Source organism: Myxocyprinus asiaticus, chromosome 7, assembly GCF_019703515.2.
Source record: "Myxocyprinus asiaticus isolate MX2 ecotype Aquarium Trade chromosome 7, UBuf_Myxa_2, whole genome shotgun sequence".
In the NCBI taxonomy this organism is placed as follows: Eukaryota; Metazoa; Chordata; class Actinopteri; order Cypriniformes; family Catostomidae; genus Myxocyprinus; species Myxocyprinus asiaticus.
In genome coordinates, this window is record NC_059350.1 from 11,168,037 (window position 1) to 11,240,125 (window position 72,089).

Below are 72,089 nucleotides of genomic sequence, written 5' to 3' on the forward strand. Positions count from 1 at the left end.
TCCAACTACAACAACTGTTTCTCCTACAAGCACAACTGTGGCTTCTACAACAACACCTTCAATAACAGCTCCAACAACCACGACTGAGGCAACCACAACAAATGCTCCAACTACAACACCACTTCCAACAACAACAACAACTAATGCTCCTACAAGCACAACTGTGGTTTCCACAACAACACCCCTGACAACTACAACAATTCAAACAACCATGTCCACAGCTCCAACAAGCACGACTGAGATGTTGACAACCACACAACAAATTCCTGCTACAACAACTGTTTCTCCTACAAGCACAACATTGTCTTCCACAACAACATCTTCAACCACAGCTCCACCAACCACAACTGCGGCTCCCACAACCACAACAAATTCTCCAACTACAACACCTATTCAAACAACAACAACAACTAATGTTCCAACAACAACAGCTTTGCTTTCCACAACAACACTCCCAACAACTACAGCACTTCCAATAACAACAACCACTGCTCCAACAAGCACAACTGAGAGGTCGACAACCACACTGCAAATTCCAACTACAACAACTGTTTCTCCTACAAGCACAAATTTGGCTTCTACAACAACACCTCCAACAACCACGACTGAGGCAACCACAACACCACTTCCAACAATGACAACAACTAATGCTCCTACAAGCACAACTGTGGTTTCCACAACAACACCCCTGACAACTACAACAATTGAAACATCCATGACCACAGCCCCAACAAGCACGACTGAGACGTTGACAACCACTACGCAAATTCCAACTACAACAACTGTTTCTCCTACAAGCACAACTGTGGCTTCTACAACAACACCTTCAATAACAGCTCCAACAACCACGACTGAGGCAACCACAACAAATGCTCCAACTACAACACCACTTCCAACAACAACAACAACTAATGCTCCTACAAGCACAACTGTGGTTTCCACAACAACACCCCTGACAACTACAACAATTCAAACAACCATGTCCACAGCTCCAACAAGCACGACTGAGATGTTGACAACCACACAACAAATTCCTGCTACAACAACTGTTTCTCCTACAAGCACAACATTGTCTTCCACAACAACATCTTCAACCACAGCTCCACCAACCACAACTGCGGCTCCCACAACCACAACAAATTCTCCAACTACAACACCTATTCAAACAACAACAAGAACTAATGTTCCAACAACAACAGCTTTGCTTTCCACAACAACACTCCCAACAACTACAGCACTTCCAATAACAACAACCACTGCTCCAACAAGCACAACTGAGAGGTCGACAACCACACTGCAAATTCCAACTACAACAACTGTTTCTCCTACAAGCACAAATTTGGCTTCTACAACAACACCTCCAACAACCACGACTGAGGCAACCACAACACCACTTCCAACAATGACAACAACTAATGCTCCTACAAGCACAACTGTGGTTTCCACAACAACACCCCTGACAACTACAACAATTGAAACATCCATGACCACAGCCCCAACAAGCACGACTGAGACGTTGACAACCACTACGCAAATTCCAACTACAACAACTGTTTCTCCTACAAGCACAACTGTGGCTTCTACAACAACACCTTCAATAACAGCTCCAACAACCACGACTGAGGCAACCACAACAAATGCTCCAACTACAACACCACTTCCAACAACAACAACAACTAATGCCCCTACAAGCACAACTGTTGTTTCCACAACAACACCCCTGACAACTACAACAATTCAAACAACCATGTCCACAGCTCCAACAAGCACGACTGAGATGTTGACAACCACACAACAAATTCCTGCTACAACAACTGTTTCTCCTACAAGCACAACATTGTCTTCCACAACAACATCTTCAACCACAGCTCCACCAACCACAACTGCGGCTCCCACAACCACAACAAATTCTCCAACTACAACACCTATTCAAACAACAACAACAACTAATGTTCCAACAACAACAGCTTTGCTTTCCACAACAACACTCCCAACAACTACAGCACTTCCAATAACAACAACCACTGCTCCAACAAGCACAACTGAGAGGTCGACAACCACACTGCAAATTCCAACTACAACAACTGTTTCTCCTACAAGCACAAATTTGGCTTCTACAACAACACCTCCAACAACCACGACTGAGGCAACCACAACAAATGCTCCAACAACAACACCACTTCCAACAACAACAACAACTAATGCTCCTACAAGCACAACTGTGGTTTCCACAACAACACCCCTGACAACTACAACAATTCAAACAACCATGTCCACAGCTCCAACAAGCACGACTGAGACGTTGACAACCACACAACAAATTCCAGCTACAACAACTGTTTCTCCTACAAGCACAACTTTGTCTTCCACAACAACATCTTCAACCACAGCTCCAACAACCACAACTGCGGCTCCCACAACCACAACAAATTCTCCAACTACAACACCTATTCAAACAACAACAACAACTAATGTTCCATCAACCACAACTTTGCTTTCCACAACAACACTCCCAACAACTACAGCACTTCCAACAACAACAACCACTGCTCCAACAAGCACAACGGAGACATCGACAACCACAATGCAAATTCCAACTACAACAACAACTGTTTCTCCTACAAGCACAACTGTGGCTTCCACAACATTACCTTCAACAACATCTCCAATAACCACGACTGAGGCAACCACAACAAATGCTCCAACCACAACACCACTTCCAACAATGACAACAACTAGTGTTCCTACAAGCACAACTGTGGTTTCCACAACAACACCCCTGACAACTACAACAATTAAAACATCCATGACCACAGCCCCAACAAGCACGACTGAGACGTTGACAACCACTACGCAAATTCCAACTACAACAACTGTTTCTCCTACAAGCACAACTGTGGCTTCTACAACAACACCTTCAATAACAGCTCCAACAACCACGACTGAGGCAACCACAACAAATGCTCCAACTACAACACCACTTCCAACAACAACAACAACTAATGCTCCTACAAGCACAACTGTGGTTTCCACAACAACACCCCTGACAACTACAACAATTCAAACAACCATGTCCACAGCTCCAACAAGCACGACTGAGATGTTGACAACCACACAACAAATTCCTGCTACAACAACTGTTTCTCCTACAAGCACAACATTGTCTTCCACAACAACATCTTCAACCACAGCTCCACCAACCACAACTGCGGCTCCCACAACCACAACAAATTCTCCAACTACAACACCTATTCAAACAACAACAACAACTAATGTTCCAACAACAACAACTTTGCTTTCCACAACAACACTCCCAACAACTACAGCACTTCCAATAACAACAACCACTGCTCCAACAAGCACAACTGAGAGGTCGACAACCACACTGCAAATTCCAACTACAACAACTGTTTCTCCTACAAGCACAAATTTGGCTTCATACATTACCTTCAACAACATCTCCAACAACCACGACTGAGGCAACCACAACACCACTTCCAACAATGACAACAACTAATGCTCCTACAAGCACAACTGTGGTTTCCACAACAACACCCCTGACAACTACAACAATTGAAACATCCATGACCACAGCCCCAACAAGCACGACTGAGACGTTGACAACCACTACGCAAATTCCAACTACAACAACTGTTTCTCCTACAAGCACAACTGTGGCTTCTACAACAACACCTTCAATAACAGCTCCAACAACCACGACTGAGGCAACCACAACAAATGCTCCAACTACAACACCACTTCCAACAACAACAACAACTAATGCTCCTACAAGCACAACTGTGGTTTCCACAACAACACCCCTGACAACTACAACAATTCAAACAACCATGTCCACAGCTCCAACAAGCACGACTGAGATGTTGACAACCACACAACAAATTCCTGCTACAACAACTGTTTCTCCTACAAGCACAACATTGTCTTCCACAACAACATCTTCAACCACAGCTCCACCAACCACAACTGCGGCTCCCACAACCACAACAAATTCTCCAACTACAACACCTATTCAAACAACAACAACAACTAATGTTCCAACAACAACAGCTTTGCTTTCCACAACAACACTCCCAACAACTACAGCACTTCCAATAACAACAACCACTGCTCCAACAAGCACAACTGAGAGGTCGACAACCACACTGCAAATTCCAACTACAACAACTGTTTCTCCTACAAGCACAAATTTGGCTTCTACAACAACACCTCCAACAACCACGACTGAGGCAACCACAACACCACTTCCAACAATGACAACAACTAATGCTCCTACAAGCACAACTGTGGTTTCCACAACAACACCCCTGACAACTACAACAATTGAAACATCCATGACCACAGCCCCAACAAGCACGACTGAGACGTTGACAACCACTACGCAAATTCCAACTACAACAACTGTTTCTCCTACAAGCACAACTGTGGCTTCTACAACAACACCTTCAATAACAGCTCCAACAACCACGACTGAGGCAACCACAACAAATGCTCCAACTACAACACCACTTCCAACAACAACAACAACTAATGCCCCTACAAGCACAACTGTTGTTTCCACAACAACACCCCTGACAACTACAACAATTCAAACAACCATGTCCACAGCTCCAACAAGCACGACTGAGATGTTGACAACCACACAACAAATTCCTGCTACAACAACTGTTTCTCCTACAAGCACAACATTGTCTTCCACAACAACATCTTCAACCACAGCTCCACCAACCACAACTGCGGCTCCCACAACCACAACAAATTCTCCAACTACAACACCTATTCAAACAACAACAACAACTAATGTTCCAACAACAACAGCTTTGCTTTCCACAACAACACTCCCAACAACTACAGCACTTCCAATAACAACAACCACTGCTCCAACAAGCACAACTGAGAGGTCGACAACCACACTGCAAATTCCAACTACAACAACTGTTTCTCCTACAAGCACAAATTTGGCTTCTACAACAACACCTCCAACAACCACGACTGAGGCAACCACAACAAATGCTCCAACAACAACACCACTTCCAACAACAACAACAACTAATGCTCCTACAAGCACAACTGTGGTTTCCACAACAACACCCCTGACAACTACAACAATTCAAACAACCATGTCCACAGCTCCAACAAGCACGACTGAGACGTTGACAACCACACAACAAATTCCAGCTACAACAACTGTTTCTCCTACAAGCACAACTTTGTCTTCCACAACAACATCTTCAACCACAGCTCCAACAACCACAACTGCGGCTCCCACAACCACAACAAATTCTCTAACTACAACACCTATTCAAACAACAACAACAACTAATGTTCCATCAACCACAACTTTGCTTTCCACAACAACACTCCCAACAACTACAGCACTTCCAACAACAACAACCACTGCTCCAACAAGCACAACGGAGACATCGACAACCACAATGCAAATTCCAACTACAACAACAACTGTTTCTCCTACAAGCACAACTGTGGCTTCCACAACATTACCTTCAACAACATCTCCAATAACCACGACTGAGGCAACCACAACAAATGCTCCAACCACAACACCACTTCCAACAATGACAACAACTAGTGTTCCTACAAGCACAACTGTGGTTTCCACAACAACACCCCTGACAACTACAACAATTAAAACATCCATGACCACAGCCCCAACAAGCACGACTGAGACGTTGACAACCACTACGCAAATTCCAACTACAACAACTGTTTCTCCTACAAGCACAACTGTGGCTTCTACAACAACACCTTCAATAACAGCTCCAACAACCACGACTGAGGCAACCACAACAAATGCTCCAACTACAACACCACTTCCAACAAAAACAACAACTAATGCTCCTACAAGCACAACTGTGGTTTCACCAACAACACCCCTGACAACTACAACAATTCAAACAACCATGTCCACAGCTCCAACAAGCACGACTGAGATGTTGACAACCACACAACAAATTCCTGCTACAACAACTGTTTCTCCTACAAGCACAACATTGTCTTCCACAACAACATCTTCAACCACAGCTCCACCAACCACAACTGCGGCTCCCACAACCACAACAAATTCTCCAACTACAACACCTATTCAAACAACAACAACAACTAATGTTCCAACAACAACAGCTTTGCTTTCCACAACAACACTCCCAACAACTACAGCACTTCCAATAACAACAACCACTGCTCCAACAAGCACAACTGAGAGGTCGACAACCACACTGCAAATTCCAACTACAACAACTGTTTCTCCTACAAGCACAAATTTGGCTTCTACAACAACACCTCCAACAACCACGACTGAGGCAACCACAACACCACTTCCAACAATGACAACAACTAATGCTCCTACAAGCACAACTGTGGTTTCCACAACAACACCCCTGACAACTACAACAATTGAAACATCCATGACCACAGCCCCAACAAGCACGACTGAGACGTTGACAACCACTACGCAAATTCCAACTACAACAACTGTTTCTCCTACAAGCACAACTGTGGCTTCTACAACAACACCTTCAATAACAGCTCCAACAACCACGACTGAGGCAACCACAACAAATGCTCCAACTACAACACCACTTCCAACAAAAACAACAACTAATGCTCCTACAAGCACAACTGTGGTTTCCACAACAACACCCCTGACAACTACAACAATTCAAACAACCATGTCCACAGCTCCAACAAGCACGACTGAGATGTTGACAACCACACAACAAATTCCTGCTACAACAACTGTTTCTCCTACAAGCACAACATTGTCTTCCACAACAACATCTTCAACCACAGCTCCACCAACCACAACTGCGGCTCCCACAACCACAACAAATTCTCCAACTACAACACCTATTCAAACAACAACAACAACTAATGTTCCAACAACAACAGCTTTGCTTTCCACAACAACACTCCCAACAACTACAGCACTTCCAATAAAAACAACCACTGCTCCAACAAGCACAACTGAGAGGTCGACAACCACACTGCAAATTCCAACTACAACAACTGTTTCTCCTACAAGCACAAATTTGGCTTCTACAACAACACCTCCAACAACCACGACTGAGGCAACCACAACACCACTTCCAACAATGACAACAACTAATGCTCCTACAAGCACAACTGTGGTTTCCACAACAACACCCCTGACAACTACAACAATTGAAACATCCATGACCACAGCCCCAACAAGCACGACTGAGACGTTGACAACCACTACGCAAATTCCAACTACAACAACTGTTTCTCCTACAAGCACAACTGTGGCTTCTACAACAACACCTTCAATAACAGCTCCAACAACCACGACTGAGGCAACCACAACAAATGCTCCAACTACAACACCACTTCCAACAACAACAACAACTAATGCTCCTACAAGCACAACTGTGGTTTCCACAACAACACCCCTGACAACTACAACAATTCAAACAACCATGTCCACAGCTCCAACAAGCACGACTGAGATGTTGACAACCACACAACAAATTCCTGCTACAACAACTGTTTCTCCTACAAGCACAACATTGTCTTCCACAACAACATCTTCAACCACAGCTCCACCAACCACAACTGCGGCTCCCACAACCACAACAAATTCTCCAACTACAACACCTATTCAAACAACAACAACAACTAATGTTCCAACAACAACAGCTTTGCTTTCCACAACAACACTCCCAACAACTACAGCACTTCCAATAACAACAACCACTGCTCCAACAAGCACAACTGAGAGGTCGACAACCACACTGCAAATTCCAACTACAACAACTGTTTCTCCTACAAGCACAAATTTGGCTTCTACAACAACACCTCCAACAACCACGACTGAGGCAACCACAACACCACTTCCAACAATGACAACAACTAATGCTCCTACAAGCACAACTGTGGTTTCCACAACAACACCCCTGACAACTACAACAATTGAAACATCCATGACCACAGCCCCAACAAGCACGACTGAGACGTTGACAACCACTACGCAAATTCCAACTACAACAACTGTTTCTCCTACAAGCACAACTGTGGCTTCTACAACAACACCTTCAATAACAGCTCCAACAACCACGACTGAGGCAACCACAACAAATGCTCCAACTACAACACCACTTCCAACAACAACAACAACTAATGCTCCTACAAGCACAACTGTGGTTTCCACAACAACACCCCTGACAACTACAACAATTCAAACAACCATGTCCACAGCTCCAACAAGCACGACTGAGATGTTGACAACCACACAACAAATTCCTGCTACAACAACTGTTTCTCCTACAAGCACAACATTGTCTTCCACAACAACATCTTCAACCACAGCTCCACCAACCACAACTGCGGCTCCCACAACCACAACAAATTCTCCAACTACAACACCTATTCAAACAACAACAACAACTAATGTTCCAACAACAACAGCTTTGCTTTCCACAACAACACTCCCAACAACTACAGCACTTCCAATAACAACAAACACTGCTCCAACAAGCACAACTGAGAGGTCGACAACCACACTGCAAATTCCAACTACAACAACTGTTTCTCCTACAAGCACAAATTTGGATTCTACAACAACACCTCCAACAACCACGACTGAGGCAACCACAACAAATGCTCCAACAACAACACCACTTCCAACAACAACAACAACTAATGCTCCTACAAGCACAACTGTGGTTTCCACAACAACACCCCTGACAACTACAACAATTCAAACAACCATGTCCACAGCTCCAACAAGCACGACTGAGACGTTGACAACCACACAACAAATTCCAGCTACAACAACTGTTTCTCCTACAAGCACAACTTTGTCTTCCACAACAACATCTTCAACCACAGCTCCAACAACCACAACTGCAGCACCCACAACCACAACAAATTCTCCAACTACAACACCTATTCAAACAACAACAACAACTAATGTTCCATCAACCACAACTTTGCTTTCCACAACAACACTCCCAACAACTACAGCACTTCCAACAACAACAACCACTGCTCCAACAAGCACAACGGAGACATCGACAACCACAATGCAAATTCCAACTACAACAACAACTGTTTCTCCTACAAGCACAACTGTGGCTTCCACAACATTACCTTCAACAACATCTCCAATAACCACGACTGAGGCAACCACAACAAATGCTCCAACCACAACACCACTTCCAACAATGACAACAACTAGTGTTCCTACAAGCACAACTGTGGTTTCCACAACAACACCCCTGACAACTACAACAATTAAAACATCCATGACCACAGCCCCAACAAGCACGACTGAGACGTTGACAACCACTACGCAAATTCCAACTACAACAACTGTTTCTCCTACAAGCACAACTGTGGCTTCTATAACAACACCTTCAATAACAGCTCCAACAACCACGACTGAGGCAACCACAACAAATGCTCCAACTACAACACCACTTCCAACAACAACAACAACTAATGCTCCTACAAGCACAACTGTGGTTTCCACAACAACACCCCTGACAACTACAACAATTCAAACAACCATGTCCACAGCTCCAACAAGCACGACTGAGATGTTGACAACCACACAACAAATTCCTGCTACAACAACTGTTTCTCCTACAAGCACAACATTGTCTTCCACAACAACATCTTCAACCACAGCTCCACCAACCACAACTGCGGCTCCCACAACCACAACAAATTCTCCAACTACAACACCTATTCAAACAACAACAACAACTAATGTTCCATCAACCACAACTTTGCTTTCCACAACAACACTCCCAACAACTACAGCACTTCCAACAACAACAACCACTGCTCCAACAAGCACAACGGAGACATCGACAACCACAATGCAAATTCCAACTACAACAACAACTGTTTCTCCTACAAGCACAACTGTGGCTTCCACAACATTACCTTCAACAACATCTCCAATAACCACGACTGAGGCAACCACAACAGCACTTCCAACAATGACAACAACTAATGCTCCTACAAGCACAACTGTGGTTTCCACAACAACACCCCTGACAACTACAACAATTGAAACATCCATGACCACAGCCCCAACAAGCACGACTGAGACGTCGACAACCACTACGCAAATTCCAACTACAACAACTGTTTCTCCTACAAGCACAACTGTGGCTTCTACAACAACACCTTCAACAACAGCTCCAACAACCATGACTGAGGCAACCACAACAAATGCTCCAACTACAACACCACTTCCAACAACAACAACAACTAATGCCCGTACAAGCACAACTGTGGTTTCAACAACAACACCCCTGACAACTACAACAATTCAAACAACCATGTCCACAGCTCCAACAAGCACGACTGAGACGTTGACAACCACACAACAAATTCCAGCTACAACAACTGTTTCTCCTACAAGCACAACTTTGTCTTCCACAACAACATCTTCAACCACAGCTCCAACAACCACAACTGCGGCTCCCACAACCACAACAAATTCTCCAACTACAACACCTATTCAAACAACAACAACAACTAATGTTCCATCAACCACAACTTTGCTTTCCACAACAACACTCCCAACAACTACAGCACTTCCAACAACAACAACAACCACTGCTCCAACAAGCACAACGGAGACATCGACAACCACACTGCAAATTCCAACTACAACAACAACTATTTCTCCAACAAGCACAACTGTGGCTTCCACAACATTACCTTCAACAACATCTCCAATAACCACGACTGAGGCAACCACAACAAATGCTCCAACCACAACACCACTTCCAACAATGACAACAACTAGTGCTCCTACAAGCACAACTGTGGTTTCCACAACAACACCCCTGACAACTACAACAATTAAAACATCCATGACCACAGCCCCAACAAGCACGACTGAGACGTTGACAACCACTACGCAAATTCCAACTACAACAACTGTTTCTCCTACAAGCACAACTGTGGCTTCTACAACAACACCTTCAATAACAGCTCCAACAACCACGACTGAGGCAACCACAACAAATGCTCCAACTACAACACCACTTCCAACAACAACAACAACTAATGCTCCTACAAGCACAACTGTGGTTTCCACAACAACACCCCTGACAACTACAACAATTCAAACAACCATGTCCACAGCTCCAACAAGCACGACTGAGATGTTGACAACCACACAACAAATTCCTGCTACAACAACTGTTTCTCCTACAAGCACAACATTGTCTTCCACAACAACATCTTCAACCACAGCTCCACCAACCACAACTGCGGCTCCCACAACCACAACAAATTCTCCAACTACAACACCTATTCAAACAACAACAACAACTAATGTTCCATCAACCACAACTTTGCTTTCCACAACAACACTCCCAACAACTACAGCACTTCCAACAACAACAACCACTGCTCCAACAAGCACAACGGAGACATCGACAACCACAATGCAAATTCCAACTACAACAACAACTGTTTCTCCTACAAGCACAACTGTGGCTTCCACAACATTACCTTCAACAACATCTCCAATAACCACGACTGAGGCAACCACAACACCACTTCCAACAATGACAACAACTAATGCTCCTACAAGCACAACTGTGGTTTCCACAACAACACCCCTGACAACTACAACAATTGAAACATCCATGACCACAGCCCCAACAAGCACGACTGAGACGTCGACAACCACTACGCAAATTCCAACTACAACAACTGTTTCTCCTACAAGCACAACTGTGGCTTCTACAACAACACCTTCAACAACAGCTCCAACAACCATGACTGAGGCAACCACAACAAATGCTCCAACTACAACACCACTTCCAACAACAACAACAACTAATGCCCGTACAAGCACAACTGTGGTTTCAACAACAACACCCCTGACAACTACAACAATTCAAACAACCATGTCCACAGCTCCAACAAGCACGACTGAGACGTTGACAACCACACAACAAATTCCAGCTACAACAACTGTTTCTCCTACAAGCACAACTTTGTCTTCCACAACAACATCTTCAACCACAGCTCCAACAACCACAACTGCGGCTCCCACAACCACAACAAATTCTCCAACTACAACACCTATTCAAACAACAACAACAACTAATGTTCCATCAACCACAACTTTGCTTTCCACAACAACACTCCCAACAACTACAGCACTTCCAACAACAACAACAACCACTGCTCCAACAAGCACAACGGAGACATCGACAACCACACTGCAAATTCCAACTACAACAACAACTATTTCTCCAACAAGCACAACTGTGGCTTCCACAACATTACCTTCAACAACATCTCCAATAACCACGACTGAGGCAACCACAACAAATGCTCCAACCACAACACCACTTCCAACAATGACAACAACTAGTGCTCCTACAAGCACAACTGTGGTTTCCACAACAACACCCCTGACAACTACAACAATTAAAACATCCATGACCACAGCCCCAACAAGCACGACTGAGACGTTGACAACCACTACGCAAATTCCAACTACAACAACTGTTTCTCCTACAAGCACAACTGTGGCTTCTACAACAACACCTTCAATAACAGCTCCAACAACCACGTCTGAGGCAACCACAACAAATGCTCCAACTACAACACCACTTCCAACAACAACAACAACTAATGCTCCTACAAGCACAACTGTGGTTTCCACAACAACACCCCTGACAACTACAACAATTCAAACAACCATGTCCACAGCTCCAACAAGCACGACTGAGATGTTGACAACCACACAACAAATTCCTGCTACAACAACTGTTTCTCCTACAAGCACAACATTGTCTTCCACAACAACATCTTCAACCACAGCTCCACCAACCACAACTGCGGCTCCCACAACCACAACAAATTCTCCAACTACAACACCTATTCAAACAACAACAACAACTAATGTTCCATCAACCACAACTTTGCTTTCCACAACAACACTCCCAACAACTACAGCACTTCCAACAACAACAACCACTGCTCCAACAAGCACAACGAAGACATCGACAACCACACTGCAAATTCCAACTACAACAACAACTGTTTCTCCAACAAGCACAACTGTGGCTTCCACAACATTACCTTCTACAACATCTCCAATAACCACGACTGAGGCAACCACAACACCACTTCCAACAATGACAACAACTAATGCTCCTACAAGCACAACTGTGGTTTCCACAACAACACCCCTGACAACTACAACAATTGAAACATCCATGACCACAGCCCCAACAAGCACGACTGAGACGTCGACAACCACTACGCAAATTCCAACTACAACAACTGTTTCTCCTACAAGCACAACTGTGGCTTCTACAACAACACCTTCAACAACAGCTCCAACAACCATGACTGAGGCAACCACAACAAATGCTCCAACTACAACACCACTTCCAACAACAACAACAACTAATGCCCGTACAAGCACAACTGTGGTTTCAACAACAACACCCCTGACAACTACAACAATTCAAACAACCATGTCCACAGCTCCAACAAGCACGACTGAGACGTTGACAACCACACAACAAATTCCAGCTACAACAACTGTTTCTCCTACAAGCACAACTTTGTCTTCCACAACAACATCTTCAACCACAGCTCCAACAACCACAACTGCGGCTCCCACAACCACAACAAATTCTCCAACTACAACACCTATTCAAACAACAACATCAACTAATGTTCCATCAACCACAACTTTGCTTTCCACAACAACACTCCCAACAACTACAGCACTTCCAACAACAACAACAACCACTGCTCCAACAAGCACAACGGAGACATCGACAACCACACTGCAAATTCCAACTACAACAACAACTATTTCTCCAACAAGCACAACTGTGGCTTCCACAACATTACCTTCAACAACATCTCCAATAACCACGACTGAGGCAACCACAACACCACTTCCAACAATGACAACAACTAATGCTCCTTCAAGCACAACTGTGGTTTCCACAACAACACCCCTGACAACTACAACAATTGAAACATCCATGACCACAGCCCCAACAAGCACGACTGAGACGTTGACAACCACTACGCAAATTCCAACTACAACAACTGTTTCTCCTACAAGCACAACTGTGGCTTCTACAACATTACCTTCAACAACATCTCCAATAACCACGACTGAGGCAACCACAACAAATGCTCCAACCACAACACCACTTCCAACAATGACAACAACTAGTGCTCCTACAAGCACAACTGTGGTTTCCACAACAACACCCCTGACAACTACAACAATTAAAACATCCATGACCACAACCCCAACAAGCACGACTGAGACGTTGACAACCACTACGCAAATTCCAACTACAACAACTGTTTCTCCTACAAGCACAACTGTGGCTTCTACAACAACACCTTCAATAACAGCTCCAACAACCACGACTGAGGCAACCACAACAAATGCTCCAACTACAACACCACTTCCAACAACAACAACAACTAATGCTCATACAAGCACAACTGTGGTTTCCACAACAACACCCCTGACAACTACAACAATTCAAACAACCATGTCCACAGCTCCAACAAGCACGACTGAGATGTTGACAACCACACAACAAATTCCTGCTACAACAACTGTTTCTCCTACAAGCACAACATTGTCTTCCACAACAACATCTTCAACCACAGCTCCACCAACCACAACTTTGCTTTCCACAACAACACTCCCAACAACTACAGCACTTCCAACAACAACAACCACTGCTCCAACAAGCACAACGGAGACATCGACAACCACACTGCAAATTCCAACTACAACAACAACTGTTTCTCCAACAAGCACAACTGTGGCTTCCACAACATTACCTTCAACAACATCTCCAATAACCACGACTGAGGCAACCACAACACCACTTCCAACAATGACAACAACTAATGCTCCTACAAGCACAACTGTGGTTTCCACAACAACACCCCTGACAACTACAACAATTGAAACATCCATGACCACAGCCCCAACAAGCACGACTGAGACGTCGACAACCACTACGCGAATTCCAACTACAACAACTGTTTCTCCTACAAGCACAACTGTGGCTTCTACAACAAAACCTTCAACAACAGCTCCAACAACCATGACTGAGGCAACCACAACAAATGCTCCAACTACAACACCACTTCCAACAACAACAACAACTAATGCCCCTACAAGCACAACTGTTGTTTCCACAACAACACCCCTGACAACTACAACAATTCAAACAACCATGTCCACAGCTCCAACAAGCACGACTGAGACGTTGACAACCACACAACAAATTCCAGCTACAACAACTGTTTCTCCTACAAGCACAACTTTGTCTTCCACAACAACATCTTCAACCACAGCTCCAACAACCACAACTGCGGCTCCCACAACCACAACAAATTCTCCAACTACAACACCTATTCAAACAACAACAACAACTAATGTTCCATCAACCACAACTTTGCTTTCCACAACAACATTCCCAACAACTACAGCACTTCCAACAACAACAACCACTGCTCCAACAAGCACAACGGAGACATCGACAACCACAATGCAAATTCCAACTACAACAACAACTATTTCTCCTACAAGCACAACTGTGGCTTCCACAACATTAACTTCAACAACATCTCCAATAACCACGACTGAGGCAACCACAACAAATGCTCCAACCACAACACCACTTCCAACAATGACAACAACTATTGTTCCTACAAGCACAACTGTGGTTTCCACAACAACACCCCTGACAACTACAACAATTAAAACATCCATGACCACAGCCCCAACAAGCACGACTGAGACGTTGACAACCACTACGCAAATTCCAACTACAACAACTACAACAACTGTTTCTCCTACAAGCACAACTGTGGCTTCTACAACAACACCTTCAATAACAGCTCCAACAACCACGACTGAGGCAACCACAACAAATGCTCCAACTACAACACCACTTCCAACAACAACAACAACTAATACCCGTACAAGCACAACTGTGGTTTCAACAACAACACCCCTGACAACTACAACAATTCAAACAACCATGTCCACAGCTCCAACAAGCACGACTGAGACGTTGACAACCACACAACAAATTCCAGCTACAACAACTGTTTCTCCTACAAGCACAACTTTGTCTTCCACAACAACATCTTCAACCACAGCTCCAACAACCACAACTCAGGCTCCCACAACCACAACAAATTCTCCAACTACAACACCTATTCAAACAACAACAACAACTAATGTTCCATCAACCACAACTTTGCTTTCCACAACAACACTCCCAACAACTACAGCACTTCCAACAACAACAACCACTGCTCCAACAAGCACAACGGAGACATCGACAACCACACTGCAAATTCCAACTACAACAACAACTATTTCTCCAACAAGCACAACTGTGGCTTCCACAACATTACCTTCAACAACATCTCCAATAACCACTACTGAGGCAACCAAAACACCACTTCCAACAATGACAACAACTAATGCTCCTTCAAGCACAACTGTGGTTTCCACAACAACACCCCTGACAACTACAACAATTGAAACATCCATGACCACAGCCCCAACAAGCACGACTGAGACGTTGACAACCACTACGCAAATTCCAACTACAACAACTGTTTCTCCTACAAGCACAACTGTGGCTTCTACAACAACACCTTCTACAACAGCTCCAACAACCATGACTGAGGCAACCACAACAAATGCTCCAACTACAACACCACTTCCAACAACAACAACAACTAATGCTCCTACAAGCACAACTGTGGTTTCCACAACAACACCCCTGACAACTACAACAATTCAAACAACCATGTCCACAGCTCCAACAAGCACGACTGAGATGTTGACAACCACACAACAAATTCCTGCTACAACAACTGTTTCTCCTACAAGCACAACATTGTCTTCCACAACAACATCTTCAACCACAGCTCCACCAAACACAACTGCGGCTCAAACAACCACAACAAATTCTCCAAATACAACACCTATTCAATCAACAACAACAACTAATGTTCCATCAACCACAACTTTGCTTTCCACAACAACACTCCCAACAACTACAGCACTTCCAACAACAACAACCACTGCTCCAACAAGCACAACGGAGACATCGACAACCACAATGCAAATTCCAACTACAACAACAACTGTTTCTCCTACAAGCACAACTGTGGCTTCCACAACATTACCTTCAACAACATCTCCAATAACCACGACTGAGGCAACCACAACAAATGCTCCAACCACAACACCACTTCCAACAATGACAACAACTAGTGCTCCTACAAGCACAACTGTGGTTTCCACAACAACACCCCTGACAACTACAACAATTAAAACATCCATGACCACAGCCCCAACAAGCACGACTGAGACGTTGACAACCACTACAGCAAATTCCAACTACAACAACTGTTTCTCCTACAAGCACAACTGTGGCTTCTACAACAACACCTTCAATAACAGCTCCAACAAACACGACTGAGGCAACCACAACAAATGCTCCAACTACAACACCACTTCCAACAACAACAACAACTAATGCTCCTACAAGCACAACTGTGGTTTCCACAACAACACCCCTGACAACTACAACAATTCAAACAACCATGTCCACAGCTCCAACAAGCACGACTGAGATGTTGACAACCACACAACAAATTCCTGCTACAACAACTGTTTCTCCTACAAGCACAACTTTGTCTTCCACAACAACATCTTCAACCACAGCTCCAACAACCACAACTGCGGCTCCCACAACCACAACAAATTCTCCAACTACAACACCTATTCAAACAACAACAACAACTAATGTTCCATCAACCACAACTTTGCTTTCCACAACAACACTCCCAACAACTACAGCACTTCCAACAACAACAACCACTGCTCCAACAAGCACAACGGAGACATCGACAACCACACTGCAAATTCCAACTACAACAACAACTGTTTCTCCTACAAGCACAACTGTGGCTTCCACAACATTACCTTCAACAACATCTCCAATAACCACGACTGAGGCAACCACAACACCACTTCCAACAATTACAACAACTAATGCTCCTACAAGCACAACTGTGGTTTCCACAACAACACCCCTGACAACTACAACAATTGAAACATCCATGACCACAGCCCCAACAAGCACGACTGAGACGTCGACAACCACTACGCGAATTCCAACTACAACAACTGTTTCTCCTACAAGCACAACTGTGGCTTCTACAACAACACCTTCAACAACAGCTCCAACAACCATGACTGAGGCAACCACAACAAATGCTCCAACTACAACACCACTTCCAACAACAACAACAACTAATGCCCCTACAAGCACAACTGTTGTTTCCACAACAACACCCCTGACAACTACAACAATTCAAACAACCATGTCCACAGCTCCAACAAGCACGACTGAGACGTTGACAACCACACAACAAATTCCAGCTACAACAACTGTTTCTCCTACAAGCACAACTTTGTCTTCCACAACAACATCTTCAACCACAGCTCCAACAACCACAACTGCGGCTCCCACAACCACAACAAATTCTCCAACTACAACACCTATTCAAACAACAACAACAACTAATGATCCATCAACCACAACTTTGCTTTCCACAACAACACTCCCAACAACTACAGCACTTCCAACAACAACAACCACTGCTCCAAAAAGCACAACGGAGACATCGACAACCACAATGCAAATTCCAACTACAACAACAACTGTTTCTCCTACAAGCACAACTGTGGCTTCCACAACATTACCTTCAACAACATCTCCAATAACCACGACTGAGGCAACCACAACAAATGCTCCAACCACAACACCACTTCCAACAATGACAACAACTAGTGCTCCTACAAGCACAACTGTGGTTTCCACAACAACACCCCTGACAACTACAACAATTAAAATATCCATGACCACAGCCCCAACAAGCACGACTGAGACGTTGACAACCACACAACAAATTCCAGCTACAACAACTGTTTCTCCTACAAGCACAACTGTGGCTTCTACAACAACCATGACTGAGGCAACCACAACAAATGCTCCAACTACAATACCTATTCAAACAACAGCAACAACTAATGTTCCAACAACAACAACTTTGCTTTCTACAACAACACTCCCAACAACTACAGCACTTCCAACAACAACAACCACTGCTCCAACAAGCACAACGGAGACATCGACAACCACACTGCAAATTCCAACTACAACAACAACTGTTTCTCCAACAAGCACAACTGTGGCTTCCACAACATTACCTTCAACAACATCTCCAATAACCACGACTGAGGCAACCACAACACCACTTCCAACAATGACAACAACTAATTCTCCTACAAGCACAACTGTGGTTTCCACAACAACACCCCTGACAACTACAACAATTGAAACATCCATGACCACAGCCCCAACAAGCACGACTGAGACGCGAATTCCAACTACAACAAATGTTTCTCCTACAAGCACAACTGTGGATTCTACAACAACACCTTCAACAACAGCTCCAACATCCATGACTGAGGCAACCACAACAAATGCTCCAACTACAACACCACTTCCAACAACAACAACAACTAATGCCCCTACAAGCACAACTGTGGATTCCACAACAACACCCCTGACAACTACAACAATTGAAACATCCATGACCACAGCCCCAACAAGCACGACTGAGACATTGACAACCACACAACAAATTCCAGCTACAACAACTGTTTCTCCTACAAGCACAACTGTGGCTTTTACAACAACACCTTCAACAACAGCTCCAACAACCATGACTGAGGCAACCACAACAAATGCTCCAACTACAAAACCTATTCAAACAACAACAACAACTAATGTTCCAATAACAACAGCTTTGCTTTCCACAACAACACTCCCAACAACTACAGCACTTCCAATAACAAAAACCACTGCTCCAACAAGCACAACTGAGAGGTCGACAACCACACTGCAAATTCCAACTACAACATCTGTTTCTCCTACAAGCACAAATTTGGCTTCTACAACAACACCTTCAACAACAGCTCCAACAACCATGACTGAGGCAACCACAACAAATGCTCCAACTACAACACCACTTCCAACAACGACAACAACTAATGCTCCAACAGGCACAACTGTGGTTTCCACAACAACACCCCTGACAACTACAACAATTCAAACAACCATGTCCACAGCTCCAAAAAGCACGACTGAGATGTTGACAACCACACAACAAATTCCTGCTACAACAACTGTTTCTTCTACAAGCACAACTTTGTCTTCCACAACAACATCTTCAACCACAACTCCACCAACCACAACTGCGGCTACCACAACCACAACAAATTCTCCAACTACAACACCTATTCAAACAACAACAACAACTAATGTTCCATCAACCACAACTTTGCTTTCCACAACAACACTCCCAACAACTACAGCACTTCCAACAACAACAACCACTGCTCCAACAAGCACAACGGAGACATCGACAACCACACTGCAAAGTCCAACTACAACAACAACTGTTTCACCAACAAGCACAACTGTGGCTTCCACAACATTACCTTCAACAACATCTCCAATAACCACGACTGAGGCAACCACAACAAATGCTCCAACCACAACACCACTTCCAACAATGACAACTAATGCTCCTACAAGCACAACTGTGGTTTCCACAACAACACCCCTGACAACTACAACAATTCAAACAACCATGTCCACAGCTCCAACAAGCACGACTGAGATTTTGACAACCACACAACAAATTCCAGCTACAACAACTGTTTCTCCTACAAGCACAACTGTGGCTTCTACAACAACACATTCAACAACAGCTCCAACAACCACGACTGAGGCAACCACAACAAATGCTCCAACCACAACACCACTTCCAACAATGACAACAACTAATGCTCCTACAAGCACAACTGTGGTTTCCACAACAACACCCCTGACAACTACAACAATTCAAACAACCATGTCCACAGCTCCAACAAGCACGACTGAGATTTTGACAACCACACAACAAATTCCAGCTACAACAACTGTTTCTCCTACAAGCACATCTGTGGCTTCTACAACAACACATTCAACAACAGCTCCAACAACCACGACTGAGGCCACCACAACAAATGATCCAACCACAACACTACTTCCAAAAATGACAACAACTAGTGCTCCTACAAACACAACTGTTGTTTCCACAACAACAGCCCTGACAACTACAACAATTGAAACGTCCATGACCACAGCCCCAACAAGCATGACTGAGATGTCGACAAGCACTACGCAAATTCCAACTACAACAACTGTTTCTCCTACAAGCACAACTGTGGCTTCAACAACAACACCTTCAACAACATCTCCAACAACCATGACTGAGGCAACCACAACAAATGCTCCAAATACAACACCACTTCCAACAACGACAACAACTAATGCTCCAACAGGCACAACTGTGGTTTCCACAACAACACCCCTGACAACTACAACAATTCAAACAACCATGTCCACAGCTCCAACAAGCACGACTGAGGTTTTGACAACCACACAACAAATTCCAGCTACAACAACTGTTTCTCCTACAAGCACAACTGTGGCTTCTACAACAACACCTTCAACAACAGCTCCAACAACCATGACTGAGGCAACCACAACAAATGCTCCAACTACAAAACCTATTCAAACAACGACAACAACTAATGTTCCATCAACCACAACTTTGCTTTCCACAACAACACTCCCAACAACTACAGCACTTCCAACAACAACAACCACTGCTCCAACAAGCACAATGGAGACATCGACAACCACACTGCAAAGTCCAACTACAACAACAACTGTTTCTTCAACAAGCACAACTGTGGCTTCCACAACATTACCTTCAACAACATCTCCAATAACCACGACTGAGGCAACCACAACAAATGCTCCAACTACAACACCACTTCCAACAATGACAACAACTAATGCTCCTACAAGCACAACTGTGGTTTCCACAACAACACCCCTGACAACTACAACAATTGAAACATCCATGACCACAGCTCCAACAAGCACGATTGAGATGTTGACAACCACACAACAAATTCCAGCTACAACAACTGTTTCTCCAACAAGCACAACTGTGGCTTCTACAACAACACCTTCAACAACAGCTCCAACAACCATGACTGAGGCAACCACAACAAATGCTCCAACTACAACACCACTTCCAACAACGACAACAACTAATGCTCCAACAAGCACAACTGTGGTTTCCACAACAACACCCCTGACAACTACAACAATTGAAACATCCATGACCACAGCTCCAACAAGTCCAACTACAATACCTATTCAAACAACAGCAACAACTAATGTTCCAACAACAACAACTTTGCTTTCTACAACAACACTCCCAACAACTACAGCACTTCCAACAACAACAATGTTTCTCCTACAAGCACAACTGTGGCTTCCACAAAATTACTTTCAACAACATCTCCAATAACCATGACAGAGGCAACCACAACAAATGCTCCAACCTCAATACCACTTCCAACAATGACAACAGCAAGTGCTCCTACAAGCACTACTGTGGTTTCCACAACAACTCCCTTGACAACTACAACAATTGAAACATCCATGGCCACAGCCCCAACAAGCACAACGGAGACATCGACAACCACAATGCAAATTCCAACTACAACAACAACTGTTTCTCCTACAAGCACAACTGTGGCTTCCACAACATTACCTTCAAAAACATCTCCAATAACCACGACTGAGGCCACCACAACAAATGCTCCAACCACAACACTACTTCCAAAAATGACAACAACTAGTGCTCCTACAAACACAACTGTTGTTTCCACAACAACACCCCTGACAACTACAACAATTAAAACATCCATGACCACAGCCCCAACAAGCACGACTGAGACGTTGACAACCACTACGCAAATTCCAACTACAACAACTGTTTCTCCTACAAGCACAACTGTGGCTTCTACAACAACACCTTCAACAACAGCTCCAACAACCACGACTGAGGCAACCACAACAAATGCTCCAACTACAACACCACTTCCAACAATGACAGCAACTAGTGCTCCTACAAGCACAACTGTGGTTTCCACAACAACACCCCTGACAACTACAACAATTCAAACAACCATGTCCACAGCTCCAACAAGCACGACTGAGATGTTGACAACCACACAACAAATTCCTGCTACAACAACTGTTTCTCCTACAAGCACAACTTTGTCTTCCACAACAACATCTTCAACCACAGCTCCACCAACTACAACTGCGGCTACCACAACCACAACAAATTCTCCAACTACAACACCTATTCAAACAACAACAACAACTAATGTTCCATCAACCACAACTTTGCTTTCCACAACAACACTCCCAACAACTACTGCACTTCCAACAACAACAACCACTGCTCCAACAAGCACAACGGAGACATCGACAACCACACTGCAAAGTCCAACTACAACAACAACTGTTTCACCAACAAGCACAACTGTGGCTTCCACAACATTACCTTCAACAACATCCCCAATAACCACGACTGAGGCAACCACAACAAATGCTCCAACCACAACACCACTTCCAACAATGACAACAACTAATGCTCCTACAAGCACAACTGTGGTTTCCACAACAACACCCCTGACAACTACAACAATTGAAACATCCATGACCACAGCCCCAACAAGCACGGCTGAGACGTCGACAACCACTACACAAATTCCAACTACAACAACTGTTTCTCCTACAAGCACAACTGTGGCTTCAACAACAACACCTTCAACAACAGCTCCAATGACCATGACTGAGGCAACCACAACAACTGCCCCAACTACAACACCACTTCCAACAACGACAACAACTATTGCTCCTACAAGCACAACTGTGGTTTCCACAACAACACCCCTGACAACTACAACAATTGAAACATCCATGACCACAGCCCCAACAAGCACGACTGAGACGTTGACAACCACTACGCAAATTCCAACTACAACAACTGTTTCTCCTACAAGCACAACTGTGGCTTCTACAACAGCTCCAGCAACCACAACAAATGCTCCAGCTACAACACCACTTCCAACAAGGACAACAACTAATGCTCCTACAAGCACAACTGTGGTTTCCACAACAACACCCCTGACAACTACAACAATTGAAACATCCATGACCACAGCCCCAACAAGCACGACTGAGACGTTGACAACCACTACTCAAATTCCAACTACAACAACTGTTTCTCCTACAAGGACAACTGTGGCTTCTACAACAACACCTTCAATAACAGCTCCAACAACCATGACTGAGGCCACCACAACAAATGCTCCAACTACAACACCACTTCCAACAACAACAAGAACTAATGCTCCAACAAGCACAACTGTAGTTTCCACAACAACACCCCTGACAACTACAACAATTGAAACATCAATGACCACAGCCCCAACAAGCACGGCTGAGACGTCGACAACCACTACACAAATTCCAACTACAACAACTGTTTCTCCTTCAAGCACAACTGTGGCTTCAACAACAACACCTTCAACAACAGCTCCAATAACCATGACTGAGGCAACCACAACAACTGCTCGAACTACAACACCACTTCCAACAACGACAACAACTAATGCTCCTACAAGCACAACTGTGGTTTCCACAACAACACCCCTGACAACTACAACAATTGAAACATCCATGACCACAGCCCCAACAAGCACGACTGAGACGTTGACAACCACTACGCAAATTCCAACTACAACAACTGTTTCTCCTACAAGCACAACTGTGGCTTCTACAACAGCTCCAACAACCACGACTGAGGCAACCACAACAAATGCTCCAACTACAACACCACTTCCAACAAGGACAACAACTAATGCTCCTACAAGCACAACTGTGGTTTCCACAACAACACCCCTGACATCTACAACAATTGAAACATCCATGACCACAGCCCCAACAAGCACGACTGAGACGTTGACAACCACTACTCGAATTCCAACTACAACAACTGTTTCTCCTACAAGGACAACTGTGGCTTCTACAACAACACCTTCAATAACAGCTCCAACAACCATGACTGAGGCCACCACAACAAATGCTCCAACTACAACACCACTTCCAACAACGACAACAACTAATGCTCCTACAAGCACAACTGTGGTTTCCACAACAACACCCCTGACAACTACAACAATTCAAACAACCATGTCCACAGCTCCAACAAGCACGACTGAGATGTTGACAACCACACAACAAATTCCTGCTACAACAACTGTTTCTCCTACAAGCACAACTTTGTCTTCCACAACAACATCTTCAACCACAGCTCCACCAACTACAACTGCGGCTACCACAACCACAACAAATTCTCCAACTACAACACCTATTCAAACAACAACAACAACTAATGTTCCATCAACCACAACTTTGCTTTCCACAACAACACTCCCAACAACTACTGCACTTCCAACAACAACAACCACTGCTCCAACAAGCACAACGGAGACATCGACAACCACACTGCAAAGTCCAACTACAACAACAACTGTTTCACCAACAAGCACAACTGTGGCTTCCACAACATTACCTTCAACAACATCCCCAATAACCACGACTGAGGCAACCACAACAAATGCTCCAACCACAACACCACTTCCAACAATGACAACAACTAATGCTCCTACAAGCACAACTGTGGTTTCCACAACAACACCCCTGACAACTACAACAATTGAAACATCCATGACCACAGCCCCAACAAGCACGGCTGAGACGTCGACAACCACTACACAAATTCCAACTACAACAACTGTTTCTCCTACAAGCACAACTGTGGCTTCAACAACAACACCTTCAACAACAGCTCCAATGACCATGACTGAGGCAACCACAACAACTGCTCCAACTACAACACCACTTCCAACAACGACAACAACTAATGCTCCTACAAGCACAACTGTGGTTTCCACAACAACACCCCTGACAACTACAACAATTGAAACATCCATGACCACAGCCCCAACAAGCACGACTGAGACGTTGACAACCACTACGCAAATTCCAACTACAACAACTGTTTCTCCTACAAGCACAACTGTGGCTTCTACAACAGCTCCAACAACCACGACTGAGGCAACCACAACAAATGCTCCAGCTACAACACCACTTCCAACAAGGACAACAACTAATGCTCCTACAAGCACAACTGTGGTTTCCACAACAACACCCCTGACAACTACAACAATTGAAACATCCATGACCACAGCCCCAACAAGCACGACTGAGACGTTGACAACCACTACTCAAATTCCAACTACAACAACTGTTTCTCCTACAAGGACAACTGTGGCTTCTACAACAACACCTTCAATAACAGCTGCAACAACCATGACTGAGGCCACCACAACAAATGCTCCAACTACAACACCACTTCCAACAACAACAAGAACTAATGCTCCAACAAGCACAACTGTGGTTTCCACAACAACACCCCTGACAACTACAACAATTGAAACATCAATGACCACAGCCCCAACAAGCACGGCTGAGACGTCGACAACCACTACACAAATTCCAACTACAACAACTGTTTCTCCTTCAAGCACAACTGTGGCTTCAACAACAACACCTTCAACAACAGCTCCAATAACCATGACTGAGGCAACCACAACAACTGCTCGAACTACAACACCACTTCCAACAACGACAACAACTAATGCTCCTACAAGCACAACTGTGGTTTCCACAACAACACCCCTGACAACTACAACAATTGAAACATCCATGACCACAGCCCCAACAAGCACGACTGAGACGTTGACAACCACTACGCAAATTCCAACTACAACAACTGTTTCTCCTACAAGCACAACTGTGGCTTCTACAACAGCTCCAACAACCACGACTGAGGCAACCACAACAAATGCTCCAACTACAACACCACTTCCAACAAGGACAACAACTAATGCTCCTACAAGCACAACTGTGGTTTCCACAACAACACCCCTGACATCTACAACAATTGAAACATCCATGACCACAGCCCCAACAAGCACGACTGAGACGTTGACAACCACTACTCGAATTCCAACTACAACAACTGTTTCTCCTACAAGGACAACTGTGGCTTCTACAACAACACCTTCAATAACAGCTCCAACAACCATGACTGAGGCCACCACAACAAATGCTCCAACTACAACACCACTTCCAACAACAACAACAACTAATGCTCCAACAAGCACAACTGTGGTTTCCACAACAACACCCCTGACAACTACAACAATTGAAACATCCATGACCACAGCCCCAACAAGCACGACTGAGACGTTGACAACCACTACGCAAATTCCAACTACAACAACTGTTTCTCCTACAAGCACAACTGTGGCTTCTACAACAGCTCCAACAACCACGACTGAGGCAACCACAACAAATGCTCCAACTACAACACCACTTCCAACAAGGACAACAACTAATGCTCCTACAAGCACAACTGTGGCTTCCACAACAACACCCCTGACATCTACAACAATTGAAACTTCCATGACCACAGCCCCAACAAGCACGACTGAGACGTTGACAACCACTACTCGAATTCCAACTACAACAACTGTTTCTCCTACAAGGACAACTGTGGCTTCTACAACAACACCTTCAATAACAGCTCCAACAACCATGACTGAGGCCACCACAACAAATGCTCCAACTACAACACCACTTCCAACAACAACAAGAACTAATGCTCCAACAAGCACAACTGTAGTTTCCACAACAACACCCCTGACAACTACAACAATTGAAACATCCATGACCACAGCCCCAACAAGCACGGCTGAGACGTCGACAACCACTACACAAATTCCAACTACAACAACTGTTTCTCCTACAAGCACAACTGTGGCTTCAACAACAACACCTTCAACAACAGCTCCAATGACCATGACTGAGGCAACCACAACAACTGCTCCAACTACAACACCACTTCCAACAACGACAACAACTAATGCTCCTACAAGCACAACTGTGGTTTCCACAACAACACCCCTGACAACTACAACAATTGAAACATCCATGACCACAGCCCCAACAAGCACGACTGAGACGTTGACAACCACTACGCAAATTCCAACTACAACAACTGTTTCTCCTACAAGCGCAACTGTGGCTTCTACAACAGCTCCAACAACCACGACTGAGGCAACCACAACAAATGCTCCAGCTACAACACCACTTCCAACAAGGACAACAACTAATGCTCCTACAAGCACAACTGTGGTTTCCACAACAACACCCCTGACAACTACAACAATTGAAACATCCATGACCACAGCCCCAACAAGCACGACTGAGACGTTGACAACCACTACTCGAATTCCAACTACAACAATTGTTTCTCCTACAAGGACAACTGTGGCTTCTACAACAACACCTTCAATAACAGCTCCAACAACCATGACTGAGGCCACCACAACAAATGCTCCAACTACAACACCACTTCCAACAACAACAACAACTAATGCTCCAACAAGCACAACTGTGGTTTCCACAACAACACCCCTGACAACTACAACAATTGAAACATCCATGACCACAGCCCCAACAAGCACGACTGAGACGTTGACAACCACTACGCAAATTCCAACTACAACAACTGTTTCTCCTACAAGCACAACTGTGGCTTCTACAACAGCTCCAACAACCACGACTGAGGCAACCACAACAAATGCTCCAACTACAACACCACTTCCAACAAGGACAACAACTAATGCTCCTACAAGCACAACTGTGGTTTCCACAACAACACCCCTGACATCTACAACAATTGAAACTTCCATGACCACAGCCCCAACAAGCACGACTGAGACGTTGACAACCACTACTCGAATTCCAACTACAACAACTGTTTCTCCTACAAGGACAACTGTGGCTTCTACAACAACACCTTCAATAACAGCTCCAACAACCATGACTGAGGCCACCACAACAAATGCTCCAACTACAACACCACTTCCAACAACAACAACAATTAATGCTCCAACAAGCACAACTGTGGTTTCCACAACAACACCCCTGACAACTACAACAATTCAAACAACCATGTCCACAGCTCCAACAAGCACAACTGAGACGTTGACAACCACACAACAAATTCCTGCTACAACAACTGTTTCACCTACAAGCACAACTTTGTCTTCCACAAGAACATCTTCAACCACAGCTCCACCAACCACAACTCCGGCTCCCACAACCACAACAAATTCTGCAACTACAACACCTATTCAAACAACAACAACAACTAATGTTCCATCAACCACAACTTTGCTTTCCACAACAACACTCCAAACAACTACAGCACTTCCAACAACAACAACCACTGCTTCAACAAGCACAACAGAGACATCAACAACCGCAATGCAAATTCCAAATACAACAACAACTGTTTCTCCTACAAGCACAACTGTGGTTTCCACAACAACACCCCCGATAACAAAAAATCTTCCAACAACCATGTCAACAGCTGCAACAACCATGACTGAAACATCGACAATGACAACTCAAATACCAACTATAACAAAAACTGTTTCTCCAACAACTGTGGCTTCCACAACAGTATCTTCAACCACTGCTCCTCCTACAACTACTGAGGCACCCACAACCACAACAAATGCTCCACCCTCAACAACTATTTCAACTACAACAACTAATGCTCCAACAAGCAGAACTGTGGCTTCCACAACAACACCCCAGACAAAAACAAAACTTCTAACAAGCTTGACAATAGCTCCAACAAGCATAACTGAGACTTTAACAACCATAACGCAAAATCCAACTATTACAACAACTGTTTCTCCTAAAAGTATAAATGTGGCTTCCACAACAACCACTTCAACAACAGCTCCAACAATCATGTCAGAGGCTCCCACAACCACAACAAATACTCCAACCACAACACCTCTTCCAACAACATCAACGACAACAACTAATGCTCCAATAAGCACAAATGTGGTTTCCACAACAACACCCCTGACAACTGCAAAAATTCAAACAACCATGACCACAGCTCCTACAAGCACAACTGAGACAATGACAACCACAATGCAAATTTCAACTACAACAACAAATGTTTCTCCTACAAGCACAACTGAGGCTTCCACAATAACATCTTCAACAACAGCTCCAACAACCATGACTGAGGCAACCACAACAAATGCTCCAACCACAACACCTCTTCCAACAATGACAACAACTAATGCTCCAGCAAGCACAACTGTGGTTTCCACAACAACACCCCTGACAACTACAACAATTCAAACAACCATGACCACAGCTCCAACAAGCTCGACTGAGATGTCGACAACCACAACGCATATTCCAACTACAGCTACAACTGTTCCTCCTACAAGCATAACTTTGGATTCCACAACAACACCTTCAACCACTGCTCCAACAACCACGACCGCGTCTCCCACAAACACAACAAATTCTCCAACTACAACACCTATTCAAACAACAACAACAACTAATGTTCCAACAACCACAACTTTGCTTTCCACAACAACACTCCCGACAACTACAACACATCCAACAACAACAACCAATGCTTCAACAAGCGCAACTGAGACGTCGACAACCACAACGCAAATTACAACTACAACTGTTTCTCCTACAAGTACAACTCTGGCTTCCACAACAACACCTTCAACAACATCTCCAACAACCATGACTGAGGCAACCACAACAAATGGTCCATCCACAACACCTCTTCCAACAACGACAACAACTAATGCTCCAACAAGCACAACTGTGGTTTCCACAGCAACACCCCTGACAAATACAACAATTCAAACAACCATGACCACAGCTCCAACAAGCTTGACTGAGATGTCGACAACCACAACGCATATTCCAACTACAGCTACAACTGTTCCTCCTACAAGCATAACTTTGGATTCCACAACAACACCTTCAACCACTGCTCCAACAACCACGACCCTGTCTCCCACAAACACAACAAATTCTCCAACTACAACACCTATTCAAACAACAACAACAACTAATGTTCCAACAACCACAACTTTGCTTTCCACAACAACACTCCCGACAACTACAACACATCCAACTACAACAACCAATGCTTCAACAAGCGCAACTGAGACGTCGACAACCACAACGCAAATTACAACTACAACTGTTTCTCCTACAAGTACAACTGTGGCTTCCACAACAACCCCTTCAACAACAGCTCCAACAACAACGATTGAGGCTCCCACAATCACAACATATGCTCCAACCACAACACCTATTCCTACAACAACTAATGCTCCAACAAGCACAACTGTAGTTTCCACAACAACACCCCCGACAACTACAAAACTTCCAACAACCATGACCACAGCTGCAACAACCAAGAGAGAGATGTCGACTACGACAATGCAAATACCAACTACAACTACAACTGTTCCTCTTACAAGCACAAATGTGGCTTCCACGTCAACACCTTCAACCACAGCTCCAACAATGATGACTGCAGCTCCCACAACCACAACAAGTTCTCCAACCCCAACACCTTTTCAAACAACAACAACAACAACTAATGTTCCAACAGGCATACCTTTGGTTTCCACAACAACATCCCCAAAAACTACAACACTTCCAACAACTACGACCACAGCTACAACAAGCATGACTGAGCCGTCGACAACCACAACACAAACTACAACAAGAGCTGTTTCTCCTACAGGCACAACTGTGGCTTACACATCAACACCTTCAACTACAGCTCCAATAACTACAATTGAAACATCGACAACTATAGCCCAAATTCCAACTACATCAGCAACTGTTTCTCCTACAAGCACAACTGCGGATTCCACAACTACACCTTCGACCACAGCTCCAACAACCAAGACTGAGGCTTCCTCGACTACAACAAATGCTCCAACCACAATACCTATTCAAACAACAATTAATACTCCAGATAGCACTACTATGGTTTCCACAACAACACCCCAAAACACTACAACGCTTCCAACAACCACGACTGAATCTCCCACAGCTGCAACACCTATTCGAACATCAACTAATGCTCCAACAACAATGCAAATTTTAACAACAACAACTGTTGCTTCAACAGCCACAATACTTCCAGCAACTGTTCCTACATCAAGCATAAATTTGGCTTCCATAACAACTCCTCTAACATCAACAACACTTCGAACAACCACAACCACAGTTGCAACAAGCACAACTCAGGCACTGACAACTACAGCGCAAAAACCCCAGAGCACTGCACAAATTCCAACAACCACGACCACAGCTTCAACAAGCACAACTGCGACATCGACAACCACGATGCAAAATTTAACTACAACAACAACAGTTTCTCCTTCTAGCATAACAGTGGCTTCCACAACAACAGCTCCAACTACTATGACACCTTCAAGAACAACCACTGCTCAAACTACTACAACTGAGACTTCCACAATCACATCAAGTGCTTCAAACACAATGCCAATAATAACAACAAATTTTGCTCCATCAAGCACAATTGTGGCTTCCACAACAACACCCCTGACCACTACAACATTTCCAATAACCTCAACCACAGCTCCAATAACCACAACTGAGGCTCTCACAATCAGAAAACCTATTCCAACAACAACTACTGCTCCAACCACAATGCAAATTTCATCAGCTTCAACTGTTGCTCTAACAACCACAACACTTCCAGCAACTGTTCCTACAATAAGCATTACTTTGGCTTCCACAACAATCCCTATTAAAACTACAACACAACCAGCAACCACTGCTCCATCAAGCACAACTGTGGCTTCCACAATTACACTCCCGACCACCACAACACTTCCAACAACCACAACAGCTCCAATAACCTTGACTAAGGCTCCTACAACTCCTATTCCAAAAACAACAACAACAACTAATGCTCCAACAAGCACAAATGTGGCTTTGACAACAACACCACCACCCACTACAACACTTCCAACAACCACGACTGAGACTTTGACAACCACAATGCAAATTCCAAGTACAACAACAGCAGTTTTTCCAACAAGCACAACAGTGGCTTCTACAACATCAGCTCCAACTACTACGACACTTTCAACAACAACAACCACATCTCAAACTACTACAGTTGAGACTCCCACAATCACATCAAGTGCATTAACCATAGCTCCAATAATAACAACTGTTGCTTCAACAAGTACAACTGTGGCTGCCACAACAACACCCCTGACCACTATTTCAACAACCATGACTGAGGCTCCCACAACTACAACAAATCTTCCAAGTCCAACAACAACTGTTCCCCCAACAAGCACAACTCTCGCACCCACAACAATTTCTCCAACCTCAACGACACTTCCAACAACCACAACAACAGCTCCATCAAGCACGACTCAGACGTCGACAACCACAATGCAAAATACAACAACAGTTTCTTCAACAAGTACAACAGTAGCTTTCACAACAACAGCTCCAGCTACTTCGACACTTTCAACAACAACAACCACAGCTCCAGCAATCATGACTAAGGCTACCACAACTCTAACAAATGGCCCAATTACAACACAAATTCCAAACACAACTGTTCCTCCAGCAAACACAAATGTGGCTTCCACAACAACTCCTCCAACCTCGACGAGTGCGCTGACAAACACAACGCAAATTACAACAACAACGACAACAGTTTTTCCAACTAGCACAACTTTGGCTTCCACAACAACACCACTGACCACTAATACACTTCCAATCACCATAGCTCCTACAACCAACACTGAGAATTCCACAACAACAACAAATGCTCCAATTACAACAACTATTCCAAAAACAACTTATACTCTAAATAGTACAACTGTGGCTTCCATTATAACACTCCCAAACACTACAACACTTCCAAAAACTGCAACAACAGCTCAAACAACTGCAACTGAGGCTCTCACAACTACAGCAAATGCTCCAACAGCAATGCAAAGTCAAACAACTATTGTTCCTTCTACAAGGACAGCTCTGGCTTCCACAACAGTTCCTCCAACCTCAACAAAACGTCCAACAACCACAATTCCAACAAGCACGACAGAGACGTTGACAACAATGAAGCAAATTCCAAAAACAACAACAACAGTTTCTCCAACAAGCACAACAGTGGCTTCTACAACAACAGCTCCAATTACTAAGACACTTTCAAGAACAACCACCACAGCTCAGACTACCACAAGGATTCCCACAGCCACAACAAATGTATCAACCACAACGCCACTAATAACAACAACTGTTGCTCCAACAAGCACAACTGTGGCTTCAACAACAACAGTCCGGACCACTACAAAACTTTCAACAACCAAAAACACAGCTCCAACAACCAAAATGGAGAATCCCACAACCACAACACCTATAACAATGACAACAATGATGAATAATCCAACAAGCACAACTTTGGTTTCTAGAACAGCACCCCCAACCAATACAACTCTTCCACCAACAACGACAATGACAACTCCAACAAGCACAACTGAGGCTCCCACAATCAAAACAAATGCAGCCACTACAACATTTCGAAAAACCACAAACACAGCTCCACCAAGTACGATTTCAGTGTCAGCTACTAGTATTACAACTCACTCCACAATATCTACAAGTGTAAAATATACCATAACTCAAGAAACTGCAACTCAAACTTCACTAACATCTGCCCTAGCCACAACTGTAGATCAAGCAAATGCACAAAACACAAAAACAATATCTCAAAAGGTTTCACATTCAACTTCAACAATTACAACTACAGCAGTCCCTGTGATCACATCTAAAGGACTGAGTTCTAAAAACCTACCACTAACCCCATCAAGTAAATCTTCAACAACTATGTCTATATCTGTCATTACCACAAATGCTGCAGCATCACTGTCTCTAAGCACTAAAGGATTACAACCAGAAACTTCAACCACTGCCAAAATAAACTCACCTTTAACCAACACGACTGGTTCAAATGTAGTAACAAGCAAATTGCTGTTCAGCTCCTCATCTCTAGTACCCAGTGAATCTCTGGTCCTCAGTGCAATCAACACTCTCCTGAACACCAGACTGTCACAGCTCAATGATTCAGTGAAGGTGGTGAACATCACCTATGAGAGTAAGATTAATCATTTTGAGTTTAACTGCCTTTGAAGTGTTAATAAGTAAGGAAAGTTCAGCAGAAAAAATTAAAACTGAACATTTAATCCAAAACAGAAATCTCAGAAACATCCTATGGAGTCATCTTTAAGTTTAACCTGATGAACATCACCATGCCAGAGGATCCTGATCTAAGGAGCAACACTTACCAACAAGTGCAGGATGTTATCAATAATGCGGTAAATATTTACAATTTATCTAATCATAGAGGTTGGGTCCAATGCAAATCTTACCCAAAGTTTAATGAATGGTTTGATTTTCACCTGCAGCTGAACACTCTTCTGAATGAGCCTGACAGCCAGGTCTTTGCACCCATATCGTCCAACTTCACGTAAGATGCGGAATGGCTTCTTTTTTTTAAATCATACTCATTAAAAAAAATTTCCTTTTTTATTACCTAGGATACACATCCTCAAACACTTAAAAAATATTTGTGTACTCTTAAATGTTGGTTGAACTGTTTTGCGCATGTGTATTATAGCTCTTTGCAAAAATCTTTTCTGCTTTTTCTCTAGGAGCACATCAAACCAAATTGCTGGCAGTATGGAATACTCATTCCATGATGGAGATCTCATACAACCAATCAGCTTCCTCAATGAACTTCGTTTACTGATGGGTATGTCAATACTGACCATTTCTAGAAAGACTGCTGTTTGAATTTCTTGACAGTTAAGGAAATTGCATTTGCTCTGAATCCAAACCATCGTTTTACTTCCTTGTGTCTTTGTTTGTAGGCTTGACCACTACACCAATGTCTTCTGTGACAACATCCAGCTCCCCTGTGAGCTCTCCAAAGCAAGTGTAAGTGCTGAATGTCTTCTTCAGAAGTCATAATCAGTCATGGTTTCATAATTGTATTTCATATTCCTGAAGTGTATTTAACTAAAGCGGTATTCCTTTCAGATCTGGTTCAGCTTTGGTGACAAGCAAACTGCTGTTCAGCTCATCATCACCAGTCCCAAGTGAAGCACTCGTCCTCCGTGCAGTCACCACTCTCCTGAACTCCAGACAGTCACAGCTCAGCCAATCAGTGGAGGTGGTAAACATCACCTACGAGAGTAAGTTTCACCATTATGAGTCATCCAGCCTTGGAAATACGAAAATGTCAACCAGCGAGGAATGCGAAAAATTGACATCAAAATTTATAACATGTCCTTCCAAACAGAAATCTCAGAAACCTCCTACAGAGTCATCTTTACATTTAACCTGATGAACATCACCATGCCAGAGGATCCTGATCTAAGGAGCAACACTTACCAACAAGTGCAGGATGTTATCAATAATGCGGTAAATATTTACAATTTATCTGATCACAGAGGTTGGGTCCAATGCAAATCTTACCCAAAGTTTAATGAATGGTTTGATTTTCACCTGCAGCTGAACACTCTTCTGAATGAGCCTGACAGCCAGGTCTTTGCACCCATATCGTCCAACTTCACGTAAGATGCGGAATGGCTTCTTTATTTTAAATCATACTCATTAAGTTTTTTTCCTTTTTTATTACCTAGGATACACATCCTCAAACACTTAAAAAATATTTGTGTACTCTTAAATGTTGGTTGAACTGTTTTGCGCATGTGTATTATAGCTCTTTGCAAAAATCTTTTCTGCTTTTTCTGCAGGAGCACATCAAACCAAATTGCTGGCAGGATGGAATACTCATTCCATGATGGAGATCTCATACAACCAATCAGCTTCCTCAATGAACTTCGTTTACTGATGGGTATGTCAATACTGACCATTTCTAGAAAGTCTGCTGTTTGAATTTCTTGACAGTTAAGGAAATTGCATTTGCTCTGAATCCAAACCATCGTTTTACTTCCTTGTGTCTTTGTTTGTAGGCTTGACCACTACACCAATGTCTTCTGTGACAACATCCAGCTCCCCTGTGAGCTCTCCAAAGCAAGTGTAAGTGCTGAATGTCTTCTTCAGAAGTCATAAGCAGTCATGGTTTCATAATTGTATTCCATATTCCTGAAGTGTATTTAACTAAAGCGGTATTCCTTTCAGATCTGGTTCAGCTTTGGTGACAAGCAAACTGCTGTTCAGCTCATCATCACCAGTCCCAAGTGAAGCACTCGTCCTCCGTGCAGTCACCACTCTCCTGAACTCCAGACAGTCACAGCTCAGCCAATCAGTGGAGGTGGTAAACATCACCTACGAGAGTAAGTTTCACCATTATGAGTCATCCAGCCTTGGAAATACGAAAATGTCAACCAGCGAGGAATGCGAAAAATTGACATCAAAATTTATAACATGTCCTTCCAAACAGAAATCTCAGAAACCTCCTACAGAGTCATCTTTACATTTAACCTGATGAACATCACCATGCCAGAGGATCCTGATCTAAGGAGCAACACTTACCAACAAGTGCAGGATGTTATCAATAATGCGGTAAGTATTTACAATTTATCTAATCACAGAGGTTAGGTCCAATGCAAATCTTACCCAAAGTTTAATGAATGGTTTGATTTTCACCTGCAGCTGAACACTCTTCTGAATGAGCCTGACAGCCAGGTCTTTGCACCCATATCTTACAACTTCACGTAAGATGCGGAATGGCTTCTTTTTTTTAAATCATACTCATTAAGTTTTTTTTTCCTTTTTTATTACCTAGGATGCACATCCTCAAACACTTAAAAAATATTTGTGTACTCTTAAATGTTGGTTGAACTGTTTTGCGCATGTGTATTATAGCTCTTTGCAAAAATCTTTTCTGCTTTTTCTCTAGGAGCACATCAAACCAAATTGCTGGCAGTATGGAATACTCATTCCATGATGGAGATCTCATACAACCAATCAGCTTCCTCAATGAACTTCGTTTACTGATGGGTATGTCAATACTGACCATTTCTAGAAAGACTGCTGTTTGAATATCTTGACAGTTAAGGAAATTGCATTTGCTCTGAATCCAAACCATCGTTTTACTTCCTTGTGTCTTTGTTTGTAGGCTTGACCACTACACCAATGTCTTCTGTGACAACATCCAGCTCCCCTGTGAGCTCTCGAAAGCAAGTGTAAGTGCTGAATGTCTTCTTCAGAAGTCATAATCAGTCATGGTTTCATAATTGTATTCCATATTCCTGAAGTGTATTTAACTAAAGCGGTATTCCTTTCAGATCTGGTTCAGCTTTGGTGACAAGCAAACTGCTGTTCAGCTCATCATCACCAGTCCCAAGTGAAGCACTCGTCCTCCGTGCAGTCACCACTCTCCTGAACTCCAGACAGTCACAGCTCAGCAAATCAGTGGAGGTGGTAAACATCACCTACGAGAGTAAGTTTCACCATTATGAGTCATCCAGCCTTTGAAATATGAAAATGTCAACCAGTGAGGAATGCGAAACATTGACATCAAAATTTATAACATGTCCTTCCAAACAGAAATCTCAGAAACCTCCTACAGAGTCATCTTTACATTTAACCTGATGAACATCACCATGCCAGAGGATCCTGATCTAAGGAGCAACACTTACCAACAAGTGCAGGATGTTATCAATAATGCGGTAAGTATTTACAATTTATCTAATCACAGAGGTTAGGTCCAATGCAAATCTTACCCAAAGTTTAATGAATGGTTTGATTTTCACCTGCAGCTGAACACTCTTCTGAATGAGCCTGACAGCCAGGTCTTTGCACCCATATCTTACAACTTCACGTAAGATGCGGAATGGCTTCTTTTTTTAAATCATACTCATTAAAAAATTTTTCCTTTTTTATTACCTAGGATGCACATCCTCAAACACTTAAAAAATATTTGTGTACTCTTAAATGTTGGTTGAACTGTTTTGCGCATGTGTATTATAGCTCTTTGCAAAAATCTTTTCTGCTTTTTCTGCAGGAGCACATCAAACCAAATTGCTGGCAGGATGGAATACTCATTCCATGATGGAGATCTCATACAACCAATCAGCTTCCTCAATGAACTTCGTTTACTGATGGGTATGTCAATACTGACCATTTCTAGAAAGTCTGCTGTTTGAATTTCTTGACAGTTAAGGAAATTGCATTTGCTCTGAATCCAAACCATCGTTTTACTTCCTTGTGTCTTTGTTTGTAGGCTTGACCACTACACCAATGTCTTCTGTGACAACATCCAGCTCCCCTGTGAGCTCTCCAAAGCAAGTGTAAGTGCTGAATGTCTTCTTCAGAAGTCATAAGCAGTCATGGTTTCATAATTGTATTCCATATTCCTGAAGTGTATTTAACTAAAGCGGTATTCCTTTCAGATCTGGTTCAGCTTTGGTGACAAGCAAACTGCTGTTCAGCTCATCATCACCAGTCCCAAGTGAAGCACTCGTCCTCCGTGCAGTCACCACTCTCCTGAACTCCAGACAGTCACAGCTCAGCAAATCAGTGGAGGTGGTAAACATCACCTACGAGAGTAAGTTTCACCATTATGAGTCATCCAGCCTTTGAAATACGAAAATGTCAACCAGCGAGGAATGCGAAAAATTGACATCAAAATTTATAACATGTCCTTCCAAACAGAAATCTCAGAAACCTCCTACAGAGTCATCTTTACATTTAACCTGATGAACATCACCATGCCAGAGGATCCTGATCTAAGGAGCAACACTTACCAACAAGTGCAGGATGTTATCAATAATGCGGTAAATATTTACAATTTATCTGATCACAGAGGTTGGGTCCAATGCAAATCTTACCCAAAGTTTAATGAATGGTTTGATTTTCACCTGCAGCTGAACACTCTTCTGAATGAGCCTGACAGCCAGGTCTTTGCACCCATATCGTCCAACTTCACGTAAGATGCGGAATGGCTTCTTTATTTTAAATCATACTCATTAAGTTTTTTTTCCTTTTTTATTACCTAGGATACACATCCTCAAACACTTAAAAAATATTTGTGTACTCTTAAATGTTGGTTGAACTGTTTTGCGCATGTGTATTATAGCTCTTTGCAAAAATCTTTTCTGCTTTTTCTGCAGGAGCACATCAAACCAAATTGCTGGCAGGATGGAATACTCATTCCATGATGGAGATCTCATACAACCAATCAGCTTCCTCAATGAACTTCGTTTACTGATGGGTATGTCAATACTGACCATTTATAGAAAGTCTGCTGTTTGAATTTCTTGACAGTTAAGGAAATTGCATTTGCTCTGAATCCAAACCATCGTTTTACTTCCTTGTGTCTTTGTTTGTAGGCTTGACCACTACACCAATGTCTTCTGTGACAACATCCAGCTCCCCTGTGAGCTCTCCAAAGCAAGTGTAAGTGCTGAATGTCTTCTTCAGAAGTCATAATCAGTCATGGTTTCATAATTGTATTTCATATTCCTGAAGTGTATTTAACTAAAGCGGTATTCCTTTCAGATCTGGTTCAGCTTTGGTGACAAGCAAACTGCTGTTCAACTCTTCATCACCAGTCCCAAGTGAAGCACTCGTCCTCCGTGCAGTCACCGCTCTCCTGAACTCCAGACAGTCACAGCTCAGCAAATCAGTGGAGGTGGTAAACATCACCTACGAGAGTAAGTTTCACCATTATGAGTCATCCAGCCTTGGAAATACGAAAATGTCAACCAGCGAGGAATGCGAAAAATTGACATCAAAATTCATAACATGTCCTTCCAAACAGAAATCTCAGAAACCTCCTACAGAGTCATCTTTACATTTAACCTGATGAACATCACCATGCCAGAGGATCCTGATCTAAGGAGCAACACTTACCAACAAGTGCAGGATGTTATCAATAATGCGGTAAGTATTTACAATTTATCTAATCACAGAGGTTAGGTCCAATGCAAATCTTACCCAAAGTTTAATGAATGGTTTGATTTTCACCTGCAGCTGAACACTCTTCTGAATGAGCCTGACAGCCAGGTCTTTGCACCCATATCTTACAACTTCACGTAAGATGCGGAATGGCTTCTTTTTTTTAAATCATACTCATTAAAAATTTTTTCCTTTTTTATTACCTAGGATGCACATCCTCAAACACTTAAAAAATATTTGTGTACTCTTAAATGTTGGTTGAACTGTTTTGCGCATGTGTATTATAGCTCTTTGCAAAAATCTTTTCTGCTTTTTCTGCAGGAGCACATCAAACCAAATTGCTGGCAGGATGGAATACTCATTCCATGATGGAGATCTCATACAACCAATCAGCTTCCTCAATGAACTTCGTTTACTGATGGGTATGTCAATACTGACCATTTCTAGAAAGACTGCTGTTTGAATTTCTTGACAGTTAAGGAAATTGCATTTGCTCTGAATCCAAACCATCGTTTTACTTCCTTGTGTCTTTGTTTGTAGGCTTGACCACTACACCAATGTCTTCTGTGACAACATCCAGCTCCCCTGTGAGCTCTCCAAAGCAAGTGTAAGTGCTGAATGTCTTCTTCAGAAGTCATAAGCAGTCATGGTTTCATAATTGTATTCCATATTCCTGAAGTGTATTTAACTAAAGCGGTATTCCTTTCAGATCTGGTTCAGCTTTGGTGACAAGCAAACTGCTGTTCAGCTCATCATCACCAGTCCCAAGTGAAGCACTCGTCCTCCGTGCAGTCACCACTCTCCTGAACTCCAGACAGTCACAGCTCAGCAAATCAGTGGAGGTGGTAAACATCACCTACGAGAGTAAGTTTCACCATTATGAGTCATCCAGCCTTTGAAATACGAAAATGTCAACCAGCGAGGAATGCGAAAAATTGACATCAAAATTCATAACATGTCCTTCCAAACAGAAATCTCAGAAACCTCCTACAGAGTCATCTTTACATTTAACCTGATGAACATCACCATGCCAGAGGATCCTGATCTAAGGAGCAACACTTACCAACAAGTGCAGGATGTTATCAATAATGCGGTAAATATTTACAATTTATCTGATCACAGAGGTTGGGTCCAATGCAAATCTTACCCAAAGTTTAATGAATGGTTTGATTTTCACCTGCAGCTGAACACTCTTCTGAATGAGCCTGACAGCCAGGTCTTTGCACCCATATCGTCCAACTTCACGTAAGATGCGGAATGGCTTCTTTATTTTAAATCATACTCATTAAGTTTTTTTTCCTTTTTTATTACCTAGGATACACATCCTCAAACACTTAAAAAATATTTGTGTACTCTTAAATGTTGGTTGAACTGTTTTGCGCATGTGTATTATAGCTCTTTGCAAAAATCTTTTCTGCTTTTTCTGCAGGAGCACATCAAACCAAATTGCTGGCAGGATGGAATACTCATTCCATGATGGAGATCTCATACAACCAATCAGCTTCCTCAATGAACTTCGTTTACTGATGGGTATGTCAATACTGACCATTTATAGAAAGTCTGCTGTTTGAATTTCTTGACAGTTAAGGAAATTGCATTTGCTCTGAATCCAAACCATCGTTTTACTTCCTTGTGTCTTTGTTTGTAGGCTTGACCACTACACCAATGTCTTCTGTGACAACATCCAGCTCCCCTGTGAGCTCTCCAAAGCAAGTGTAAGTGCTGAATGTCTTCTTCAGAAGTCATAAGCAGTCATGGTTTCATAATTGTATTCCATATTCCTGAAGTGTATTTAACTAAAGCGGTATTCCTTTCAGATCTGGTTCAGCTTTGGTGACAAGCAAACTGCTGTTCAACTCTTCATCACCAGTCCCAAGTGAAGCACTCGTCCTCCGTGCAGTCACCACTCTCCTGAACTCCAGACAGTCACAGCTCAGCAAATCAGTGGAGGTGGTAAACATCACCTACGAGAGTAAGTTTCACCATTATGAGTCATCCAGCCTTGGAAATACGAAAATGTCAACCAGCGAGGAATGCGAAAAATTGACATCAAAATTCATAACATGTCCTTCCAAACAGAAATCTCAGAAACCTCCTACAGAGTCATCTTTACATTTAACCTGATGAACATCACCATGCCAGAGGATCCTGATCTAAGGAGCAACACTTACCAACAAGTGCAGGATGTTATCAATAATACGGTAAATATTTACAATTTATCTGATCACAGAGGTTGGGTCCAATGCAAATCTTACCCAAAGTTTAATGAATGGTTTGATTTTCACCTGCAGCTGAACACTCTTCTGAATGAGCCTGACAGCCAGGTCTTTGCACCCATATCGTCCAACTTCACGTAAGATGCGGAATGGCTTCTTTATTTTAAATCATACTCATTAAGTTTTTTTTCCTTTTTTATTACCTAGGATACACATCCTCAAACACTTAAAAAATATTTGTGTACTCTTAAATGTTGGTTGAACTGTTTTGCGCATGTGTATTATAGCGCTTTGCAAAAATCTTTTCTGCTTTTTCTGCAGGAGCACATCAAACCAAATTGCTGGCAGGATGGAATACTCATTCCATGATGGAGATCTCATACAACCAATCAGCTTCCTCAATGAACTTCGTTTACTGATGGGTATGTCAATACTGACCATTTCTAGAAAGTCTGCTGTTTGAATTTCTTGACAGTTAAGGAAATTGCATTTGCTCTGAATCCAAACCATCGTTTTACTTCCTTGCGTCTTTGTTTGTAGGCTTGACCACTACACCAATGTCTTCTGTGACAACATCCAGCTCCCCTGTGAGCTCTCCAAAGCAAGTGTAAGTGCTGAATGTCTTCTTCAGAAGTCATAAGCAGTCATGGTTTCATAATTGTATTCCATATTCCTGAAGTGTATTTAACTAAAGCGGTATTCCTTTCAGATCTGGTTCAGCTTTGGTGACAAGCAAACTGCTGTTCAACTCTTCATCACCAGTCCCAAGTGAAGCACTCGTCCTCCGTGCAGTCACCACTCTCCTGAACTCCAGACAGTCACAGCTCAGCAAATCAGTGGAGGTGGTAAACATCACCTACGAGAGTAAGTTTCACCATTATGAGTCATCCAGCCTTGGAAATACGAAAATGTCAACCAGCGAGGAATGCGAAAAATTGACATCAAAATTCATAACATGTCCTTCCAAACAGAAATCTCAGAAACCTCCTACAGAGTCATCTTTACATTTAACCTGATGAACATCACCATGCCAGAGGATCCTGATCTAAGGAGCAACACTTACCAACAAGTGCAGGATGTTATCAATAATGCGGTAAATATTTACAATTTATCTGATCACAGAGGTTGGGTCCAATGCAAATCTTACCCAAAGTTTAATGAATGGTTTGATTTTCACCTGCAGCTGAACACTCTTCTGAATGAGCCTGACAGCCAGGTCTTTGCACCCATATCGTCCAACTTCACGTAAGATGCGGAATGGCTTCTTTATTTTAAATCATACTCATTAAGTTTTTTTTCCTTTTTTATTACCTAGGATACACATCCTCAAACACTTAAAAAATATTTGTGTACTCTTAAATGTTGGTTGAACTGTTTTGCGCATGTGTATTATAGCTCTTTGCAAAAATCTTTTCTGCTTTTTCTGCAGGAGCACATCAAACCAAATTGCTGGCAGGATGGAATACTCATTCCATGATGGAGATCTCATACAACCAATCAGCTTCCTCAATGAACTTCGTTTACTGATGGGTATGTCAATACTGACCATTTCTAGAAAGACTGCTGTTTGAATTTCTTGACAGTTAAGGAAATTGCATTTGCTCTGAATCCAAACCATCGTTTTACTTCCTTGTGTCTTTGTTTGTAGGCTTGACCACTACACCAATGTCTTCTGTGACAACATCCAGCTCCCCTGTGAGCTCTCCAAAGCAAGTGTAAGTGCTGAATGTCTTCTTCAGAAGTCATAAGCAGTCATGGTTTCATAATTGTATTCCATATTCCTGAAGTGTATTTAACTAAAGCGGTATTCCTTTCAGATCTGGTTCAGCTTTGGTGACAAGCAAACTGCTGTTCAACTCTTCATCACCAGTCCCAAGTGAAGCACTCGTCCTCCGTGCAGTCACCACTCTCCTGAACTCCAGACAGTCACAGCTCAGCAAATCAGTGGAGGTGGTAAACATCACCTACGAGAGTAAGTTTCACCATTATGAGTCATCCAGCCTTGGAAATACGAAAATGTCAACCAGCGAGGAATGCGAAAAATTGACATCAAAATTCATAACATGTCCTTCCAAACAGAAATCTCAGAAACCTCCTACAGAGTCATCTTTACATTTAACCTGATGAACATCACCATGCCAGAGGATCCTGATCTAAGGAGCAACACTTACCAACAAGTGCAGGATGTTATCAATAATGCGGTAAGTATTTACAATTTATCTAATCACAGAGGTTAGGTCCAATGCAAATCTTACCCAAAGTTTAATGAATGGTTTGATTTTCACCTGCAGCTGAACACTCTTCTGAATGAGCCTGACAGCCAGGTCTTTGCACCCATATCTTACAACTTCACGTAAGATGCGGAATGGCTTCTTTTTTTAAATCATACTCATTAAAAATTTTTTCCTTTTTTATTACCTAGGATGCACATCCTCAAACACTTAAAAAATATTTGTGTACTCTTAAATGTTGGTTGAACTGTTTTGCGCATGTGTATTATAGCTCTTTGCAAAAATCTTTTCTGCTTTTTCTGCAGGAGCACATCAAACCAAATTGCTGGCAGGATGGAATACTCATTCCATGATGGAGATCTCATACAACCAATCAGCTTCCTCAATGAACTTCGTTTACTGATGGGTATGTCAATACTGACCATTTCTAGAAAGACTGCTGTTTGAATTTCTTGACAGTTAAGGAAATTGCATTTGCTCTGAATCCAAACCATCGTTTTACTTCCTTGTGTCTTTGTTTGTAGGCTTGATCACTACACCAATGTCTTCTGTGACAACATCCAGCTCCCCTGTGAGCTCTCCAAAGCAAGTGTAAGTGCTGAATGTCTTCTTCAGAAGTCATAAGCAGTCATGGTTTCATAATTGTATTCCATATTCCTGAAGTGTATTTAACTAAAGCGGTATTCCTTTCAGATCTGGTTCAGCTTTGGTGACAAGCAAACTGCTGTTCAGCTCATCATCACCAGTCCCAAGTGAAGCACTCGTCCTCCGTGCAGTCACCACTCTCCTGAACTCCAGACAGTCACAGCTCAGCAAATCAGTGGAGGTGGTAAACATCACCTACGAGAGTAAGTTTCACCATTATGAGTCATCCAGCCTTTGAAATACGAAAATGTCAACCAGCGAGGAATGCGAAAAATTGACATCAAAATTCATAACATGTCCTTCCAAACAGAAATCTCAGAAACCTCCTACAGAGTCATCTTTACATTTAACCTGATGAACATCACCATGCCAGAGGATCCTGATCTAAGGAGCAACACTTACCAACAAGTGCAGGATGTTATCAATAATGCGGTAAATATTTACAATTTATCTGATCACAGAGGTTGGGTCCAATGCAAATCTTACCCAAAGTTTAATGAATGGTTTGATTTTCACCTTCAGCTGAACACTCTTCTGAACGAGCCTGACAGCCAGGTCTTTGCACCCATATCTTCCAACTTCACGTAAGATGCGGAATGGCTTCTTTTTTTTAAATCATACTCATTAAAATTTTTTTCCTTTTTTATTACCTAGGATGCACATCCTCAAACACTTAAAAAATATTTGTGTACTCTTATATGTTGGTTGAACTGTTTTGCGCATGTGTATTATAGCTCTTTGCAAAAATCTTTTCTGCTTTTTCTGCAGGAGCACATCAAACCAAATTGCTGGCAGGATGGAATACTCATTCCATGATGGAGATCTCATACAACCAATCAGCTTCCTCAATGAACTTCGTTTACTGATGGGTATGTCAGTACTGACCATTTATAGAAAGTCTGCTGTTTGAATTTCTTGACAGTTAAGGAAATTGCATTTGCTCTGAATCCAAACCATCGTTTTACTTCCTTGTGTCTTTGTTTGTAGGCTTGACCACTACACCAATGTCTTCTGTGACAACATCCAGCTCCCCTGTGAGCTCTCCAAACCAAGTGTAAGTGCTCAATGTCTTCTTCAGAAGTCATAATCAGTCATGGTTTCATAATTGTATTCCATATTCCTGAAGTGTATTTAACTAAAGCGGTATTCCTTTCAGATCTGGTTCAGCTTTGGTGACAAGCAAACTGCTGTTCAGCTCATCATCACCAGTCCCAAGTGAAGCACTCGTCCTCCGTGCAGTCACCACTCTCCTGAACTCCAGACAGTCACAGCTCAGCAAATCAGTGGAGGTGGTAAACATCACCTACGAGAGTAAGTTTCACCATTATGAGTCATCCAGCCTTGGAAATACGGAAATGTCAACCAGTGAGGAATGCGAAACATTGACATCAAAATTTATAACGTCCTTCCAAACAGAAATCTCAGAAACCTCCTACAGAGTCATCTTTACATTTAACCTGATGAACATCACCATGCCAGAGGATCCTGATCTAAGGAGCAACACTTACCAACAAGTGCAGGATGTTATCAATAATGCGGTAAGTATTTACAATTTATCTAATCACAGAGGTTAGGTCCAATGCAAATCTTACCCAAAGTTTAATGAATGGTTTGATTTTCACCTGCAGCTGAACACTCTTCTGAATGAGCCTGACAGCCAGGTCTTTGCACCCATATCGTCCAACTTCACGTAAGATGCGGAATGGCTTCTTTATTTTAAATCATACTCATTAAGTTTTTTTTCCTTTTTTATTACCTAGGATACACATCCTCAAACACTTAAAAAATATTTGTGTACTCTTAAATGTTGGTTGAACTGTTTTGCGCATGTGTATTATAGCTCTTTGCAAAAATCTTTTCTGCTTTTTCTGCAGGAGCACATCAAACCAAATTGCTGGCAGTATGGAATACTCATTCCATGATGGAGATCTCATACAACCAATCAGCTTCCTCAATGAACTTCGTTTACTGATGGGTATGTCAATACTGACCATTTCTAGAAAGTCTGCTGTTTGAATTTCTTGACAGTTAAGGAATTTGATTTTTGCTCTGAATCCAAACCATCGTTTTACTTCCTTGTGTCTTTGTTTGTAGGCTTGACCACTACACCAATGTCTTCTGTGACAACATCCAGCTCCCCTATGAGCTTTCCAAACCAAGTGTAAGTGCTCAATGTCTTCTTCAGAAGTCATAATCAGTCATGGTTTCATAATTGTATTCCATATCCCTGAAGTGTATTTAACTAAAGCAGTATTCCTTTCAGATCTGGTTCAGCTTTGGTGAGAAGCAAACTGCTGTTCAACTCTTCATCACCAGTCCCAAGTGAAGCACTCGTCCTCCATGCAGTCACCACTCTCCTGAACTCCAGACAGTCACAGCTCAGCAAATCAGTGGAGGTGGTAAACATCACCTACGAGAGTAAGTTTCACCATTATGAGTCATCCAGCCTTTGAAATATGAAAATGTCAACCAGCGAGGAATGCGAAACATTGACATCAAAATTTATAACATGTCCTTCCAAACAGAAATCTCAGTAACCTCCTACGGTGTCATCTTTACATTTAACCTGATGAACATCACCATGCCAGAGGATTCTGATCTAAGGGGCAACACTTACCAACAAGTGCAGGATGTTATCAATAATGCGGTAAGTATTTACAATTTATGTAATCACAGAGGTTTGGTCTAATGCAAATCTTACCCAGAGTTTAATGAATGGTTTGATTTTCACCTGCAGCTGAACACTCTTCTGAATGAGCCTGACAGCCAGGTTTTTGCACCCATATCGTCCAACTTCACGTAAGATGCGGAATGGCTTCTTTTTTTTAAATCATACTCATTAAAAAATTTTTTTCCTTTTTTATTACCTAGGATACACATCCTCAAACACTTAAAAAATATTTGTGTACTCTTAAATGTTGGTTGAACTGTTTTGCGCATGTGTATTATAGCTCTTTGCAAAAATCTTTTCTGCTTTTTCTGCAGGAGCACATCAAACCAAATTGCTGGCAGTATGGAATACTCATTCCATGATGGAGATCTCATACAACCAATCAGCTTCCTCAATGAACTTCGTTTACTGATGGGTATGTCAATACTGACCATTTCTAGAAAGTCTGCTGTTTGAATTTCTTGACAGTTAAGGAATTTGATTTTTGCTCTGAATCCAAACCATCGTTTTACTTCCTTGTGTCTTTGTTTGTAGGCTTGACCACTACACCAATGTCTTCTGTGACAACATCCAGCTCCCCTATGAGCTTTCCAAACCAAGTGTAAGTGCTCAATGTCTTCTTCAGAAGTCATAATCAGTCATGGTTTCATAATTGTATTCCATATCCCTGAAGTGTATTTAACTAAAGCAGTATTCCTTTCAGATCTGGTTCAGCTTTGGTGACAAGCAAACTGCTGTTCAACTCTTCATCACCAGTCCCAAGTGAAGCACTCGTCCTCCATGCAGTCACCACTCTCCTGAACTCCAGACAGTCACAGCTCAGCAAATCAGTGGAGGTGGTAAACATCACCTACGAGAGTAAGTTTCACCATTATGAGTCATCCAGCCTTTGAAATATGAAAATGTCAACCAGCGAGGAATGCGAAACATTGACATCAAAATTTATAACATGTCCTTCCAAACAGAAATCTCAGAAACCTCCTACGGTGTCATCTTTACATTTAACCTGATGAACATCACCATGCCAGGGGATTCTGATCTAAGGGGCAACACTTACCAACAAGTGCAGGATGTTATCAATAATGCGGTAAGTATTTACAATTTATGTAATCACAGAGGTTTGGTCTAATGCAAATCTTACCCAAAGTTTAATGAATGGTTTGATTTTCACCTGCAGCTGAACACTCTTCTGAATGAGCCTGACAGCCAGGTTTTTGCACCCATATCGTCCAACTTCACGTAAGATGTGGAATGGCTTCTTTTTTTTAAATCATACTCATTAAAATGTATTTCCTTTTTTATTACCTAGGATACACATCCTCAAACACTTAAAAAATATTTGTGTACTCTTAAATGTTGGTTGAACTGTTTTGCGCATGTGTATTATAGCTCTTTGCAAAAATCTTTTCTGCTTTTTCTGCAGGAGCACATCAAACCAAATTGCTGGCAGTATGGAATACTCATTCCATGATGGAGATCTCATACAACCAATCAGCTTCCTCAATGAACTTCGTTTACTGATGGGTATGTCAATACTGACCATTTCTAGAAAGTCTGCTGTTTGAATTTCTTGACAGTTAAGGAATTTGATTTTTGCTCTGAATCCAAACCATCGTTTTACTTCCTTGTGTCTTTGTTTGTAGGCTTGACCACTACACCAATGTCTTCTGTGACAACATCCAGCTCCCCTATGAGCTTTCCAAACCAAGTGTAAGTGCTCAATGTCTTCTTCAGAAGTCATAATCAGTCATGGTTTCATAATTGTATTCCATATCCCTGAAGTGTATTTAACTAAAGCAGTATTCCTTTCAGATCTGGTTCAGCTTTGGTGACAAGCAAACTGCTGTTCAACTCTTCATCACCAGTCCCAAGTGAAGCACTCGTCCTCCATGCAGTCACCACTCTCCTGAACTCCAGACAGTCACAGCTCAGCAAATCAGTGGAGGTGGTAAACATCACCTACGAGAGTAAGTTTCACCATTATGAGTCATCCAGCCTTTGAAATATGAAAATGTCAACCAGCGAGGAATGCGAAACATTGACATCAAAATTTATAACATGTCCTTCCAAACAGAAATCTCAGAAACCTCCTACGGTGTCATCTTTACATTTAACCTGATGAACATCACCATGCCAGGGGATTCTGATCTAAGGGGCAACACTTACCAACAAGTGCAGGATGTTATCAATAATGCGGTAAGTATTTACAATTTATGTAATCACAGAGGTTTGGTCTAATGCAAATCTTACCCAGAGTTTAATGAATGGTTTGATTTTCACCTGCAGCTGAACACTCTTCTGAATGAGCCTGACAGCCAGGTTTTTGCACCCATATCGTCCAACTTCACGTAAGATGCGGAATGGCTTCTTTTTTTTAAATCATACTCATTAAAAAAAATTTTTCCTTTTTTATTACCTAGGATACACATCCTCAAACACTTAAAAAATATTTGTGTACTCTTAAATGTTGGTTGAACTGTTTTGCGCATGTGTATTATAGCTCTTTGCAAAAATCTTTTCTGCTTTTTCTGCAGGAGCACATCAAACCAAATTGCTGGCAGTATGGAATACTCATTCCATGATGGAGATCTCATACAACCAATCAGCTTCCTCAATGAACTTCGTTTACTGATGGGTATGTCAATACTGACCATTTCTAGAAAGTCTGCTGTTTGAATTTCTTGACAGTTAAGGAATTTGATTTTTGCTCTGAATCCAAACCATCGTTTTACTTCCTTGTGTCTTTGTTTGTAGGCTTGACCACTACACCAATGTCTTCTGTGACAACATCCAGCTCCCCTATGAGCTCTCCAAACCAAGTGTAAGTGCTCAATGTCTTCTTCAGAAGTCATAATCAGTCATGGTTTCATAATTGTATTCCATATCCCTGAAGTGTATTTAACTAAAGCAGTATTCCTTTCAGATCTGGTTCAGCTTTGGTGACAAGCAAACTGCTGTTCAACTCTTCATCACCAGTCCCAAGTGAAGCACTCGTCCTCCGTGCAGTCACCACTCTCCTGAACTCCAGACAGTCACAGCTCAGCAAATCAGTGGAGGTGGTAAACATCACCTACGAGAGTAAGTTTCACCATTATGAGTCATCCAGCCTTGGAAATATGAAAATGTCAACCAGCGAGGAATGCGAAACATTGACATCAAAATTTATAACATGTCCTTCCAAACAGAAATCTCAGAAACCTCCTACGGTGTCATCTTTACATTTAACCTGATGAACATCACCATGCCAGGGGATTCTGATCTAAGAGGCAACACTTACCAACAAGTGCAGGATGTTATCAATAATGTGGTAAGTATTTACAATTTATGTAATCACAGAGGTTTGGTGTAATGGAAATCTTACCCAGAGTTTAATGAATGGTTTGATTTTCACCTGCAGCTGAACACTCTTCTGAATGAGCCTGACAGCCAGGTTTTTGCACCCATATCTTCCAACTTCACGTAAGATGCGGAATGGCTTCTTTTTTTTAAATCATACTCATTAAAATTGTTTTCCTTTTTTATTACCTCGGATACACATCCTCAAACACTTAAAAAATATTTGTGTACTCTTAAATGTTGGTTGAACTGTTTTGCGCATGTGTATTGTAGCTCTTTGCAAAAATCTTGTCTGCTTTTTCTGCAGGAGCACATCAAACCAAATTGCTGGCAGTATGGAATACTCATTCCATGATGGAGATCTCATACAACCAATCAGCTTCCTCAATGAACTTCGTTTACTGATGGGTATGTCAATACTGACCATTTCTAGAAAGTCTGTTGTTTGAATTTCTTGACAGTTAAGGAATTTGATTTTTGCTCTGAATCCAAACCATCGTTTTACTTCCTTGTGTCTTTGTTTGTAGGCTTGACCACTACACCAATGTCTTCTGTGACAACATCCAGCTCCCCTGTGAGCTCTCCAAAGCAAGTGTAAGTGCTGAATGTCTTCTTCAGAAGTCATAATCAGTCATGGTTTCATAATTGTATTCCATATCCCTGAAGTGTATTTAACTAAAGCAGTATTCCTTTCAGATCTGGTTCAGCTTTGGTGACAAGCAAACTGCTGTTCAACTCTTCATCACCAGTCCCAAGTGAAGCACTCGTCCTCCGTGCAGTCACCACTCTCCTGAACTCCAGACAGTCACAGCTCAGCAAATCAGTGGAGGTGGTAAACATCACCTACGAGAGTAAGTTTCACCATTATGAGTCATCCAGCCTTGGAAATACGAAAATGTCAACCAGCGAGGAATGCGAAAAATTGACATCAAAATTCATAACATGTCCTTCCAAACAGAAATCTCAGAAACCTCCTACAGAGTCATCTTTACATTTAACCTGATGAACATCACCATGCCAGAGGATCCTGATCTAAGGAGCAACACTTACCAACAAGTGCAGGATGTTATCAATAATGCGGTAAATATTTACAATTTATCTAATCACAGAGGTTAGGTCCAATGCAAATCTCACCCAAAGTTTAATGAATTTTTTGATTTTCACCTGCAGCTGAACACTCTTCTGAATGAGCCTGACAGCCAGGTCTTTGCACCCATATCGTCCAACTTCACGTAAGATGCGGAATGGCTTCTTTTTTTTATATCATACTCATTAAAATGTATTTCCTTTTTTATTACCTAGGATACACATCCTCAAACACTTAAAAAATATTTGTGTACTCTTAAATGTTGGTTGAACTGTTTTGCGCATGTGTATTGTAGCTCTTTGCAAAAATCTTTTCTGCTTTTTCTGCAGGAGCACATCAAACCAAATTGCTGGCAGTATGGAATACTCATTCCATGATGGAGATCTCATACAACCAATCAGCTTCCTCAATGAACTTCGTTTACTGATGGGTATGTCAATACTGACCATTTCTAGAAAGTCTGCTGTTTGAATTTCTTGACAGTTAAGGAATTTGATTTTTGCTCTGAATCCAAACCATCGTTTTACTTCCTTGTGTCTTTGTTTGTAGGCTTGACCACTACACCAATGTCTTCTGTGACAACATCCAGCTCCCCTATGAGCTCTCCAAATCAAGTGTAAGTGCTCAATGTCTTCTTCAGAAGTCATAATCAGTCATGGTTTCATAATTGTATTCCATATCCCTGAAGTGTATTTAACTAAAGCAGTATTCCTTTCAGATCTGGTTCAGCTTTGGTGACAAGCAAACTGCTGTTCAACTCTTCATCACCAGTCCCAAGTGAAGCACTCGTCCTCCATGCAGTCACCACTCTCCTGAACTCCAGACAGTCACAGCTCAGCAAATCAGTGGAGGTGGTAAACATCACCTACGAGAGTAAGTTTCACCATTATGAGTCATCCAGCCTTTGAAATATGAAAATGTCAACCAGCGAGGAATGCGAAACATTGACATCAAAATTTATAACGTCCTTCCAAACAGAAATCTCAGAAACCTCCTACGGAGTCATCTTTACATTTAACCTGATGAACATCACCATGCCAGGGGATTCTGATCTAAGGGGCAACACTTACCAACAAGTGCAGGATGTTATCAATAATGTGGTAAATATTTACAATTTATCTAATCACAGAGGTTAGGTCCAATGCAAATCTTACCCAAAGTTTAATGAATGGTTTGATTTTCACCTGCAGCTGAACACTCTTCTGAATGAGCCTGACAGCCAGGTCTTTGCACCCATATCGTCCAACTTCACGTAAGATGCGGAATGGCTTCTTTTTTTTAAATCATACTCATTAAAATGTATTTCCTTTTTTATTACCTAGGATACACATCCTCAAACACTTAAAAAATATTTGTGTACTCTTAAATGTTGGTTGAACTGTTTTGCGCATGTGTATTGTAGCTCTTTGCAAAAATCTTTTCTGCTTTTTCTGCAGGAGCACATCAAACCAAATTGCTGGCAGTATGGAATACTCATTCCATGATGGAGATCTCATACAACCAATCAGCTTCCTCAATGAACTTCGTTTACTGATGGGTATGTCAATACTGACCATTTCTAGAAAGTCTGCTGTTTGAATTTCTTGACAGTTAAGGAATTTGATTTTTGTTCTGAATCCAAACCATCGTTTTACTTCCTTGTGTCTTTGTTTGTAGGCTTGACTACTACACCAGTGTTTTCTGTGACAACATCCAGCTCCCCTGTGAGCTCTCTAAACCAAGTGTAAGTGCTGAATGTCCTCTTCAGAAGTCTTAATCAGTTATGGTTTCATAATTGTTTTCCACATCATTGAAGTGCATTAACAAAAGTGGTGCTCCTTGCAGATCTGGTTCAGCTTTGGTGACAAGCAAACTGCTGTTCATCTCTTCATCACCAGTCCCAAGTGAAGCTCTGGTCCTCAGTGCAGTCACCACTCTTCGGAACTCCAGACTGTCCCTTCTCAGCAAATCAGTGGAGGTGGTAAACATCACATATGAGAGTAAGTTTCCTCATTTTCAGTCAACCAGCCTTTGAAATATGAAAATGTCTACAAGCAATTAATATGAAGCCTTGATTTCAAAACTGAACATGTCCTTCCAAACAGAAATCTCAGAAACCTCCTACAGTGTCATCTTCACGTTTAGCCTGATGAACATCAGCATGCCAAAGGACCCTAAGCTAAGGAGAAACACCTACCAGCAAGTGCAGAATATTATCAATAATGCGGTAAGCATTTACAATTTACTTCATCACAGAGTCTGGATCCAATGCAAATTGTTCTAAAGTTTCATAATTGGTTTACTTTCACCTGCAGCTTAACACACTTCTGAATGAGCCTGGCAATCAGTTCTTTGTACCCATATTCTCCAATTTCACGTAAGATGCAAACTAAGTTTATTTTCAGTTTTAGATTAATTTGAGTTTTATTGTTGTTTTTGTCATTGAATTAATGTCAACAGTGTCTTGCGGTTGACTCCTGAAAATCTCTTGTTTGTACTTTTTAGTTCAGCGTAAATATTTGGTCTAGTTCCATGTGATGTTTCCATGTTAAATACATTTGTAACATTATTTACATTACAGTTAATCAAACCCTAATCAAACACCTGAAATTACAGGCAGGTGTGTTGATTAGTTTTGTAGAAATACTCTGCAGGACAGTGGCACTCCAAGAGCAGGATTGGGCACCCTTTATTTATAGCATATAACACTTTTTTTTTTTTTTTTTTATAATATATGCAACATTGTTTCAAAAATATTAACTTCAAATATTATACAGTAATTATATTTTGTATCTCTTATGTTTTACTGCTCTCTCTTGTTTAGCTATTTATCAGAACATATTTTCCGGATACCGCAAGACAGATTTAATTGATCTGAGTTGAGAGGCTGTTAAAAAAAATAATAAAAACAAAATCACGCTCAAAGATGATTGCAAATACTTTTAAGTTAATTTGAATTAACTCTAGAAATTGAATTGCTTATACACTATATGCTGTCATATTTCATAACATTATTTTTGCTCATTTTCTCATCCAATTTCTTATTTTAGGAGGCACCTCCCCTGCCTCCTTGGAAAAAAAAAAACTCCTATGAATTTCATGTACTCTACAACTTTAACATGTTAAAATATGCAATAATATATTAATCCTTTTGAACATATCAAGTAAAGCTTTTTACATTACATTTTCCCTCTAGACACACAGAAAACCTGATTGAGGGTAGAATGGAATACATCTTCAAGGATGAACCTGCCAGTTTCTTAAAGGAGCTTCAGAGCAGTATGTGAATACTAATAATATAATAAAACTTATCAAACAGAGTAAATTTGAACTGTCAGATCATCTGTTTTTGCTATTTTCATGCACTGTTAATCATTTACAATGTGATTTTTATCCATTAATCATAAATTTGTGTTACAGGATTAATACCAACTACAACAGCAACAGCAGGCATAACATCTCAGACCATTACAGAATCTATGACTGTGTAAGAGTAATAATTAAGTCTTATTTTATAAAAGGCATTTGTTTTTATTCTCTAAACAATCTACATTCCTCCCATTTACTTTCTTTTTTAGTGTTGGGAAGGCGATTATTTACATTCGCCTTATATTTATCACGTTGGGCCCCATACCAAGTAAGAGTAAAGTTCTAGAGATTGCAAACTCAATGCTTGAGCCACATCTCAGAACTAAAAGAGATGTCACAACACAAATCCTGAGTGATCCTGTGAGCTTTCTGAATGTTACCTATGAGCGTGAGTTTTTCTCCTCTGTTTAGACTCCCTTTTTTGTTAATATTATATTTTGAACATAAATGTTGTTTTTTAAAGCCTCTTAATAAGGACAAAATTGTATAAAATGTATAAAATTAATGATCCCATATTATAATGATTGAACAAATGACATTTCACCACCTGTATATAATCACTCTAATTTGTGTTGTATATTCTTCTTATAAAGGAATTTCTGATAACTCGTATGCCCTCAAATTTGGATTTGAGATCAGCAATGTATCTATGACAGAAAAACTTGAACTCAGAAATGGCACCTACAATTTTATCCAGACCTCTATAAATTCATTGGTGGGTTTGAAACTGTTTTAGAATACTTGCTTTGTAATTGAAATGGTCCTATTTTAATTATTAATCTCAGATTAATATCTGTATTTATTGCTAAAATCTACAGCTGAACAAGATTCTAAATAGCAATTCAGCCAATCCATTTGTGTTCCAAAAAGCCAATTTCAGGTAAGTTGTGACTCATTTTTTAAACTTTAATCAGAGATCAGTAATGTTAAAGTGATCTTAAATCTGGTTTGATGTAATCAATGGCTTTAAGTTATGTTATCTCCAAGAGGACATGAGCTTAGTAAGATCTTTTTAAATTATTTATTCCGTTTCTCATTGTGGATTTTAATCTTCCCTCAGCGGTAATTCCACTGTGATCATTGCCGATGTCATATATACTTTCTCGGAAAAAGACATCAAGACTCCGAGTGCCTTTGTCAAGGAACTTCTCCAAGTCACGCAGAGTATGCTTTCTTGCATAAACATATTAGTATTAAGAATGCCATAAGATATCGAAAATTTATAACAAATTAAACAGATACTGTAAATAATAAACTGTTAACTGCTGTTTCGTGTTTTAAATGTTGTGCTTCATAATATTGTGAATTTGCTCTTTATTGTTATTTAAAGACACACGACTCATCTTTTAATCATAACTTTGTGTTACAGGCTTAACAACTCCATCTCCAGTGAACAGAACATCTCAAAAACCTGGGGAAACACTAACACTGTAAATGCAATATTTCACGTTTAATTTGTGTGAAAGATACTTGTTTTTATCCATTCTCTCAACATTCCTCTTGTTTACCTTCTTTTTATTTTTTAGTGTTGGGAAGGCGATTATTTACATTCGCCTTATATTTAACACATTGGGGCCCATACCAAGTGAGAGTAAAGTTCTACAGGTGGCTAACTCGATGCTGGCGGCACGTCTCAGAACTAAACAAAATCTGAGAGCACAAACTCTGGGTGATCCTGTGAGCTTTGTGAATGTAACCTATAAGAGTAAGTTTTCTATCCACTGTTGAGTCATGAGCAAACAATAATTCCATATTACAATGAGAAGATATGTGTATATGAACTAATGTGTGTGTGTGTGTGTGTGTGTGTGTGTGTGTGTAAAGGAATTTCTGATAGGTCATATTCCCTCAATTTTGGATTTGAAATCAGTGGTGTTACCATGTCTGAGAAACTTGAACTCAGGAATAGCACATATGCTTTAATTGAGAAATCTATAAATGCACTGGTGAGTTTGAGACTATCTGAAACAGTGCTAATTTATTCAGTGCTTTAAAAATTAAATTGATATTTAAATTTATTATTGACTTATTTTTAATGACATCAACCTCAACATTAATAAACCAATTTGTTCTGTTTTTTTTTTTGTTTTTTTGCTACACTTCAGCTGAACGAGATCCTTAGTTCTCCTTCAGCCACTCCATTTGTGTTCAATGGGGCCAAATTCAAGTAAGCCATGTTTTATACCTTACTCAGAGCAGAAATGTTCAACCATTTTAGAAAAACATTTGATTTGATCAGTGTTTAGTTGTTGGTTAAGTGGGATGTGATGGGAGAAGCATGTTGAGATAATTTCAGAGTATTGATTTACGTTTGTCATTGTGCAATTTAATTTTCCTACAGGGGTAATTCCACCGTGATTGAGGCAGATGTAGAGTATGTTTTCTCAGAAAGCGACATCAAGACACCCAGCCCCTTTCTTAGTGCACTCATCACAGTTAACACTGGTATGCTGTTCTGCATGGAAAAATTAATATGAATTGTTTATTGATTAAGCTGGAATTTATTGGTTTAAAATGTTCACCTAATTTCAATTTTTCTTTCTCACCTTCTGATCTATAGAGACTATTATACCTGTCACATTTTACCCCATCGTGTTGAACACTACAATCTCAAACAACAGCACTAATGCAGCATGGGTTGTGGCTATCATCGTCCCCTGTGCTATTGCCATTATCCTCGTACCTTGCTGGATTCTTCTTTGTGTATGTATTATAATAATATTGTTAATTGACAATATGCGTATAGTTATGAGGTGATTAGTGGAAACAGGGATGTGATATGCAGTTAATGCAATAATGTATCTGAGACTTTTGAGGTTTATTTTTAATTGTTTATTTGCTTTAAACATTGCTTTGACTGTTCAAGAAATTCTAGCCCAAGGCTCTTTCTCTCTTTCTTTAGTGTTTGCTCTGTGGTTGCTGTGCAGCAGTGAGAAGACGTTGGCACAGAAGACGGTCATACAACGTACAGTACACCACTCGCAACAGTATCTTCTAGAGAATTAGAGAGACATTGATTGAAGAAAAAATTAGGAAATACCACATCTCAACAATTGTAAAACACAAAAGATAATGGAAGCTTTGAATATAAATATTTATATACATACAGTATATATTTTTTTTTGTTTTTTGTTTTTTGTTTTTTATCTTTCTCTTCTATGATGATCTTATAATAATGCCAAATTTGGTAGTAATTTCTTAGTGATTGTTTAAGGCTGATATTTAAATTTCCATAATGAATATGCTGTTGTGGAGCTTATATAATACACTATTTATTTTCTTGTGCCTGTATTGCTGGACAGACAGGAGCTCCACAAAATTGTGATGAATATGATTTATTGTATTATGTAATGAAAGAAAATTATTTATTTAATGATTCTATAAGGTTTACAATGTTTAAATTAATCATCTTCTTAAAATAATTAATGTATTTGATATTACACATTTCATTTTAAGAGGTAAAAGTGGATTATATTAAACTTATTTATTCAAACTTTATCTCTAAGATAAGTTATTTTGTGCTCAAAGACATGTTCTATCGTGCTACATACATACTGTAGGTGTATACAACAGTGGACTTTCAAAAGAGTCTCTTTTAAAAGAAGACACTTATTGTCCAAAAGTTTTAATTAATAAATAAGAAATACAATTAATTAACAAAAAGTCATAAAGAAAAATAATTAGGAAAAGCTCAAATTGATTGGAAGGTTATGAGCAATTAATTTACACTAAATATTTTAATGAAAAATACAATACTGTCCATGTCAAGGCCTATGAACACAATGGAGTCTTGAAGTCTTTAAACTGTAACTGAACATGACCATGTCAAGTGAATTATCTTAGAGGAGACTCTAAAAGGTCAACTCATATCCACTCACACAATCTTAGCTTCCATACACTCTATTGTCTTATGTCTGATATGCATTCATGTTTTTTTATGTCTCTACTCTGCTCACATTCACACACCTGTCCTGTGCAAGACTCAACAATATGCTCCCAATCATTATTGTTTTGTCTCTAATCTGATCGTATTTACAGCTGTTATCTCAAGTACCTTGAAAAATCTGCCCCATCAACATTTCTTAGATTCCATATTTACCCACCTTTCCTTTTAAACGCCTTTCCATTTTAATGTAAAAAAAAAAAAAAGAAAAAAAGTATTAATGGAGTTCAGTTTGGTTTTTCATGTTAACATGCCTGATAGCACACGTTCATCTCCCAGATGTATTTTGATGTGTCTGTTTATATCTGGGAGACATTTATTTTTTACTTTGTTTGCTCATCTGCAATATGTCAATGAGACATACTCTGTCAATAACTAGTTCTTGGATGTCAAGACATTCAGCAGATGTTTTGAAAACTTTTATAGTTTAGAATGTTTGTAAATCTGATCTTTTTAAGATGTTTAGCAGATGTTTAGTCAAATCATATTTATTTGTATAGTGCTTTCACAACACACATTGTTTCAAAACAGCTTTACAGAAAATCATACTGTAATATCTGTAATTTCAGAGTAATCATTGTACAGTTTGATAAAAACGTGATTATAAATTGTGTCTTAGAAAGAAAACAAATAATAAAATAATAATAATTAAATAAGTAAATAATAATAATTGTAATTAGACCCCTAGTGAGCAAGCTAAAAGCGACTGTGGAAAGGAACACAAAACTCCATAAGATATTGGTTAATTGAGAAAAATAACCTTGGGGGAATCCAGGCTCACTGTGGGGGCCAGTTCCCCTCTGGCAAGCATGAATATAATGGCAATATTCATTATTTATATGTAGTACAAGTCATGGATTAAATAAGTAAATGAAATAATTGTTAAGGGTCAATGTTTAAACAAAAAGATTTTGTATGAACTATAAGATTAGTTACTAATGTCTTTGAAGTCCATCCTGGACTAACTGCAGAAGTTCACATAGGTGCACTATCCTTTGTTATTTGGCTGATTAAGGCTTTAGTTATTAATTTAATTTATTATCTGTGTATTCAATTTTAAGACTGTAGTCCATCCTTTGACCAAGGTGATGCAGGCAGAGGTCAGTGAGGTGCACTGCAGTTCGACTGGCAGCTTGTGGCAGCTCATTTCGGTGAGATTCATCCTAAGTCCAAGGTTCAGGCAGTGGCCAATTAAGCATCCCATGTCTTACAGTTGGAGTTGGATATTAAGCTGTGATAGAAGAAAGTATTTTAACACTGAAAAAGTTGCATACTTCAGCTTTAAGTCTTGCGAGAGTTGGATGTCACATCCATACACTGTGTTTGTTGGTTATTTGGAGGCAGCAACCCTACACCTATCCCTACCCCTAAACCTACTCTAACCACAAAGATTAAACAAATGAAAAGTTTGTAAAATTATTACATATTCCACAACAGTTCTATAAAATACAATCATACCACTGTCTCACTAGGTGGCAACAGTGAGGAGATATGTGATGAAAATAAAGAGGAGAAGAAGTTAGCCATCTACAAACCTAATAGGCTAACAGGTTAGCTTGTGAGCTAACAGTAACAAAGCAAGTAGGGGGGGAGAATTTACCCAAGGAGGCTACCAGCGGAGCCTTTCCTGATTTGCTGTTAAGCAATTTCCCACCGAGCACTTTCTAGAAAAGCGCTGAGAAGTGCTCTTCCCTCTCCAGGAGGGAGGGCACTACGGAGACCACATCCTGCCAGAGGGAGGTTAACATATGGAGAATACCTCACATGGTTCACATATGGAATGATACCACCGGAGGATCCTATCCACAGAGAGGATATGCAGCCACAGTGGCTGAGGCAGAGAAAGATCTGGCAAGGGGAAACACAGTGTTCACCTAAGGGAAAACTGAATAGTGGAAACTCATCATATGGGATTACCAAGGGGGAATCACCATGCATGGAGCACTGAGCCCGAGCACATGGGCTCACCTGAAAAGGGGCATACCACGAGTACTGGGCCTGGTGCCGTTACTCCTCCGCCGAGTTCGTCACTGAACAGTGCTTAAGAATTAGAGAGGCGTCCGGGGTTCACCAGATACGGGGAACTGTTGTGGACAAAAAGGCGCACATTATCACCTTTGAAAAAGGGGAACGGCGCAATGCAAGCGGTACACCCAACCGGCCGCCCGGTCTACCTGCGGTTACCGCGTAACACTCGGGTCGAAACCGAGTCTATGCATAGGTTATAAAACCTCGCAAAGGTATTGGGTGTAGCCCAACCCGCAGCTCTGCATATGTTTGCTAGAGAGACCCCCCTTGCCAGTGCCCAGGAGGACACAACACCTCTAGTGGAGTGCGCCCGGACTCCCAAGGTGCATGGCAATCCTGAGATTGGTATGCGAGAGAAATGGCATCCACAATCCAATGGTCCAGCCTCTGCTTGGAGACAGCTTTCCCCTTCTGCTGTCCTCCAAAACAGACAAAGAGCTGCTCAGAGCGTCTAAAGCTCTGCGTGCGGTCCAGATAGATTCACAGGGCATGAACTGGACACAGCAATGACAAGGCCGAGGTGCTGAAGCACAAGGTCCCTGTGTGCACAATAGATCTCGCGAGTGAGCTAGGATTAGCCAGTCATTGAGATAGTTGAGAATGCATATGCCCTTCTCCCTCAGCAGGTTGGGGAGCAGCCGCGGTGGTTCCTTGCTTCATGAAGAAGGAAATGAGACATGACCGCAACGTTCTCATGGGCATGTTCTCGCAATGAGAACACGACCCTTCCACGAAAGCCGCTTTGGCGTGCTGGCGCCCCAAGCACTCGAGACAGATTTCATGGGTATCCGGAGGGGAGAGATAACGGCCACATCCAATAGCGCAAACGTGGAAAGACATCTTTAAAAAGATGCCAAGCATTTGCGCAAGTTCTTTTAGCACCCGCAGACTCATCTGACAAAGCGCCCAGGGGAAGCACAACACGAGGGTGACTGCTGATATGTGCTGTAAGAATCCAGCAGCGTAGCGAAAGGTGAGAGGACGAACACAACATGCATTCGGCTCCGAAGAAAAAATCTGAATGAGTGGTGCACGCCATCTCCTTTTATACCGCATGTCCGGGGCGGAGAGTGGCATGAAAATTCCACTCGCCAATTCTCATTGGCCTTTTCTATTTTAAGCAAAGGTGATTGGGGCTCTCAAGATCGAACCCCTAGTGTCACTACATCCACACAACGTCGAGTGAGTGACAGACAGGGAACGTTATTTTTAAATCCTGGTAACCGGTTATAACCATTTAGTTTTATTCTGTTCATTTTTTCATTAAATTAAAGGTCAAAGGGTTTATCACAGTACATTTTGGAACTACACCACTTCATGTTGCCTGAAAAAATTAAACACATGCTTTAATCCTGAAAGAAACTGCTTCACACAGTTGTGGATGTCGCATTCTGTGAATGAAAACCTTTTTAACATAATTACAATATATACATGCACGGCTTATCCACGTACAAGGAAAACCTTCTTAGAGGTAAAAAAAAGTACATTTCTCAGTTGTTTCCAAGTCTTCACTGAATTATTGCTAGATATGATGCATTAATACAGATTTGATGCAGCCAGGTTTTGACTCAGAAGCAGATCTGTAAATAAAACTATACTTTACTGTTAATTAACTGCTTGTTATGATTTCTATGCTGATAAATCCACCACACAGGAAAATCAATTATTGCTTATTTTAGCTTATTTTGGGCTTGTTTTTACAGAACAGGTCACTTGTTTATCTTGTGAGATCTGGCAACACTGCAATTGGAATTTCACCCACCCCTTAGTGCAGAGTATTGTCATTTGTAAAAGAACGTTTTTAACCATTCTTTTATTTTGCTCTAACCGGTAACCTTTTTGAAAGGAGGCTGCAGAACTTCTGAACCAGAACGAAAAAATACAGTTTTTGCTCAGAACGAACCGAAATGAAATGTATTTTAAAAAATACAGTTTTTGCTCAGAACGAACCGAAATGAAAAACATTTTGTTTTTGGTCCCTGTACATTTATTTACATATACTGTCACGTATGCTTCAAATCAAGAAGAAATTGACATAAATCAAATAATTTAATGATTTTAATTTAATGAAGAAAGGTCAAGGAGCTCAGAGATGAGAATCAGGAGCTACAAGCCCTAATATGTAAATTCCTAAAAGAAATGTAGAGTTGCAATCAAAATTATTCAACCCCCCTGACCAGCAATACATTCTGGTGATGTGAATTAAAACACATAAACTAAAACCTCAATAAACAGTAAGTTTTTAATACACATTTGAGTGATTTTGAGAACAAAGAGTTCAGTTTACCCAAATTGTCAAATAAAAAATAACTAATTCTCTCCACAAATGTCATGTCAAAAATATTCAACCCCCAAAGTCAATCATTTGTGGAGCATCCTTTATCCTTAATAACAGCAAATACATGTTTCAGGTAAATGTTCTCAGGCTTCGGACACCTCTCTATTAGAATTTTTACATATTTCTCATGAGCAAAAGCTTCCAGCTCATTGACATTCTTTGGTTTCTGTGCTGCCACTGCTTCCTTGAAATCCCAGCAAAGGTTTGCAATGGGATTTGAATGATGGACTGAAAGGGCCATTTAAGGACATTCCACGACCTATCCCTGAACCAGATTTTGGACAACTTGGATGTATCCTTGGTGTTATTGTCTTGCTGGAAAGTCCAGTGATCACCAAGCTTCAATTTACACACTGAAGGCATCACATTTTTCATGCCAAAATGGCCTGATACCTGAAAGAATCCATGGTGTCAGTTACATAGTCAGGATAGCCGTTTCCTGCAGCCACAAAACACCCCCATAACAGGACTGACCCACCTCCATGCTTGACTGTGGGAATGGTGAATAATTTCAATTGCAACTGTAGACATGATTCACTCTAGACTGTCCTAGAAATGTTTTAGTTGGTTGTGATTACAGAGCTTAAATGTGAAATTTTACAGTATTTAGACATTATTAACAGAGCCAGGGAGTAGTTGGCTTGTACAAGTGTAACTAAGCCTGCTGCTCCAACTTGTTTGCCAGGTTTTAGCTCCAAACCCTTCCTCTGAATATGCCACTCAGTCACCTAGCCACCCCCAAGTCTATACTCTTCTGGCCTTGACTGGAATAATATGAGAACTTGGTTGGTAGATATCCTTTGTAAGGTATTACAAACAGTTCATAGTTGTTCTAATCATCTTAGTTCAAGATTTCATCTGTTACCGACAAGACAAGATTCTCACATAAAATACAGATACTTGCGCATAACAACAACTTGCACCTTAATAACCACATCGATAACCAATATAAAACAGTGCTGATACATTCTGTTGTGGTTCCCTTTCAAGTCGGTCATTTCGATGCTACGTCATAGCTGATGCTATGGGGTTATCTCTGCAGTTATAACCAATCTCTGAAACTCTTTTAAATCATGCCAAGTTTTGTTGGCAGATAGCGCTTTGTGCTCCACCTCCATTGTGCGCACCATCAGGTGTATATATGGTGGCATGCAGTGCTATCAGGTCAGAATTTTGTCCTTCAGGGTACCAATAACTCTCTCGTACTCTGGACGCCATTGGACTTCTCTACTAGAATCGGCATCAAGATCTGCATCTTCACAGTGGGTGGATCAAATATTCATCTACAGAAGGATCACCACTTTACTATGTTTCACCATAGAATGACAGGGTGTGGAATTTCCTCCTGTGTGTCAGCGGATGGACGAGCCCTCGTTTTGCCATTTCACTGCTTCACCAGCAAGCGGATTATTGTCTACGGCATGTTGTGCCTCTACATGTAACAAAGCTGGCAGGCAATGACAGGCAGACGAAGACGATGATGATGTGAAGAACCCAAGTGCAGTTTATTCATAAAGTGTAATCCAAAAACTGTGAACACAAACATAAACATGAACTAAACTAGACTTGACTTGACCTGACATCCAAACAACGTTACATTAACACAATTCCTGACAAAGGACCATGGCAAACATGAGGGTATAAATACATGGGCAAGGGTAACAAGACAACCAATAAACAGACAGAAATATAAACAAGATAACAAGTTAACAAGACAATAAACCAATGAAAACAAGACACATGAACATGGAGGGAAACAGACCAGGATGACCAGGAACACATGAGGAAACAGGAAATCACATGACTATAAAACAGGAACTAAACTTCCAAAATAAAAGACATGAAAACAAGAACAAAACACAAACGTGACACTACGGTAGAGTATCCTTTGAATTATTGAAGCATATTCATAAAGGCTACTGCTTTTACTTTGTATGTAACTACTGTCCATAAGCATAAAAGAGCCGTTTGCTTAACGACGTCTTTTTAAAGATGCCGTTTTGCAAATGTTTCCACAAGCACATGAAAACAAGCATATTTCCCTGTCTGGCGGGCACGAGCACTGTTTTATGTAAAGCAGCGCTCATTGAGGCTGATTGTGTACACTGTGAATGCATGAATCTCAAGATGCTTTTCTCATCTTGTTTTCATTCTGAAAGCCGAAGCCACCCCCTCACCTCCCGCTATATTCCTTCTGCGGCTTACCAAAATCAGATTACGTCCAATTTTGTTTTTGAGACTCTTCAACTGGACGCTCGCTAAGTTTCCATTCAAGATTGTTACTCAGAAGCAAATTCTATCCCACGTCTGTCCCACCGATCTGAAAGATGCATACTTTCATGTACACATAGCTCCTCACCATAAGATTCGCCTTCGAAGATCTACCCTTCGGCTTGTCTCTAGCTCCTCGTACATTCATAAAATTTGAAATTGCCATGTATTTCTAGCATTGATGGCCAGTCATCTGGGGTTTTCATGTCTGATCCGAACAGACAACACCGTGGTTGTGGCATACATAAATTGTCAAGGGGGAGTTTGATCATGCCCAATGATGAACTTGCTGCATCAACTCCTACTCTGGTGTGAGAAACATCTCTTATCGATAAGTGCGATGCACGTTACAGTTCACTAGAATTGTATCATTATCATTATACAAGGAGAATGGAAACTTCACCCTCAGACATCTCTGATGATATGAGATCTATTTGGGGATGATAGATCTATTTGCATACCTGGAGACAACACATTGTTGCCTGTGGTACTCCCTAAATCATGCTCTACTGGGCCTGAATGCTCTAGCTTACAAATGGCCAGCGGGACGCAAGTATGCGCTCCCTCCCGTCCACTTACTTCAGCAAGTGTTGTACAAAATAGGGGAAGACAAGGAAACTGTCTTGCTATATGTGCCAGAATGGCCCAACTGCCTATGGTTTCCAGAGTTAATAGAGCTTTTGATGCGATTGGGACTTGGCGCTTGTGTTAAAAGCACTCACAGGCCCGACGTTTGAGCCATTAGATACAGTGAGTTTACATGTAATCTCATTAAAGACTGCAGTACTTCTCGCTTTGGCTTCAGTGAAACCTATCAGGGACCTTCAAGAGTTGATGGTCGACAACTCTTGTTTGGACTGGGCTTATCGAGAGCCGTTCTCAAACCCAGGAAAAGTATATGTGCCAAAATTTTGGCCATTCCCTTCAGGGCGCAGGTTATTACCCTTCAGGCTATCTCCCCTCCCCCATTTGTTTTGGACGAGGTGGAGAGGCTGCACAAATTATGTCCCATAAGGGCGCTACGTGCATACAGCGATGAGCCAAAACATTGTGACCACCTGCCTAATATGCATTTGGTCCTCTGCGTGCCACCAATACAGCACCGACCCACCAAGGCATGGACTCTACAAGACCCCTGAAGGTGTTCTGTGATATCTGGCACCAAGACATAAGCAGCAGATCCTACAAGTCCTATAAGTTGTGAGGTGGAGCCACCATGGATCGGACTTGTTGGTCCAGCACATCCCACACCTGCTCAATCAGATTGAGATCTGGGGAATTTGGAGGCCAGGTCTACACCTTGAACTCTTCATCATGTACCTCAAACCAGTCCCGAACAATGTGTGCAGTGTGGCAGGGTGCATTATCCTGCTGAATGAGACCACTGCAATCAAGGAATAACATTGCTATGAAGGGGTGTACCTGGTCTGCAATGATGTGAAGGTAGGTGGCACGTGTCAAATTGACGTCCACATGAAGGGCCAGACCCAGGGTTTCCCAGCAGAACATTGCCCATTGCATCACACTCCCTCCACCGGCTTGTTGTCATCCCACAGGGTGCGATGCACTGTGTGTTGTGACACATTTCTCCCGTAACCATCATTAAAATTTTCTGATTTGTGCCACAGTATACCATCTGTCGGTTCGGACCAGGTGGGATAGCTTTCGTTGCCCTTGCATATCGATGATCCTTGGGTGCCCAACACCCTGTTGTCGGTTTGTGGTTTGACTGTCCTTGGACCACTATCAGTAGGTACTCACCACTGCTGATGGGGAGCACCCCACAAGCCTTGTCGTTTCAGAGATGCTCTTACCCAGTCATCTGGCCATAACAATTTGGCCCTTGTCAAAGTCACTCAGGTCTTTACTCTTGCCCATTTCTCCTGCATTCAACACGTTAACAACGAGAATTGATTGTTTGCTTACCATCTAATCTACCCAGACCTTGATATATGGCCTTGTTAGGAGATGATCAATGTTATTTGCTTCACTTGTGAGTGATCATAATGTTTTGGCTCATCAGTGTATGTCGATCGTACGAGGCAAATGAGGCTGTCAAATCAGCACATTGCCAGCATCGCAGGTCACTTTGAGGGTTTAGCCATTTCCATAAAAAGGCTTTCACATTGGATCAAAGATGCTATTGTGCTCGCAAGGCATACAGTACTCTATTGGTATTAAAGATCACTCCACTAGAGACATGGCCTCTTCATGGGCATTGTCTAATGTGTTTCCCTAGAAGACATCTGCCTAGCTACAGATTGGGCTTCCTCTAGCACTTTTGCTAGATTTTATAACCTGGATGTCACTTCTATCTCTTCCCAGGTTCTTACTGTGAAGGAGTTAATCTGTGTATTTTGCTGCTTACTATATAATTAATTATAATTATATATCCCACATTTGCACATATACAGTGAAATTCTTTTTTTCACATATCCCAGGTCAGCCATGATACGGAGCAGATAGGGTCAAGGGCCTTGCTCAAGGGCCCAACAGTGGCAACTTGGCAGTGCTGGGGCTTGAACCCCCAACCTTCTGATCAGTAACCTAGAGCCTTAGCCGCTGAGCCACCACTGCCCCTCGTTTTTGTATATCCCAGCCAAGCTGTGGTCAGAGCACAGGGTCAGCCATGATACAGCGCCCCTGGAGCAGATGGGGTCAAGGGCCTTGCTCAAGGGCCCAACGGTGGCATCGTGGCGGTGTCGGGGCTTGAACCCCTGACCATCTAGTCAGTAACCCAGAGCCTTAACTGCCAAGCCACCACTGCCCCTACCAGGTTATTTATATCCCATAAGCCTCAATCAGCGCTCACTTTATGTCAAGATTTACTGCCCATCTGGCTAGTGGCCTTGTATTCATATTCACACATGTTAGTGATTTAATGCATCCTGCGATGTTGAGCTATCCGAGCTATAATGTCATCGCCATGTATATCCATCCATTTATCAATTTGCTACTCCCTTCCTATTCTGATATCAAGAGGAGACTTTGTCTGTGTTTTTATTTACCCTATTGGCTAGTAGGCATCATTGCGCATGTGAATCAGTAGCACAGTGTGATGGTATACATTTCCTGTTGTGTCAGCTATGACACAGCATCGAAATGACTGACTTGAAAGTGAACAATAAGGTTACGACTGTCACCCTGGTTCCCTGAAAGAAGGAAATGAAAGGCTGTGTAAGCTGGCCGTGCTACTGAATCTTCGCTACAAAGGCTGAGTATCACTCTTTACCCTTAATTTGAATATTCTAACCAGATAACTCTGCATGTAGCCATATATACAGTTAAGTGACATTGTTAAGCAAAAATTGTTAGCTACTAGTTCAATTAGAATTTTTTCCAAGGGAAATTTCCAAAGGACATCAAAGAATTGATAAGAGCCTCATTTGCCATTTACTTTCATTGAATGCATAAAAGAACAATACAGTATGATGTTGAGTAAATTATTCATTTTTGGGTGAACTAAACCTTTAATTCTGTTACACTTGGGACATTTGTCCTAGCAGCCACTAGAGGTCGCTAGGTGTATTTAAGAGTTTTAATTTGTAGTTCTGTGTTTTCTTGTCTAGTCTTGTGATATCCTATTTCCCTCATGTTCATGTGTCTTGTTCTCATTGGTTTATTGTCTTGTTAACTTGTTATCAGTTCTATTTTGTTATTGGTTCCTGCTTAGTAGTCTTGTTATCTTGTTATTAGTTAAGTCTTTTCATTGGTTGTCTTTGTCATGTGTTTCCCTTGTCTGTGTATATATTGCCCTCCTTTTCTCTCTGCCTTGGTCAGTTGTTAAACCTGTATGGATGTTTGGTTTGTTCTGTTAGGTTTTGAGTGACATGTGTTTACTTTTCTGAGTTTTATGAATAAAATCCTACATTTAGATCCTCCTTCTCATGCCTCGTTCCTACAGATGTTATAGAACAATTGACCCTTACTATGGATCTAGTGGCTTTTTGTCTGTTTGATCTCAAACAGGGAGAGGGGACCATCGAGCAGTATACCGAGCAGTTCTACGGTCTCGCTCAGGTTCTCAATTGGGGAGATTTCAAGGACTGAATTCAAGGACTGTTATCGGTTCAGACTCAGCGAACCAGTGAAGTCATGTCTGCCAGGAGGCAGATGTGATCTTTTGATGTTGAATTCATTGACTATGCATTCTCCCCTTATACTGTGGGTCATGGCAGTAATCCCATGCTGCTGCCAGCACCCACGCTTGACACAATCAATGAGCCGGTGCCCACGCCTGCCATGGTCAACAAGCCAGCACCCATGCCAGCCACAATCAACGAGCCAGCGTCCATGCCTGCCACAGTCAACGAGCCAGTGCCCACACCTGTCACAGTCAACTAGCCAATTCTTGAAGCCTCGTCCGTCCCAGAGCCAGTGCCTGAAGCCTCTCCCGTCCCAGAGCAAGTGCCTGAAACCTCGCCCGTCCCAGAGCCAGCACCTGAAGCCTCGCTCCTTCCAGTGCCAACGTCCTTGGCCACTGAGGCTGTTCCCACAGCAGTGCCCCCGGCAATCCAGAAGAGGAGGAGGAGGAGAAGGTCTCCTGCTCCCCAGTTACTGCCAGTGTTCACAGCCATGCTGGCCGTTCTGCTGTCACTGCCATTGCCCATGGCCATGGAGACCATTCCCCTGCCACTGCCTGTGCTCACGACCATGGAGGTCGCTCCCCTATCACTGCCAGTGCCCACGGCCCTGGAGGCCATTTCCCTGTCACTGCCAGCACTCCTGGCCACGGAGGCCGTTTCCCAGTCGCTGCCAGCACTCCTGAACACGGTGGTCGTTGATGAGCCTATCCAGTTCCCCGAGGCTGTCGACAAGGCTGTCCAGTTCATCGAGGCTGTCGACAACACTGTCCAGTTCCCCGAGGCTGTCAACGAGGCTGTCCAGTTCCCCGAGGCTGTCGACTAGCCTGTCCAGTTCCCAGAGGCTGTCGACTAGCCTGTCCAGT

General features: G+C 41.8%; 6 protein-coding genes across 6 annotated transcripts in view; all 6 read left to right on the forward strand.

The window, feature by feature from the left end:
• Nucleotides 1–1,182, forward strand: part of LOC127444293 (mucin-2-like) — a 1,316-nt gene extending 134 nt beyond the window's left edge. Inside the window, exons 1-2 of the mRNA XM_051703563.1 lie at nt 1–856; nt 1,063–1,182. The exon at nt 1–856 is cut by the window's left edge and continues 134 nt beyond it. Of these exons, the coding sequence (XP_051559523.1) occupies nt 1–856; nt 1,063–1,182 (976 nt within the window). The remainder of the gene's footprint in view (nt 857–1,062) is intronic.
• Nucleotides 1,183–4,352: 3,170 nt separating this feature from the next.
• Nucleotides 4,353–11,356, forward strand: LOC127444294 (hepatitis A virus cellular receptor 1-like). The gene is made up of 4 exons (XM_051703564.1): nt 4,353–4,556; nt 4,700–4,757; nt 10,360–11,030; nt 11,237–11,356. Exons 1-4 carry the CDS (start codon nt 4,353–4,355, stop codon nt 11,354–11,356), a joined length of 1,053 nt encoding a protein of 350 aa, XP_051559524.1.
• Nucleotides 11,357–11,591: 235 nt separating this feature from the next.
• On the forward strand, nt 11,592–13,153 carry LOC127444295 (hepatitis A virus cellular receptor 1-like). Its single transcript, XM_051703565.1, has 3 exons — nt 11,592–11,704; nt 11,882–12,610; nt 12,997–13,153. The coding sequence occupies exons 1-3, from the start codon at nt 11,592–11,594 to the stop codon at nt 13,151–13,153; spliced, it is 999 nt and encodes a 332-aa protein (XP_051559525.1).
• A 25-nt stretch (nt 13,154–13,178) lies between these two features.
• On the forward strand, nt 13,179–17,278 carry LOC127444296 (mucin-2-like). Its single transcript, XM_051703567.1, has 2 exons — nt 13,179–16,633; nt 17,122–17,278. The coding sequence occupies exons 1-2, from the start codon at nt 13,179–13,181 to the stop codon at nt 17,276–17,278; spliced, it is 3,612 nt and encodes a 1,203-aa protein (XP_051559527.1).
• A 43-nt stretch (nt 17,279–17,321) lies between these two features.
• On the forward strand, nt 17,322–21,719 carry LOC127444297 (mucin-2-like). Its single transcript, XM_051703568.1, has 3 exons — nt 17,322–17,421; nt 17,525–21,456; nt 21,663–21,719. The coding sequence occupies exons 1-3, from the start codon at nt 17,322–17,324 to the stop codon at nt 21,717–21,719; spliced, it is 4,089 nt and encodes a 1,362-aa protein (XP_051559528.1).
• A 12,894-nt stretch (nt 21,720–34,613) lies between these two features.
• LOC127444298 (uncharacterized) lies at nt 34,614–60,054 on the forward strand. Its single transcript, XM_051703569.1, has 62 exons — nt 34,614–34,707; nt 35,152–35,253; nt 35,352–35,473; nt 35,564–35,625; nt 35,810–35,910; nt 36,029–36,095; nt 43,953–44,107; nt 44,215–44,336; nt 44,427–44,488; nt 44,673–44,773; nt 44,892–44,958; nt 45,061–45,215; nt 45,323–45,444; nt 45,535–45,596; nt 45,780–45,880; nt 45,999–46,065; nt 46,168–46,322; nt 46,430–46,551; nt 46,642–46,703; nt 46,888–46,988; nt 47,107–47,173; nt 47,276–47,430; nt 47,536–47,657; nt 47,748–47,809; nt 47,994–48,094; nt 48,214–48,280; nt 48,383–48,537; nt 48,645–48,766; nt 48,857–48,918; nt 49,105–49,205; nt 49,325–49,391; nt 49,494–49,648; nt 49,756–49,877; nt 49,968–50,029; nt 50,214–50,314; nt 51,545–51,611; nt 51,714–51,868; nt 53,085–53,206; nt 53,297–53,358; nt 53,543–53,643; nt 53,763–53,829; nt 53,920–54,086; nt 54,192–54,313; nt 54,404–54,465; nt 54,650–54,750; nt 54,870–54,936; nt 55,038–55,192; nt 55,298–55,419; nt 55,508–55,569; nt 56,389–56,471; nt 56,613–56,679; nt 56,771–56,949; nt 57,155–57,276; nt 57,380–57,441; nt 57,622–57,725; nt 57,931–57,991; nt 58,088–58,266; nt 58,386–58,507; nt 58,667–58,728; nt 58,903–59,006; nt 59,122–59,264; nt 59,464–60,054. Exons 1-62 carry the CDS (start codon nt 34,614–34,616, stop codon nt 59,557–59,559), a joined length of 6,339 nt encoding a protein of 2,112 aa, XP_051559529.1. The 3' UTR covers nt 59,560–60,054.
• The last annotated feature ends 12,035 nt before the right edge of the window (nt 60,055–72,089 follow it).

Bases quoted from the DNA above. Each gene is read 5' to 3' on its own strand.
- LOC127444298 (XM_051703569.1), top strand. From the start codon at position 34,614: ATGACAACTCCAACAAGCACAACTGAGGCTCCCACAATCAAAACAAAT. The intron at 53,359-53,542 runs GTAAGATGCGGA...CTTTTTCTGCAG, and splicing joins CCCATATCGTCCAACTTCAC to GAGCACATCAAACCAAATTG. The intron at 56,950-57,154 runs GTGAGTTTTTCT...CTTCTTATAAAG, and splicing joins TCTGAATGTTACCTATGAGC to GAATTTCTGATAACTCGTAT.
- LOC127444297 (XM_051703568.1), top strand. From the start codon at position 17,322: ATGACAACAACTAGTGCTCCTACAAGCACAACTGTGGTTTCCACAACA. The intron at 17,422-17,524 runs GCACGACTGAGA...CTTCAATAACAG, and splicing joins CATGACCACAGCCCCAACAA to CTCCAACAAACACGACTGAG. The intron at 21,457-21,662 runs GCAACCACAACA...TTCTCCTACAAG, and splicing joins CTCCAACAACCATGACTGAG to CACAACTGTGGCTTCTACAA.
- LOC127444294 (XM_051703564.1), top strand. From the start codon at position 4,353: ATGACCACAGCCCCAACAAGCACGACTGAGACGTTGACAACCACTACG. The intron at 4,758-10,359 runs GCTCCCACAACC...CCATGTCCACAG, and splicing joins CTCCACCAACCACAACTGCG to CTCCAACAAGCACGACTGAG. The intron at 11,031-11,236 runs GCAACCACAACA...TTCTCCTACAAG, and splicing joins CTCCAACAACCACGACTGAG to CACAACATTGTCTTCCACAA.
- LOC127444295 (XM_051703565.1), top strand. From the start codon at position 11,592: ATGACAACAACTAATGCTCCTACAAGCACAACTGTGGTTTCCACAACA. The intron at 11,705-11,881 runs GTCGACAACCAC...TGCCCGTACAAG, and splicing joins CCAACAAGCACGACTGAGAC to CACAACTGTGGTTTCAACAA. The intron at 12,611-12,996 runs GTCTGAGGCAAC...CAACAACTACAG, and splicing joins ATAACAGCTCCAACAACCAC to CACTTCCAACAACAACAACC.
- LOC127444296 (XM_051703567.1), top strand. From the start codon at position 13,179: ATGACAACAACTAATGCTCCTACAAGCACAACTGTGGTTTCCACAACA. The intron at 16,634-17,121 runs GTTGACAACCAC...CAACAACTACAG, and splicing joins CCAACAAGCACGACTGAGAC to CACTTCCAACAACAACAACC.